Source organism: Telmatherina bonti (genome assembly GCF_933228915.1).
Source record: "Telmatherina bonti genome assembly, chromosome: 24".
NCBI classification, from domain to species: Eukaryota; Metazoa; Chordata; class Actinopteri; order Atheriniformes; family Telmatherinidae; genus Telmatherina; species Telmatherina bonti.
Genome location: NC_136633.1, coordinates 6,265,751 through 6,337,839, shown reverse-complemented (window position 1 = coordinate 6,337,839; position 72,089 = coordinate 6,265,751). Strand labels below are relative to the sequence as shown.

The window sequence follows — 72,089 nt, the reverse complement described above, 5'->3', positions numbered from 1 at the left end:
AAGTAAACAGAAAGTGAAACGACTGACACTCTTTAGTTTCTGATGATATTTGGTTATGTAAGGAGTAAAAGCTGCTCTCACATGTTTTATATATTTTAATACAAACAGTAAACAATAACAACTGATGTTGGAAACACAAAAACAAAAAATAATTCAAGTAAAACACTTCTTACAGACAAACCAGTTCAAACTGGTCTCCCAGCAGGTTAGGCTAAAAGTTTCAATAGAAAACAAGACATTCCCATGAAGTTTCTGGCTTTTCTGGCTTTCGTCAGTCTTTAAGAGCTAGAGCAGAAGTTCTGACAGATAGTGGAACCGGATCCTTCACCAATGTGTCTTCTTTCCAGAACGTTCCTCAGGTAACTGTCCAGGTTCCTGTCCGGGTTTCTGTCTTGGTACCTGTCCAGGTGTGCGTCAGCGCCGAGGCAAAGGGTACTGGGCTTTGGAGTAAATACAGTCCACTGTGAAAGGTGCAGGAAGGTGGATCTCCTCATACTGAAAGACAGCAGGAAAATTCAGTTTAGGTGTAGTACTACTGGTTGTACAGCTAGTAAGAAGACAGTAGAAGTACGACCTGCTGTGATGTCAGCAGTTTTCCTCTTTGCTTTTTCTTGCTTCCCTCTTGCTTTATCTCTGACTTTCTGCAACCTTCTGTTTCAAAAAGTTTCCTTGTAATTTTTCTTCGACCTTCTTTGTTCAGTTTTTGTTTTGTGCGCAAGATCCTACTGATAAGTTCGAAAAGGAAGTTAACATTTTGGTTGAAGGTTTAACAACAATTGTTTATTTTTACCCTGTAAGTTTTCTTGAGATCAGTGATTAACCAGAACTGTAGTTCCAAACCTTTTTTCTGCATCTTTACCCGTAAAACCTGAAACTACTCCTATTCGGACCAATTTGGCTCATTACCACCGGACACCGCTGCTGGAACCCGCTGATCGGGCCTCAGGTACCAGAGTAGCCACGGACCTACCCTTCACGACGCCCAACGGCCCAAGCCCCGGAAACTTGCATAGTGCTACATAGTGCTCTGAAAATCATTTGTGGTGTCTGAACAGTCCATCAAAATTTAAACTAAATTTTTAAATTTATATTTACATCCAAATTTCATATCCTTCGACATAATTCTTTTTCTCAAAATTCAAGTAAGATAATTCTGCAGATCTATTGAGGTAATTTCCTCATAGAAACCTGTTTCTTCCTGATTTTCATCTCACTTCATCCAGTTTACTATTCATCAACGGTAGTACAATTAAAATCCATACAGACGTTTCTATTTCTTCATTTACCATACCCTCTCCATGATTGATTCATTAATCTGACTGTTCATGCTGTTGACCATCATTGTTAATAAATGTGTGGATCAATGCATCTGTTCTTGTCATAATTTCTGAAAGCAAATTTCTGGGTAACTCCTTCTTACAACATCAGATAAAGACTGAAATCAATCTCAGGTTTTCCCGTCCTGGCCTGAATCTTAAATTACCTTAAAAGATGGGTGGTGCTCCAGAGGTACTAAATTATTAATAAATTAATAATTAATAGAGGCATAACACAACAACGGACACCTGGTTTTTTCAGAGGGCTTCGTCACCCAGATCTCCATGGCAGGTCTCAGATCTACCTGGCAGGTCTCAGATCTACTTCCTATGACCGGGGTCTGCCGATAGGCCCTCTTACTAAGCTTCTAATCAGTTCCAGACTCTGGTACTGGTACTCCTTTGGGACTCTCTTTTAAAAGCCAGTTGAATCCCTGCTTTTTATTCAGTTGTCGTTTTAACATACTAACGTGCTAACATGTTAACATGCTAACATGTTAACGTGCTAACATGCTAGCGTGCTAGCATGCGTTGTTGTCTGAAGGACTTTGTGGGTTTATGTCTGGAAATGTGCAGCTGCATAGACCTAAAGTTTTACTCGCTCAGCGCTGACAGACGGTCAGGAGTCTGGCTAGAAGTGACTCAGGGAGTTTTTCTGCTGTCGGTTTTTGCAAACTGGTTGTTGGAGTTGCATTAGCATGGTAGCAGCAGCAGCAACACGTGGCGGAGGAAAAACCAGCAGTAAAACCACCAGCAGGTACTAGCAGAAGTACTTACAGGTCTATGATCCTCTTTTATCTCAGACTTACATCTGCTTTAGCTGCTGCTCTGCTCTCACTAACCCAACGTCACGGCCTGTCGGCTGGAAGCTGAATAATTTACATGTCTATACATCAACCTGTTACTTTATCTGGTTTAACTGGTTTATCTGCTCATACAGAGGTTAGTAGAATAACGCTGACAGGACCATTAGTGCTCATCAGGAGCTCGGATTAGATCCATTTCAGTTCACTTCTGTTCAAGCAACGCTGACATCCTTCAGACGTGTCTGTAATCAGGTTTGATGCTTCTGATTGAATTCTGACAACTTTTACAGACAAACACCGTCTGAAACAAGGCTGTTCAGCTCGGGTCTATGAAGGCCAAAGTCCTGCAGATTTTCAGTGTTCCCCTGCTCCAACATACTTGACTAACATGAATGAGTCATGTGCAGAACTTCTTTAGCTGATGGATTCATTTAATTATAGTCAGGTAGCAGGGACACATTGGCCTCGTTTCCACTGACTGGTGCACGTCAGGTAAATGGTTCCTACAGCCAACCGTAACAGCCACAAGGCCGAGTAGCAGCTGGATCGTAATAAACGGCCCAGCAACATAAAAACATGACGCCTTCACAGCGCAACGCCTTCCTTCATCAAGTTTTCTCTGGACCTCTTCCTCCTCGGTGATCCAGAGGAAAGTATGGACCTCTTCGGACGCCCAGAAAACAGTGCTTTGTAACGCCATCTGTTGTTCCAAACAAGGTGCCGTTCCTGCTTTGCTTTTATGTCGGGTCACACAGGAAGTGACTTCTCTTAAACCAATCAGAGGATTGCAGTGTGTCAAGCTCCATTCTTTTGGGTGAAACTGGTTAGACTGGGATGCCAAAAGCGTAGGACGGGTTGGGTCGGATATTGTGGTACCTGTCTTCGCCAGAGGAAGCACAGCATCATGGACTACTAAAGGAGGACAAGAGGACCAGCGAAGAAGAAAGCAGGTTCATTTATACCTGTATATAAGAGTTAACCTGGAGCTAACAGGAGCTAACAGAAGCTAACCAGCTAACAGAGGTAAGTGGGCTAAAACTAAGTCACGTTCTTAAAAATTTGCGGTTGTTCTGTTCTTCTTACTTGAAGCGGGAGATCGGGTATCTGTCAATTAAAAGGACACGCCCCTAAATGTGCCGAATTTCGAGATTAAATTACTTTTAAGTAATTTAGAAAAAAAGTTAGAAAAAAATTCACTCCCCCCATAGTTGTCATGAAGGTAAACCTGATCTATCAAACCAAAAATGTTTTTTGTACCAGGCTGTAAACATGTTTATTTCTGCTGTATACGTGTTTATTTCTGTTTTGTTTTTGTTTTTTTTAACCGCCAGAGGTTGCTGCTTGGTTTTCAGACTGCTGTCAGTACCGCTCCAACCCAGACGACCGAAGGCGAAGGACGACATTAAGGACAGTTATTTTCCGCCATCTAACCGGATCAGGTTGGAGGCGTGTTTGGTGTGTTGTGGAAGGGACGTGGTGAGATGGAAGGTTATTCTGATTGGACAGGATTACAGGCGCTACCGCCGCCTGAAGGGTTGATATGCTGATAAATGTGTTTAACAACGCTGTTATGTAGATAGGTGTGGATGGATTTGGAAAACTAGGTTGTGTGGACTCATTTTTACGGCCGGAGGGGGAAGATGTTCAGTTTTATATAACGGCTACGTGTGGATGTGGCCTGAGACTGGAATCAAACATGCGGGTGTGAAAACATCCTGTTTTAATGAAGAAACTTCATTGTCTCATCAGTCAGAGAGCAGATCAGGTAAAGAACTGGTTGTTTCTTTCACTGTGTTTGTCTCAGGAAGGGCGACATGATGCTGCTGAAATGCAGCTCTCTGATTGGCTGTTCAGTGAAACGGTGCAACAGGAAGTGTTTTTAACTCAACAAGGTGTGATTCCGTTGTGAAAATAACACGAGGAACTTCCAGCTTTGCTTTCAGTGCATTCAGTGACATAACAGGGCAGGATGAAGGACGCGTTGCTTTACCTGTGGATTCTCCAGCATCTGTGGAGCTTCAGGGGTGAAACCTGGAGGACTGTCCTTCCTGCAGCTGGCGCCTTTCCTCCGCCAACACACACCTGCCGACAGACATCCATGTTACTGAAAACTAACACAACTGGACATTTACAGCTAATTTATACCTTTAGACTCTGAAACTCTGCAAACAACACACACCCAAACACACAGCAAAGTGTTCACAGCGCTGCTCCTGAACGCCGTCGGGCCAAACATCTGACCCGACTTCGCTTTACGTGTTCCTACATGTCGCACGGTGAGTTATGCACAACAGTTGGTGCATTTGCCTCATGTTTCCATCCAACACCAGACATGTCGTGCATAACTCACCGTACCATATGTGGAGGTGTGACAGGTGGTGGAGGGTGTGTGGTCTGTTGGGCTGGAGGTGTGTGTGTGTGTGTGTTTCTGAAACTAACGCGGCCATCGGTCCTCATCTCGACGCTGGTTTGTCGTTGCTGACCACATTCATGCATCACATTTCTTCAGCTTTTCCAGCATGAAGTCAGTTTTAACATGAAACAGTACAAGCAGGTTTTATTCTCTCAGATCAGAGCATAAACTCTTCATCAGCCTCTTCATCATGCTGATCCTGTGTGGTGACTAATGCAACTGCAGACTGGGAATATGAGGCTTTGTGTAAAAGTTTGGATGTTTTTAGATGAAACCGATAAAAGCATCATGATGAAGAAGCTGTGAGCTGGACTGATGCCGATACACTCCATCCAGTCGATGATTTTATCTCCTGTTTTTCATGTTTTTAGCAACATGTTGTGTAGTTTAACACGTCAGACTCACTCGGTTGCTGCTTTTTATAAAGCTGCTGACCACAAAGGCTTCAGCGCTGAAGATGAGCTGAAAACTCACCGAGGATGATGATGATGATGACACAAACCAGGACGGCGTTCACACAGAGCGAGCTCAATGCAACCGTTTCAGTCAGCCATGTTTCTGTTTGGTTGCACGGACCGGGATGGATTGACTCTGTAGTCGGAGTCACTGGAACATCTGGAGACAGAAACGTGACAAAAGACGAACAACGATTATAATTATTTAAACTTTTCTGATGTTTGTGTCAGAAAATCTTCCTTCATCAGAAAAACTAGCTGAAAATGTTTCCTTCGAGGCTTCATGATGCTTGTTTCTTAGAAAACTTAGAAATCATTTATAAACAAAAGGATGCTAATAAAACAAGAGGAATTTATGAATGTATTTAATTTGATTTATGATAAAAAAAAAAAAACAACAACTTTCCTGTAAAGGTGTTAAAATATACATAAACAAAAAAATATTCATGAAGGGGATACAAAAAGCTGTCACAACATAAATAGATTATAGAGAATGTTCTTAAAGCAAAGGACGGCAGAGGAAAAGTAAAAGAAATATAAAAATAGATTAACTAATATTATGAAAACATTAAGAAAGAATCATTTATTCATTCATTCATTTTCCTAACAGCTTAATCCAATATAGGGTCTCGGGGAAGCTGGAGCCTATTAAGAAAGAATATTATAATAAATATTTGGAAAAAATAAAGATAACATTAAAGGTTTATAGAAGGTTCTGAATGGTATTATGAGAAAAGAATCCAAAAATATAAACGACCCATAATACGTCTCTGGACTTTACAAAACCATTAATAAAATGGGAGATTAATGGTTCTAACAGATTCTTTATGAATGTTGGACCAGAATTATCATCAAAACTAAAGGAACCCGATGCAACAGAACATGGAGGTGCAGAAGATCTGCTGGAAGCAGTGGATGAAAGTAGGAAACCGTAAAAACCTCTACAAACTGGATGATATTACCATGACAACAGTGAAAAACTTTACTGGAGAAATGGCAAACCATTGACCCCCATCTGCAACTGGTCTACTCTGTCACGTTCATTCCCAGACAAAATGATCTGAAGTTGTACTGGTGTTTAAATCGGAAACCAGTTTACTAACTACTGGTTTGTTTCTTTCCTCCCACAATCCTCCAAAATACTGGAAAACTGTTTCCAGATAGATTAAACCAGGGAAAAACGTTGCGCCACTGGGGAGCGGATCTGGATTCTTTATGTCTGAATCTAAAGTGAAATAAAACGTTTAGAGAAAAACACAACTTACTTACAGAAAGTCAGTATGGATCAGATGGATCAATATCTCTGGCACTAATAAAACTAGTAGAAGAATTCACAGACTGCATAGACAGCAGAAAAATGGCTATGATGAACTAAACTGGAAGGTATGGGATGGGGGGAGTGAGGTTAAACTGACTGACAAGCTGTTCGAACAGATAAATGAGTGGAAATCTCCTGTGGAGTGCCACAGGGGTCAGAATTAGGCCCACAGTGAGTTATAATACGTATCAATGACAAATGCAGAGTATCAATATTACTGGAATTAGTTTTATTGCAGAGGACACAAGCATTTTCTGTACTGGGGAGAATTTAAGGGTTTTGGAGACAATTTAAAGCAGAAATAAAACTAAAACTGTGGTTTTAATTATTATTAAATTTGAGTAAAACATGTTGTTTGGAAGGAAAAACACAGAAACACATGTAGAACTGATAAAACATTAATAGAAATAGTAAATGAAATAAGCCACGTCAGAGCAAAACCTGCTAAAAGTATTTCAGTTATCGGAGAAATAAGTCATATTATCGACACTAAATCACTGTGCATGTTGTATTTTTCACTGTTTTACCATGTTTATCATAGTGTGTGGAGGTCTGGGGTCATATCTACAGAAGCCTCTACAGCCTCTGTACTGCAGGAAAAACAGTACAAATATTTAACAATGAAGGACACACAGAACAAACCCAGTTTTTATAAAAACACACAGAAATTTACAGACTGGATTCAATTTAAAACAACACAAATTATGTACAAAGCAAGAAATAATCTAGTGCCTGAAAATATCCTGAGAAAGTTTCCAGAAAGAGAAGGAGGCTGTGGGTTAAGGCTGAAGTTAAAGAAAGCAAGAAGCGAGAACAACAATGAACTGCAGGGTGACGTCTGGACGAAGAGTTCAAGCAAAGCACACATACATAAATATATTCAAAATGACCAAAAAGTATAAAAAAAGTATAAAGAAGGAAGAAATGTTTTGATGATGATGGACACACATATGCAGGACGAAGACGATGGACACACATATGCAGGACGAAGACGATGGAGACACATATGCAGGACGAAGACGATGGACACACATATGCAGGACGAAGACGATGGAGACACATATGCAGGACGAAGACGATGGACACACATATGCAGGACGAAGACGATGGAGACACATATGTAGGACGAAGACAATGGAGACACATATGCAGGACGAAGACGATGGACACATATGCAGGATGAAGACGCTGGAGACACATATGCAGGACGAAGATGATGGACACATATGCAGGACGAAGATGATGGACACATATGCAGGACGAAGACGATGGAGACAGGTGCAGGTCGAAAACGATGGAGACACATATGCAGGACGAAGACGATGGAAACACATATGCAGGACGAAGACGATGGAGACACATATGCAGGACGAAGACGATGGAGACACATATGCAGGACGAAGACTATGGAGACACATATGCAGGACGAAGACGATGGAGACACATGTGCAGGACGATGACGATGGACACACATATGCAGGACGAAGACGATGGAGACACATATGCAGGACGAAGACAATGGACACATATGCAGGATGAAGACGCTGGAGACACATATGCAGGACGAAGATGATGGACACATATGCAGGACGAAGATGATGGACACATATGCAGGACGAAGACGATGGAGACACGTGCAGGACGAAGACGATGGAGACACATATGCAGGACGAAGACGATGGACACACATATGCAGGACGACGACGATGGAGACACATATGCAGGACGAAGACGATGGAGACACATATGCAGGACGAAGACGATGGACACACATATGCAGGACGAAGATGATGGACACATATGCAGGATGAAGACGATGGAGACACATATGCAGGACGAAGACGATGGAGACACATATGTAGGACGAAGACAATGGAGACACATATGCAGGACGAAGACGATGGACACATATGCAGGATGAAGACGCTGGAGACACATATGCAGGACGAAGATGATGGACACATATGCAGGACGAAGATGATGGACACATATGCAGGACGAAGACGATGGAGACAGGTGCAGGTCGAAAACGATGGAGACACATATGCAGGACGAAGACGATGGAAACACATATGCAGGACGAAGACGATGGAGACACATATGCAGGACGAAGACGATGGAGACACATATGCAGGACGAAGACTATGGAGACACATATGCAGGACGAAGACGATGGAGACACATGTGCAGGACGATGAAGATGGACACACATATGCAGGACGAAGACGATGGAGACACATATGCAGGACGAAGACAATGGACAGATATGCAGGACGAAGATGATGGACACATATGCGGGACGAAGGCGATGGACACACATGTGCAGGACGAAGACGATGGAGACACGTGCAGGACGAAAACGATGGAGACACATATGCAGGACGAAGACGATGGACACACATATGCAGGACGAAGACGTTGGACACACATATGCAGGACGAAGACGATGGAGACACATATGCAGGACGAAGACGATGGACACACATATGCAGGATGAAGACGCTGGAGACACATATGCAGGAAGAAGACGATGGAAACACATATGCAGGACGAAGACGATGGAGACACATATGCAGGACGAAGACGATGGAGACACATATGCAGGACGAAAACGATGGAGACACATATGCAGGACGAAGACGATGGAGACACATATGCAGGACGAAGACGATGGAGACACATATGCAGGACGAAGACGATGGAGACACATATGTAGGACGAAGACAATGGAGACACATATGCAGGACGAAGACGATGGACACATATGCAGGATGAAGACGCTGGAGACACATATGCAGGACGAAGATGATGGACACATATGCAGGACGAAGATGATGGACACATATGCAGGACGAAGACGATGGAGACAGGTGCAGGTCGAAAACGATGGAGACACATATGCAGGACGAAGACGATGGAAACACATATGCAGGACGAAGACGATGGAGACACATATGCAGGACGAAGACGATGGAGACACATATGCAGGACGAAGACTATGGAGACACATATGCAGGACGAAGACGATGGAGACACATGTGCAGGACGATGAAGATGGACACACATATGCAGGACGAAGACGATGGAGACACATATGCAGGACGAAGACAATGGACAGATATGCAGGACGAAGATGATGGACACATATGCGGGACGAAGGCGATGGACACACATGTGCAGGACGTAGACGATGGAGACACGTGCAGGACGAAAACGATGGAGACACATATGCAGGACGAAGACGATGGACACACATATGCAGGACGAAGACGTTGGACACACATATGCAGGACGAAGACGATGGAGACACATATGCAGGACGAAGACGATGGACACACATATGCAGGATGAAGACGCTGGAGACACATATGCAGGAAGAAGACGATGGAAACACATATGCAGGACGAAGACGATGGAGACACATATGCAGGACGAAGACGATGGAGACACATATGCAGGACGAAAACGATGGAGACACATATGCAGGACGAAGACGATGGAGACACATATGCAGGACGAAGACGATGGAGACACATATGCAGGACGAAGACGATGGAGACACATATGTAGGACGAAGACAATGGAGACACATATGCAGGACGAAGACGATGGACACATATGCAGGATGAAGACGCTGGAGACACATATGCAGGACGAAGATGATGGACACATATGCAGGACGAAGATGATGGACACATATGCAGGACGATGACGATGGAGACAGGTGCAGGTCGAAAACGATGGAGACACATATGCAGGACGAAGACGATGGAGACACATATGCAGGACGAAGACGATGGAGACACATATGCAGGACGAAGACTATGGAGACACATATGCAGGACGAAGACGATGGAGACACGTGCAGGACGAAAACGATGGAGACACATATGCAGGACGAAGACGATGGACACACATATGCAGGACGACGACGATGGAGACACATATGCAGGACGAAGACGATGGAGACACATATGCAGGACGAAGACGATGGAGACACATATGCAGGATGAAGACGATGGACACACATATGCAGGACGAAGACGTTGGACACACATATGCAGGACGAAGACGATGGAGACACATATGCAGGACGAAGACGATGGACACACATATGCAGGACGAAGACGATGGAGACACATATGCCGGATGAAGACGATGGAGACATATGCAGGACGAAGACGATGGAGACACATATGCAGGACGAAGACGATGGACACACATATGCAGGACGAAGACGATGGACACACATATGCAGGACGAAGACGATGGACACATATGCAGGATGAAGACGATGGAGACAGGTGCAGGACGAAGACGATGGAGACACATATGCAGGACGAAGACGATGGACACACATATGCAGGACGAAGACGATGGAGACACATGTGCAGGACGAAGACGAATGGACACACATATGCAGGACGAAGACTATGGAGACACATATGCAGGACGAAGACGATGGACACACATATGCAGGACGAAGACGATGGACACACATATGCAGGACGAAGACGATGGAGACACATATGCAGGGCGAAGACAATGGACACATATGCAGGACGAAGATGATGGACACATATGCAGGACGAAGACGATGGACACACATGTGCAGGACGAAGACGATGGAGACACGTGCAGGACGAAGACGATGGAGACACATATGCAGGACGAAGACGATGGACACACATATGCAGGACGAAGATCATGGACACATATGCAGGATGAAAACGATGGACACACATGTGCAGGACGAAAACGATGGAGACACGTGCAGGACGAAGACGATGGAGACACATATGCAGGACGAAGACGATGGAGACACATATGCAGGACGAAGACGATGGAGACACATGTGCAGGATGAAGACGATGGAGACACATATGCAGGACGAAGACGATGGACACATATGCAGGATGAAGACGATGGAGACACATGTGCAGGACGAAGACGATGGACACACATATGCAGGACGAAGACGATGGAGACACATATGCAGGACGAAGACAATGGACACATATGCAGGACGAAGATGATGGACACATATGCAGGACGAAGACGATGGACACACATATGCAGGACGAAGACGATGGAGACACATATGCAGGACGAAGACAATGGACACATATGCAGGACGAAGATGATGGACACATATGCAGGACGAAGGCGATGGACACACATGTGCAGGACGAAAACGATGGAGACACATATGCAGGACGAAGACGATGGACACACATATGCAGGACGACGACGATGGAGACACATATGCAGGACGAAGACGATGGAGACACATATGCAGGACGAAGACGATGGAGACACATGTGCAGGATGAAGACGATGGACACACATATGCAGGACGAAGACGTTGGACACACATATGCAGGACGAAGACGATGGAGACACATATGCAGGACGAAGACGATGGACACACATATGCAGGACGAAGACGATGGAGACACATATGCCGGACGAAGACGATGGAGACATATGCAGGACGAAGACGATGGAGACACATATGCAGGATGAAGACGATGGACACACATATGCAGGACGAAGACGATGGACACACATATGCAGGACGAAGACAATGGACACATATGCAGGATGAAGACGATGGAGACAGGTGAAGGACGAAAACGATGGAGACACATATGCATGACGAAGACGATGGACACACATATGCAGGACGAAGACGATGGAGACACATATGCAGGACGAAGACGAGTGGACACACATATGCAGGACGAAGACTATGGAGACACATATGCAGGACGAAGACGATGGAGACACATATGCAGGACGAAGACGATGGACACACATATGCAGGACGAAGACGATGGAGACACATATGCAGGACGAAGACGATGGACACATGTGCAGGACGAAGACGATGGAGACACGTGCAGGACGAAGACGATGGAGACACATATGCAGGACGAAGACGATGGACACACATATGCAGGACGAAGATCATGGACACATATGCAGGACGAAAACGATGGACACACATGTGCAGGACGAAGACGATGGAGACACATATGCAGGACGAAGACGATGGAGACACATATGCAGGACGAAGACGATGGAGACACATATGCAGGACGAAGACGATGGAGACACATGTGCAGGATGAAGACGATGGAGACACATATGCAGGACGCAGACGATGGACACATATGCAGGATGAAGACGATGGAGACACATATGCAGGACGAAGACGATGGAGACACATATGCAGGATGAAGGCGATGGAGACACATATGCAGGACGAAGACGATGGACACATATGCAGGATGAAGACGCTGGAGACACATATGCAGGACGAAGATGATGGACACATATGCAGGATGAAGACGATGGAGACACATGCAGGACGAAGACGATGGAGACACATATGCAGGACGAAGACGATGGAGACACATATGCAGGACGAAGACGATGGAAACACATATGCAGGACGAAGACGATGGAGACACATATGCAGGACGAAGACGATGGAAACACATATGCAGGACGAAGACGATGGACACACATATGCAGGACGAAGACGATGGAGACACATATGCAGGACGAAGACGAAGGACACACATATGCAGGACGAAGACGATGGAGACACATATGCAGGATGAAGATGATGGACACATATGCAGGACGAAGATGATGGACACATATGCAGGATGAAGACGATGGAGACACATATGCAGGACGAAGACGATGGAGACACATATGTAGGACGAAGACAATGGAGACACATATGCAGGACGAAGACGATGGACACATATGCAGGATGAAGACGCTGGAGACACATATGCAGGACGAAGATGATGGACACATATGCAGGACGAAGATGATGGACACATATGCAGGACGAAGACGATGGAGACAGGTGCAGGTCGAAAACGATGGAGACACATATGCAGGACGAAGACGATGGAAACACATATGCAGGACGAAGACGATGGAGACACATATGAAGGACGAAGACGATGGAGACACATATGCAGGACGAAGACTATGGAGACACATATGCAGGACGAAGACGATGGAGACACATGTGCAGGACGATGACGATGGACACACATATGCAGGACGAAGACGATGGAGACACATATGCAGGACGAAGATGATGGACACATATGCTGGACGAAGATGAGGGACACATATGCAGGACGAAGGCGATGGACACACATGTGCAGGACGAAGACGATGGAGACACGTGCAGGACGAAGACGATGGAGACACATATGTAGGACGAAGACGATGGACACACATATGCAGGACGAAGATCATGGACACATATGCAGGACGAAAACGATGGACACACATGTGCAGGACGAAAACAATGGAGACACGTGCAGGACGAAGACGATGGAGACACATATGCAGGACGAAGACGATGGACACACATATGCAGGACGAAGACAATGGACACATATGCAGGATGAAGACGATGGAGACAGGTGAAGGACGAAAACGATGGAGACACATATGCATGACGAAGACGATGGACACACATATGCAGGACGAAGACGATGGAGACACATATGCAGGACGAAGACGAGTGGACACACATATGCAGGACGAAGACTATGGAGACACATATGCAGGACGAAGACGATGGAGACACATATGCAGGACGAAGACGATGGACACACATATGCAGGACGAAGACGATGGAGACACATATGCAGGACGAAGACGATGGACACATGTGCAGGACGAAGACGATGGAGACACGTGCAGGACGAAGACGATGGAGACACATATGCAGGACGAAGACGATGGACACACATATGCAGGACGAAGATCATGGACACATATGCAGGACGAAAACGATGGACACACATGTGCAGGACGAAGACGATGGAGACACATATGCAGGACGAAGACGATGGAGACACATATGCAGGACGAAGACGATGGAGACACATATGCAGGACGAAGACGATGGAGACACATGTGCAGGATGAAGACGATGGAGACACATATGCAGGACGCAGACGATGGACACATATGCAGGATGAAGACGATGGAGACACATATGCAGGACGAAGACGATGGAGACACATATGCAGGATGAAGGCGATGGAGACACATATGCAGGACGAAGACGATGGACACATATGCAGGATGAAGACGATGGAGACACATATGCAGGACGAAGACGATGGACACATGTGCAGGACGAAGACGATGGAGACACGTGCAGGACGAAGACGATGGAGACACATATGCAGGACGAAGACGATGGACACACATATGCAGGACGAAGATCATGGACACATATGCAGGACGAAAACGATGGACACACATGTGCAGGACGAAGACGATGGAGACACATATGCAGGACGAAGACGATGGAGACACATATGCAGGACGAAGACGATGGAGACACATATGCAGGACGAAGACTATGGAGACACATATGCAGGACGAAGACGATGGAGACACATATGCAGGACGAAGACGATGGACACACATATGCAGGACGAAGACGATGGAGACACATATGCAGGACGAAGACGATGGACACATGTGCAGGACGAAGACGATGGAGACACGTGCAGGACGAAGACGATGGAGACACATATGCAGGACGAAGACGATGGACACACATATGCAGGACGAAGATCATGGACACATATGCAGGACGAAAACGATGGACACACATGTGCAGGACGAAGACGATGGAGACACATATGCAGGACGAAGACGATGGAGACACATATGCAGGACGAAGACGATGGAGACACATATGCAGGACGAAGACGATGGAGACACATGTGCAGGATGAAGACGATGGAGACACATATGCAGGACGCAGACGATGGACACATATGCAGGATGAAGACGATGGAGACACATATGCAGGACGAAGACGATGGAGACACATATGCAGGATGAAGGCGATGGAGACACATATGCAGGACGAAGACGATGGACACATATGCAGGATGAAGACGCTGGAGACACATATGCAGGACGAAGATGATGGACACATATGCAGGATGAAGACGATGGAGACACATGCAGGACGAAGACGATGGAGACACATATGCAGGACGAAGACGATGGAGACACATATGCAGGACGAAGACGATGGAAACACATATGCAGGACGAAGACGATGGAGACACATATGCAGGACGAAGACGATGGAAACACATATGCAGGACGAAGACGATGGACACACATATGCAGGACGAAGACGATGGAGACACATATGCAGGACGAAGACGAAGGACACACATATGCAGGACGAAGACGATGGAGACACATATGCAGGATGAAGATGATGGACACATATGCAGGACGAAGATGATGGACACATATGCAGGATGAAGACGATGGAGACACATATGCAGGACGAAGACGATGGAGACACATATGTAGGACGAAGACAATGGAGACACATATGCAGGACGAAGACGATGGACACATATGCAGGATGAAGACGCTGGAGACACATATGCAGGACGAAGATGATGGACACATATGCAGGACGAAGATGATGGACACATATGCAGGACGAAGACGATGGAGACAGGTGCAGGTCGAAAACGATGGAGACACATATGCAGGACGAAGACGATGGAAACACATATGCAGGACGAAGACGATGGAGACACATATGAAGGACGAAGACGATGGAGACACATATGCAGGACGAAGACTATGGAGACACATATGCAGGACGAAGACGATGGAGACACATGTGCAGGACGATGACGATGGACACACATATGCAGGACGAAGACGATGGAGACACATATGCAGGACGAAGATGATGGACACATATGCTGGACGAAGATGAGGGACACATATGCAGGACGAAGGCGATGGACACACATGTGCAGGACGAAGACGATGGAGACACGTGCAGGACGAAGACGATGGAGACACATATGTAGGACGAAGACGATGGACACACATATGCAGGACGAAGATCATGGACACATATGCAGGACGAAAACGATGGACACACATGTGCAGGACGAAAACAATGGAGACACGTGCAGGACGAAGACGATGGAGACACATATGCAGGACGAAGACGATGGACACACATATGCAGGACGAAGACGATGGAGACACATGTGCAGGATGAAGACGATGGAGACACATATGCAGGACGAAGACGATGGACAGATATGCAGGATGAAGACGATGGAGACACATATGCAGGACGAAGACGATGCAGACACATATGCAGGATGAAGACGATGGAGACACATATGCAGGACGAAGACGATGGACACATATGCAGGATGAAGACGCTGGAGACACATATGCAGGACGAAGATGATGGACACATATGCAGGACGAAGATGATGGACACATATGCAGGATGAAGACGATGGAGACACATATGCAGGACGAAGACGATGGAGACACATATGCAGGACGAAGACGATGGAAACACATATGCAGGACGAATACGATGGAGACACATATGCAGGACGAAGACGATGGAAACACATATGCAGGACGAAGACGATGGAAACACATATGCAGGACGAAGACGATGGACACACATATGCAGGACGAAGACGATGGAGACACATATGCAGGATGAAGACGAAGGACACACATATGCAGGACGAAGACGATGGAGACACATATGCAGGACGAAGACGATGGACACACATATGCAGGACGAAGACAATGGAGACACATATGCAGGACGAAGACGATGGACACATATGCAGGATGAAGACGCTGGAGACACATATGCAGGACGAAGATGATGGACACATATGCAGGACGAAGATGATGGACACATATGCAGGACGAAGCTGATGGACACATATGCAGGACGAAGACGATGGAGACACGTGCAGGACGAAGACGATGGAGACACATATGCAGGACGAAGACGATGGAGACACATATGCAGGACGAAGACGATGGAGACACATATGCAGGATGAAGACGATGGAGACACATATGCAGGACGAAGACGATGGACACACATATGCAGGATGAAGACGATGGAGACACATATGCAGGATGAAGACGATGGAGACACATATGCAGGACGAAGACGTTGGACACATATGCAGGACGACGACGATGGACACACATATGCAGGACGAAGACGATAGACACACATATGCAGGATGAAGACGATGGAGACACATATGCAGGACGAAGACGTTGAACACACATATGCAGGACGAAGACGATGGAGACACATATGCAGGACGAAGACAATGGACACACATATGCAGGACGAAGACGATGGAGACACATATGCAGGACGAAGACGATGGAGACACATATGCAGGACGAAGACGATGGAGACATATGCAGGACGAAGACGATGGAGACACATATGCAGGACGAAGACGATGGAGACACATATGCAGGACGAAGACGATGGACACACATATGCAGGACGAAGACGATGGAGACACATATGCAGGACGAAGACGATGGACACATATGCAGGATGAAGACGCTGGAGACTCTTATGGAGGACGAAGATGATGGACACATATGCAGGACGAAGATGATGGACACATATGCAGGATGAAGACGATGGAGACACGTGCAGGACGAAGACGATGGAGACACATATGCAGGACGAAGACGATGGACACACATATGCAGGACGAAGACAATGGACACACATATGCAGGACGAAGACGATGGAGACACATATGCAGGACGAAGACAATGGACACATATGCAGGACGAAGACGATGGACACACATGTGCAGGACGAAGACGATGGAGACACATGCAGGACGAAGACGATGGAGACACATATGCAGGACGAAGACCATGGAAACACATATGCAGGACGAAGATGATGGACACATATGCAGGACGAAGACGATGGACACACATGTGCAGGACGAAGACAATGGAGACACATGCAGGACGAAGACGATGGAGACACATATGCAGGACGAAGACGAAGGAGACACATATGCAGGACGAAGACGATGGACACACATATGCAGGACGAAGACGATGGAGACACATATGCAGGACGAAGACGATGGACACACATATGCAGGACGAAGACGATGGAGACACATATGCAGGACGAAGACGATGGACACACATATGCAGGATGAAGACGCTGGAGACACATATGCAGGACGAAGACGATGGAGACACATATGCAGGACGAAGACGATGGAGACACATATGCAGGACGAAGACGATGGAGACACATATGCAGGACGAAGACGATGGAGACACATATGCAGGACGAAGACGATGGAGACACATATGCAGGACGAAGACGATGGACACACATATGCAGGACGAAGACGATGGACACACATATGCAGGACGAAGACGATGGAGACACATATGCAGGACGAAGACGATGGAGACACATATGCAGGACGAAGACGATGGAGACACATATGCAGGATGAAGACGATGGACACACATATGCAGGACGAAGACGATGGACACACATATGCAGGACGAAGACGATGGAGACACATGTGCAGGATGAAGACGATGGAGACACATATGCAGGACGAAGACGATGGACAGATATGCAGGATGAAGACGATGGAGACACATATGCAGGACGAAGACGATGGAGACACATATGCAGGATGAAGACGATGGAGACACATATGCAGGACGAAGACGATGGACACATATGCAGGATGAAGACGCTGGAGACACATATGCAGGACGAAGATGATGGACACATATGCAGGACGAAGATGATGGACACATATGCAGGATGAAGACGATGGAGACACATATGCAGGACGAAGACGATGGAGACACATATGCAGGACGAAGACGATGGAGACACATATGCAGGACGAAGACGATGGAAACACATATGCAGGACGAATACGATGGAGACACATATGCAGGACGAAGACGATGGAAACACATATGCAGGACGAAGACGATGGAAACACATATGCAGGACGAAGACGATGGACACACATATGCAGGACGAAGACGATGGAGACACATATGCAGGATGAAGACGAAGGACACACATATGCAGGACGAAGACGATGGAGACACATATGCAGGACGAAGACGATGGACACACATATGCAGGACGAAGACGATGGAGACACATATGCAGGATGAAGACGATGGACACACATATGCAGGACGAAGACGATGGACACACATATGCAGGACAAAGACGATGGAGACACATATGCAGGACGAAGACGATGGACACATATGCAGGATGAAGACGCTGGAGACACATATGCAGGACGAAGATGATGGACACATATGCAGGACGAAGATGATGGACACATATGCAGGACGAAGCTGATGGACACATATGCAGGACGAAGACGATGGAGACACGTGCAGGACGAAGACGATGGAGACACATATGCAGGATGAAGACGACGGAGACACGTGCAGGACGAAGACGATGGAGACACATATGCAGGACGAAGACGATGGACACACATATGCAGGACGAAGACAATGGACACACATATGCAGGACGAAGACGATGGAGACACATATGCAGGACGAAGACAATGGACACATATGCAGGACGAAGACGATGGACACACATGTGCAGGACGAAGACGATGGAGACACATGCAGGACGAAGACGATGGAGACACATATGCAGGACGAAGACCATGGAAACACATATGCAGGACGAAGATGATGGACACATATGCAGGACGAAGACGATGGACACACATGTGCAGGACGAAGACAATGGAGACACATGCAGGACGAAGACGATGGAGACACATATGCAGGACGAAGACGATGGAGACACATATGCAGGACGAAGACGATGGACACACATATGCAGGACGAAGACGATGGACACACATATGCAGGACGAAGACGATGGACACACATATGCAGGACGAAGACGATGGAGACACATATGCAGGACGAAGACGATGGACACACATATGCAGGATGAAGACGCTGGAGACACATATGCAGGACGAAGACGATGGAGACACATATGCAGGACGAAGACGATGGAGACACATATGCAGGACGAAGACGATGGAGACACATATGCAGGACGAAGACGATGGAGACACATATGCAGGACGAAGACGATGGAGACACATATGCAGGACGAAGACGATGGACACACATATGCAGGACGAAGACGATGGACACACATATGCAGGACGAAGACGATGGAGACACATATGCAGGACGAAGACGATGGAGACACATATGCAGGACGAAGACGATGGAGACACATATGCAGGATGAAGACGATGGACACACATATGCAGGACGAAGACGATGGAGACACATATGCAGGACGAAGACGATGGAGACACATATGCAGGACGAAGACGATGGAGACACATATGCAGGACGAAGACGATGGAGACACATATGCAGGACGAAGACGATGGAGACACATATGCAGGACGAAGACGATGGACACACATATGCAGGACGAAGACGATGGACACACATATGCAGGACGAAGACGATGGAGACACATATGCAGGACGAAGACGATGGAGACACATATGCAGGACGAAGACGATGGAGACACATATGCAGGATGAAGACGATGGACACACATATGCAGGACGAAGACGATGGAGACACATATGCAGGACGAAGACGATGGAGACACATATGCAGGATGAAGACGATGGACACACATGTGCAGGACGAAGACGATGGACACACATATGCAGGACGAAGACGATGGACACACATATGCAGGACGAAGACGATGGACAAATATGCAGGACGAAGACGATGGAGACACATATGCAGGAGGAAGACGATGGAGACACATATGCAGGACGAAGACGATGGAGACACATATGCAGGACGAAGACGATGGAGACACATATGCAGGATGAAGACGTTGGACACACATATGCAGGACGAAGACGATGGAGAAGAATATGCAGGATGAAGACGATGGAGACACATATGCAGGATGAAGACGTTGGACACACATATGCAGGACGAAGACGATGGAGACAAATATGCAGGAGGAAGACGATGGAGACACATATGCAGGATGAAGACGTTGGACACACATATGCAGGACGAAGACGATGGAGACAAATATGCAGGATGAAGACGATGGAGACACATATGCAGGACGAAGACGATGGAGACACATATGCAGGACGAAGACGATGGAGACACATATGCAGGACGAAGACGATGGAGACACATATGCAGGAGGAAGACGATGGAGACACATATGCAGGACGAAGACGATGGAGACACATATGCAGGATGAAGACGATGGAGACACATATGCAGGACGAAGACGATGGAGACACATATGCAGGACGAAGACGATGGAGACACATATGCAGGATGAAGACGATGGAGACACATATGCAGGATGAAGACGTTGGACACACATATGCAGGACGAAGACGATGGAGACAAATATGCAGGATGAAGACGATGGACACACATATGCAGGACGAAGACGATGGAGACACATATGCAGGACGAAGACGATGGACACACATATGCAGGAGGAAGACGATGGAGACACATATGCAGGACGAAGACGATGGAGACACGTATGCAGGACGAAGACGATGGAGACACGTATGCAGGACGAAGACGATGGAGACACATATGCAGGACGAAGACGATGGAGACACATATGCAGGACGAAGACGATGGAGACACATATGCAGGACGAAGACGATGGAGACACATATGCAGGATGAAGACGATGGAGACACATATGCAGGACGAAGACGATGGAGACACATATGCAGGACGAAGACGATGGAGACACATATGCAGGACGAAGACGATGGAGACACATATGCAGGACGAAGACGATGGAGACACATATGCAGGACGAAGACGATGGAGACAAGCGATTGTATTTAACTAGAAAACACTGAAGAAGCAGAAAGATCCAGAAACAAAACTTCCGTCTAAAGTTTGTCAGATTCTCTACATGAACATAAAACTTTGTTCTTGTTGTCGAGGAGTTCAGCATCAGAGGAACGAAGACAAACTTGTCTTCATGTGTCACACAGTTAACTTGGTTTTTCTACATTACAACAAACATGTAGCAGGAAGGCTTTTACATGATTTAACACACATGTTGGATGTTTTCATCCTTTCTCAACACTTCAGTCAGCTGTTCATAAAACCGTCATCCAGCCTGAATCTTTGGAAATAAGTTTCCACTTCACGCTTTTCCACATTAAACTCACCAACTGGTGATTCTGACCAGTTACAAACTGGTTCAGAGACGCTACACGAGGAAAACGTTCTGCTGGGATGAAGTGAAGAACAAGCTGCTAGAACTCCCAAAGCAGAACTCAGAACAACGTTCTCTGTTGTTGCCATGTGTGTTTTATCTGCATCTTCTCTTTACTCATGTTTTTACTGAAAGATCCTGTCAGATATGTTCAGATGTTTTTATCATCGCAGAGTTTAATTCAGAGGAAGCTACTTTCTATCTGTATCTGCAGGTTCAGATTTCAGCATTTCTCTGCACAAGGAACATTTTTAGTTAAAACATGATCAGAACGTCGAGGTTGAAGGTAAATCAGTGTAAAATCCAAACTTGTTTCATGCTTTCAAATGACTTTTTATTGATCTTCTATATTTCTGGAAGAACCCAGTTCTGTTTAAAATGATTTAAACATTTAAACTATTGTTGAGTTTATTTTCTCTCCATTAACATTAAATCAGTCTGAAGATTAAAAGCATCAAACGTCCTGAACTTATAAAACCTGACTGACTGTCTGCAGCAGAAACAAACATCTTTCCTTTTCCTGTGAAGATGAAAAGCATCTTCATCATGTTGTAACAGCAGCTTGTGTTTCTGAGGCTCCACGGTTTCCATCTTTTAATGATAAACTAGTGACGGCAGCTTTATGTGTGTCGCCACACAGACGGTTTAAAAACATAAAACTGTATTTTATGACAAATTGTGTCACATTTAGACTTTGACCCGTTTTGCTCCTCAGAGCAGAGAAAAGGATTTCAGATCCATCCTGCATCATGTCTGGATCAGGACCCGGACTCCTTCATGTTGCTCCGTCAGACCTTTAAAGAGTCTGATCGTCACAAACTACATGTAGAACCGGAGTAAATGTTGTGAGAACAAGACTAAATGATTCAGAGCTTCTGTGAAGAGACGTCAGCTGTCAACAGCTTTTACACTTTCTGCATGTTGTGCTTCTTACCTGAGACGAGACGGAAAGTGTCCACAGAGACAATAATGTCTTTTATCCTCCTGCTGCAGAAGTAAAGCCTGCAGTCCTCTGCTGTGATGGTTCTAATCATGAGTCCATTATCCTGGATTAAATATTTGGTTTTAAAGTCAGGAGAGCTGTAACTGGATGATGTTGGAGATAAACTGCGTCCAATCTGGACTTTAAGCTGACTGTGGATCAACATGAACCAGTAGACGTCTGTCTTACTGATGTTGCAGGTTAAAGTCACATCTGTTCCCAGCTCTCCTCTGACCTCCGTCACGTTTTCAGTCTCTGCACAGACCAGAACCACCATCATCATCATCATCATCATCATCATGAGATCCATGATCAGGTTCAGCATGAAAGACTGAAGGAGTCGTCTGGAAGCAGTTCAGCTCTGCTGAGAGACCATGGAGGAAGTGTCTTCACTTCCTGGTTGACAGGATGATGATGCTGAGTGGTGACATCTGATAACAAACCACAAACGTTTCTTCAGTCTCAGAGGACGGAAGTGAAACTTGTTCACCTCCAGACTGAACCTGCAGCAGGAATCTGGGACATATTGTCTCCATAGAGCTGCTTTTCATCTGTTTTGTCCTCCTCATGTCAGAGAATCAGGAATGAAGGTGGAAACTAAAACACAGTGACTGGTGATGTCACAGCGGTAAGAAGATGAAGATTAAACTCGTCATCGCAACATGATAAAGGAAAGATGATATCAGAACGAGTGCAGAGGTGTTGATCAGAAAAGCTGACTTACAGGAGTAAAGTTTAGAAAAGTAAACATGAGGATCATCATCATCATCATCTTCACTGTCTAACCTGACCAAATGGTTCCATCTTGTGTCTGAAAGCTGTTACTGACAGAATTATCAACCACAACTCAGTCTTTGCTGCTCGATAACATAAATAATAAATCCTTTGTATGTAAATCAGAGTCTCACTTCTTGTTCATCAATCTATCCAGGTAGGAAGAGACGACTGGAAATCAACTTTATCTGCTGTTTTACAAATGGAACAAACAACAGGAGGAGATGAGAGGAAATCAGCAGGACAACCACAAATAAAGATCTATGTATATATAGGATGGGAGGGTGAGTAAGCTCAAGCTCCCAGGACTCTGGTCGAGAATCTTGAGAGATGAACAGCCACCTACCCTACCCTGGGGAAGTGGGAGGGGTGGGTGAGGGAGGAGTTCATATATGTATATATATATATACATATATATATATATATATATATATATATATATATATATATATATATATATATATATATATATATATATATATATATATATATATATATATAAAATATACATATATAATATGTATATATGCACACTGCTTAAAAAATAATATAAAGGGAACAATAAAATAAATTGTAGATCTGAATGAATGAAATATTTTGATTCAATACTTTTTTCTTCTCTTCTTTGTTCTTTCCATAGTTGAATGTACTGAAAACAAAATAACAAAAATGATCATTCGTTCATTTTCCCAACTGCTTAGTCCAATGAAGGGTCGCGGGGAAGCTGGAGCCTATCCCAGCAGGCTTTGGGCGACAGGCGGGGTACACCCTGGACAGCTCGCCAGGCCATCGCAGGGACACACAGAGACAAACAGCCACTCACACTCACAGGAAACCACACACACCAAACAGCAGAAACCTAGTTATCATAAATCCAGTTGTACAGAAATCCTCCACAGAAAGAAGCAACAGGCACATGACCTCCATCATGTATCCAGCAGCATGCAATCCGTCGGGACCTGCAGGCTCCCCTTCGACCATTAATTGGGGAAAAGAGATTTAATGAGTTGCATTGAGAGACCAGCTGACCAGATCCATGATTTAAATTTTGAAGGAAATGGAGCAAGAGGCTCAGATAGATAGATTGAACCTAACATGCATGTCTTTGGATGGTGGGAGGAAGCCGGAGTACCTGGAGAGAAACCATGCATACACGGGGAGAACATACAAACTCCACACAGAAAGGCCACTGACTGAACCTCACCCCTGCCAAGGATTGAACCAGCGACCTTTTTGCTGTTAGGCCACAGTGCTAACCACTGCGCCACAAAAATGATCAATGAAATCCAAACATATCAACCCATGGAGGTCTGGATTTGGAGTTCTACTCCAAATGAAAGTGGAAAAACACGCTACAGGCTGATCCAACTCTGATGTAATGTCCTTTAAACAAGTCAGAATGAGGCTCAGTAGTGTGTGTGGCCTCCGCGTGCCTGTATGACCTCCCTACTACGCCTGGGCATGCTCCTGATGAGGCGGTGGATTTTCTCCTGAGGGATCTCCTCCCAGACCTGGACTAAAGCATCCGCCAACTCCTGGACAGTCTGTGGTGCAACTTGGCGTTGGTGGATGGAGCGAGACATGATGTCCCAGATGTGCTCAGCTGGATTCAGGTCTGGGGAACGGGCGGGCCGGTCCATAACATCAATGCCTTCGTGTTGCAGGAACTGCTGACACACTCCAGCCACATGAGGTCTAGCATTGTCTTGCATTAGGAGGAACCCAGGGCCAACCGCACCAGCATATGGTCCCACAAGGGGTCTGAGGATCTCATCTCGGTACCTAATGGCAGTCAGGCTACCTCTGGCGAGCACATGGAGGGCTGTGCGGCCCTCCAAAGAAATGCCCCCCCCCCCCACACCATTACTGACCCACTGCCAAACTGGTCATGCTGGAGGATGTTGCAGGCAGCAGAACGTTCTCCACGGCGTCTCCAGACTCTGTCACGTCTGTCCCATGTGCTCAGTGTGAACCTGCTTCCATCTGTGAAGAGCTCAGGGCGCCAGTGGAGAATTTGCCAATCTTGGTGTTCTCTGGCAAATGCCAAACGTCCTGCACGGTGTTGGGCTGGAAGCACAACCCCCACCTGTGGACGTCGGGCCCTCATACCACCCTCATGGAGTCTGTTTCTGACTGTTGGAGCAGACATATGCACATTTGTGTCCTGCTGGAGCTCATTCTGCAGGGCTCTGGCAGTGCTCCTCCTGTTCCTCCTTGCACAAAGAAGGAGGTAGCGGTCCTGCTGCTGGGTTGTTGTCCTCCCACGGCCTCCTCCACGTCTCCTGATGTACTGGCCTGTCTCCTGGTAGCGCCTCCATGCTCTGGACACTACGCTGACAGACACAGCAAACCTTCTTGCCACAGCTGACATTGATGTGCCATCCTGGATGAGCTGCACTACCTGAGCCACTTGTGTGGGTTGTAGACTCCGTCTCATGCTACCACTAGAGTGAAAGCACCGCCAGCGTTCAGACCAAAACATCAGCCAGAAAGCACCGGAACTGAGAAGTGGTCTGTGGTCACCACCTGCAGAACCACTCCTTTATTGGGTGTGTCTTGCCAGTTTCCAAGATCTTTAATGTTCATGTTGTTTTTACGAACAGGAAACAAACCATAAATAGCAGACTGATGAGTTTTTAACTGAATAAACTGTTGAAGCTCATTTAATGTACAACAGAGCAATAAAATGTTGAGATCATTCATAACAAGTATAACACATACATGTAAAATAAGGATGAAAATCTTCATCAGATATAAGTGATCAGAAAGGTCTGAGAACACAGCCTCAGCTCTGAACCAACGAATATCACAACACTTCCAGAGCTGCAGTTGTAGACGTTTCATCTCGTTTCTGTCCTCAGCTGTACAAAGACAACTTCTTGTTTTACTTTTACACTTACAGGTACACACATACAAGTATTCATGTAACAATACATCATTTATTATCTGGTCGAAATACACAAACGCTGAATTACCGCAGCCATGGAGGTGGTGTATCTTTTAATGGAGCAGGGAAGAACTGGGATCAACAGAAACATCCAACAGAGATTAATCTTTGGGGTGAGGAGAACCCAGCGGAACCAGTGAAACCAGTACTCCATACCGACAGTCACATAAGCTGAAGCTCATCAATGTTTTCACCAGCGCTGCAAAGTTTTAGTCTCCATCATGCAGAAGGGACGAGACTTCACCTGTAACATCTGCTGACGCGTTTATCTGGAGATTTGGCTCCAGATCAGGTTAAAGTCAATAAATTAAAATGAATTTATTCCAGAGAGAGATTTTAATCCAAATTTAAGCTGAATTCAGCAGAATGCTGAGTCATGGTCAGGAGACAGCTGATAGCAGCCTTCTAGTCTCTGGTTCTGTGATACGATGATGTTAATCACTAGCCAGACGATGTTTCTCCTGACGGTCCTCCGGTTCTGGTCTCCGCTGGTTCTCAGACTCACACAACTCTGAACTTTCATCTGTGTGGATTTACATGTCCAGTTTCTCCACGACTGTTTCATGTGAAGCCTGTTGTAGGTTGGCTGCATCATGTCATGTTGCTGCGGAGGTGTAACAAGGCAGCAGCTCGTTGTTTTCATGCTTAGTCATGTTAGAAATACACCATGAAGTCATTTATGTAGGTGTTGACTTCAGGAGCTCATTGAGGTCAAGACCTGCATGGACCCAGCTGCTGCCTCTGGCTTTGTTTGGTATTTATAGGTTGTTTAGTAAATAAAAATAAATAAATCCACTTTGTGTTGTGAGCATGAGCAGGTGTCTAACGGTCCTTCAGTGTGAACTTCAAGCTTCTGCTGTGTAACTGGATGATAACGTGGAGTCAGCAGAACTGTAACAAAACAAGGAGATGACTTGGTGTCTCCTCCCTACATGTTGGTGGATAAATATACTGAGCTGCTTCAAGCTGAAACTAAGACTTAATCAGTGTAAAAGTGACAGAGCAGTACTTCATGAGCTATAAAGGTCTTAAAGTCCCATTTAAACAGCAGAATCTTCTAGAAGCAGAGCAGCAGAGCGGAGAGGACGACGACATGGAGGACGTTTATTCCTGCTGCTCCTCCTGATGGACCAACAGTCGCTTGTCCTCCTTTACGTTTTTCTGCAACACAAAGACACTTTAATGGGAGAAAAGTGACTGAAAACACTCAGAATAAAAGTGTAACTTTCTCTTCCTGCATCAGTTAACAGGACAGTAGAAATCATGTTAAACTGGAGTCAAACTGGTCTGAAAGAGTTCAGTCTGGTCAGACAGAAGCAGTGATGCAGGAGCTGCTGGCAGTACTGCTGCCGTCCAGCAGGTGGCGGTGTTACATGCTGGTTCATCAGAGCTGATCTACTGGTTCCAGTTCTGTAAGATCCAGTAAACCCAGACTGGCCGTCACATGACGGTGACACCAAGCAACGCCAGACTGGTAAACTTCAGAACGTTCTGTTTCTGCTGCGTTACAGCACAACTAAACCCAGTACCAGACTGGTACCAGCTGGTGCAGACCATGGTGGTCCTACCCTACAGATGGTCCAGAATCTGGATCACATGATCCTCTATGACCTTCGCTGGCTGCCTGAACCAGACTCCTGGCTCTGCAGGTTGCGGTTTAGGGGGAGTCCTACCGGTTCCGGCTGCTTCTGGACCACCGTGTTCCTCGTCAAGAGGAACTCGGTGTCGTGGTGTGAGAGTGGCGAGGAATGACGTGTGTTTGACTCTGTACTGTTTATTAGTGATTATTGGTAATTAGTGAAGAGGCAGCTGGTCGGGACATCTGTTATGTTTATGTGTGGACTTTAGATGAGTGTTTATGATGCGTGATGTAACAAAGCTTGCATTCTACAAATGTTTGTGTGGGAAAACAAGGTCTGTCACGTTACCTGATCAATGGGTTTAATTTGGTTTCTTTAACTTGTCAGGTGGATTAAATTAATGTTTGTAGTTTTGGTAAAGGTATGCTTTGAATGTGGTGAAATTAACTTTCGTGTAGGTTGATGATTAATTTAGTCTTTGGACTAAAGTGTTTTGTGGATTATGTATTTAGTTTTATTGTGTATGTGTTTAAAGGTCTTTTACTTGGCGGATTGCCCAATAGAGTGACAACAGATAAAAGTCCATCAAAGACTTAAATAGAGAGATGAAAAGACATTGGAACGCCTTGCTTGAGTAAAGACAAGTTGCTCTCATCATAGTGGGTTCATCAAGTCCTCATCAAGTGGGCGCAGCACAGTGGAAAATACACTTCAGATTAGGGCTGGGCGATATGACCTTTTAGTAATATCCCGATATTTTTATGGCATTTATGGCATATTTTTATATATCTCAATATTTACCTCAGCCTTGAATGAATGCTTTGGTGCAGACAATCACATCAGTAAGATGATTTTGTGTCTCCATTAAAACATAATTGTTCATACTGCATTAAGATATGCTGATTTTAAACATTCATGCCAAAAGGATGAAATTGTAACGAAGCAAACTGATCAAAACCGTATTTATTGAACAGTTAAAGCAGCGGCAGAAACATGTCATTTTAAAACAAAATAAAGTGACTTTGCATGATGTAATAAATGCAACGTATGAAAATAGGTGCTCTGGGGGGAGTTTTCACATGAGATGAGATAAATCTGTGGTACTACTACCTTTTGTGGCGACATACTTTGCATACGACAGTTGTTTGGCCAACATCCTCTCTCCGGTATCCAAACCACCACCAGATGATGGATCCTGTACTATTTTTCTTCTGTTCTTTTCTTTTTTGCCACTGAAACAGGCTATCCTTTTGAAAAATTATTTTGAATAAAAACCACATTGTATAAATCCACTTTGTCCTGCTCTATTAAATGTTAGATTATCAAATATCAAATTTAACAAAGGATTGGTATTTTAGTGTGGAATAACTAGCTGCATGTTCAAAGCCATAAGGCTTTGCTTTATAGATGCGTTTTTGAGTTGTGTATTTTTTTAATTGCAGAGTTTAGCGTAGAAATCAGTCTTATAATCCAGGCAGAATGTCCTCGTATCGTCTCCAATAAACGGCTTCAGCCAGCTTTTAATTCAGGGTTTGATTCCCACTCCTTTCTGTACTTTCTAGAGACATGACGAGCTAGATAAATATTTAGCTTGTGTCACACACACAGTGGATGAGGTGAGTCAGTGACAGAGGCTGTGAATGTAATCAAATAGAATGAATTATTTTTGCGTGACGTGAAAAACTTTGTAATTTAGGTCCCACTCTGTAATCCAGAGCGGGATCAGTGGCGGATTTGGCTGTTCATTGTGACTGTAGGTGGAGTCGTGCAGGTGTCCTCTCTGCTCCTCTGACTGGCTGCAGCTGCAGCCGGAGCGACTGAGTGCTTTAGGACGGGGAGAGACTCTCCTTCTGACAATAACTTTACAAGTCAGTCGCCAAAACACCAGGAAAGTCTCTAATGACTCCAGTAAAAGTAGCTAGATTTGTCGCTTTTCACAAAAAAAGTCGCCAGATTTAGTGAGAAAGTCGCCACAGATTTAGTGAGAAAGTTGGCAACAGTGGCTCCACGCTGCCTCTCATGACGAAGCACGTAGCTCACGTTATGTACGTAACGAGGTGCGCTCGTTTTAACTCTCTGTGCAAAGCGGTGCAGAGTCGAGGAGGAGGGAGGAAACCCCGCCCACAGCTAAAAACACCTGCGTGACAACAGGATACTCCAATATGACGAATATAGACATTTTCTATATCGTACAGAGGACTAGCCACGATATCTCCAGTATACTCGATATATCGCCCAGCCCTACTTCAGATGTTTGACATGAAGCAGCTGATGTTCCTGATGAAGTGCTGAGTGAACTGACCTGAAATGTTCAGAGTGACACGTTTAGAAATGTCTTCTGGAAGGATGAGGCACTCGTACGTTCCTGCGTCCTCCAGCGTCAGATTTTTAATGATTATGGAAAAGTTTCCTTCGCTGTACTGACCAGGGAAACTAGAGACTCGACCTTTGTACTTTAAGGAGAGAGTTTGTGGATTATTATTCTCGATGTTCAACACACGGTTGTCGTCTTCATCCCTCCAGAAGACATCGACAGGTAGATTGTTGTTATGGAAACAGGGCAGCGTGACGTTTCCTCCAACAAAACCTTGAACTCCATCCTGGCAGGTCGCTGTGAGACGAGAAGAAAAGTCAGAGTTAAACTCTCATTTTCAGACCCGGCAGAGGTTCTGCTGACCAATCAGAGGCTTCCGTTTCCTCTGAAAAGCTGCTCTGATTGATCACATGATCAGCTCCAGAGGACGGGCTGCGTTTCCTCATCTGATGGTTCTGACAACGATCTATGAGGTAAACTAGCAGCTGTGAAGATCTGTTCCAGTCTGACCAGTAAAGAAACTGAAACAAACTAAATGTGTCCTGATGATGAGATAAATGACTGCAGAACCAGCTGATCCCTGACATCCAGTTCAACCAGTTCAACCAGTCGGAGCAGGAACTGGTGTGTGTCAGGTCCTCAGGGACCTCTGCCCTCCAGTTCAGTCCACCATGTCAGGACCTGAACCAGAATGGTGATGTCTTACTGAGATCCACCAGCTGCTCTGGCTACTGGTACCAAACTGGACCTGTTCTGACTGTTTTCTTCCTCCTCTTACTGGTTTCCAGCTGCTGGTCCAGATGATGGAAACCAACTGAATGAACTGGTTGAAATTACTAATAAAAGGTAGAAACTAGAAGAAGTCCTGGTCAGTGTTTCTTAATCGGGCTGAAACAAAGAGCCCACATCTGTACTGGGTTCTAACTGGGAGATGAACTGGTTTACAGACCCTGGAGTCCAGCTGAAGTTTAGTGATGCAGCGTAAACCTCCTCAGAGTCTGAAAGATGATCCTCTACGTCTAACGGCCGCGACATTTAAAACCACAGAAGAAGAGATAGAAGCACCAGCAGAGCAGAAGACAAAGTCATGAAGACAGTTTTAACCTTCGTGTAACTGGACGAGTCACCGAACATGAACCAAGTCTCCGCCCACTGATCACACCTCATCCAATCACGTTCCAGCTTCTGTGTTTATGTCTGAGGCTTTAAGTGTCTCCTGACTTATAAACCGTAGACGTTATGATCACCAACGCTGGCAGCAGAACCTCCTGAGTGAACATTTTCACCTCTTAACCATTGTCTTAAAGTCAGACTTGACTGACGATGACTACAGTGACTTCCTCCTCTCTGAGGTCACATGATGATGATGATGATGATGAAGCAGCAGCTGAGTGTTCAGACTCACCTGAACTCCAAGCAGAAACCAGAAACATCCAAACAGAGACTCTGTAGACAAAGAAAAACCAGTCAGACTCGACCTTCCAGCTTCTGTTTCATCAGACTGAAGATCTGAGACGTGAGGATCCGTCTCAAGTCGTCCTGTGGACTTTATCAGCTTTATCTGCTCTTATGGAGCCAAAACAAACATTTATTTACAGTTTCTGCAGATGGAGCAACATTCCTGCAAAAACAGGAAGAGAAAATAAAGAAAAACTGCAATAAAACTTATTTTATTTCCTGTTTTCCACAAGATGCGGTCAGTAGGTTTTATCCCCAGATGTGTTCAGATGAATCATAGTTCACCTCCATCTCTGATTAGCATTTATTTAATCTCTCAAACATTTTAATGTTTGAAATGCAAATAAAAACAAACATTTCCCCTTTAGCTAGGCTCTATATATTTATATTTGCATGTATTTATTAACTTTTCAATGGCTATATATGGTGTTGATATTGGCTAATAAGGCATATAAATAAATGCTAATGCTCTCCTGATGCCGATAGATATCAGACAGTCCACCGTGCGTGACACGTTGCACTGTTGTCAACTCCTCAGTAAAGAAAGCAGCTATTGGCTGTTCTAAAAGTCGCTAAATGACGTCATCGCCTAATTTGCATAAATGGCCATGTAATATAATGGATCTTGTAGGAGAGAGGAATAACATTGTGGGAGAAACAAAAGGTCAGCCAAAACCACCCTAAATAAGTTTAAAACTATAAATCTACTTTTTCTAATGGTTATTGGGGTTTTTTTTGCCACTTCAACAGGATATTGTTGGGAAAAATAATTTTGAATACCATTAGACCCACATTGTATAAATCCACTTTGTCCTGCTTTATTAAAGGGGTGCTATTCTGGTATTTGGAGTTTTCTGAGCTTTCTACCGTGTTACAGTGTTGAATCCTCATCAGACATGTGAACGGCACCGTTTTTTATCACCTAAACGCATGTTTGAGTTTGAGTTCCAGCACGCTCTCTGTTCAGTTTCCATGGCGACGAAAGACGCGTGGTTTTAGAGAGTTTTTTCTACCTGGAAATCCTTGTGACGTCCCGGGGGATAAGGTTCGGTGATTGGTTACCTTCTACTGGTTAACAAGGGCATGTACAAATACATCAGGCGGGTGGAAAACGTGGGATAAAGTTATTTCCAACGATGGCTGGTGAGTTTACCAAAGAGAGACATCCTGCTGCATTCCTTGCTGTGGGTTGCTGTTTTCCACTTCGTTTTCAAGGTCTGATTCAGGTTCCAACATGTAGGGCTGGATGCTATGTGTTGACATTGTAGTTTGTTTTTTTTATTGAGTTCATATGAGCCTAATCCTTCTGTTTATGAGATGTTACAATGACGGGGAAAGCAGGTGCGGTGCGCGCTCCCGATTTAGTGCAGTGGCGGGAGGCGGGGCTTAATGCGGAAGAGTCTCAATCCACTCGTTTTGCCCGCAGGCTGATCTGACAGCCTACGGAGAGGGTCGGTCTGAAGTAAATAAAGCCATTTGTGACAATAACTCCATCAATCCCAGCCCTTCTGGTCTCAGAAATAAAAATAAATTAGCCTGAAATACACAGAATAGTTCCACTTTAATGTTAGATTGTCAAATATCAAATTTAACCAAAGGATTGTTATGTTGTGTGGAATAGCTAGCTGCATGTACAACCCTCCTTTATCTGAGCTTGGGACTGCCACAGTGACCCAAAAGACACTTGGAGAGAGATACATTTATTTATCATTATTTTTGTTTGTAGTTTGTTTATTTTAGTTTTTTTTTTGTTTTGTTTTATTTTTTAGCTTTAGCTTGCTTTGGGTTGAACTATCATTAGGCTTTTCTTAATGGATATTTGGAATTGTCATGTGTATTCTTTTTATTTAGATCGCAGAGTTTAGCGTAGAAATCAGTCTTATAATCCAGGCAGAATGTCTTCGTATCGTCTCCAATAAACGGCTTCAGCCAGCTTTTAATTTGGGGTTTGATTCCCACTCCTTTCTGTACTTTCTAGAGACATGAGGAGCCAGATAAATATGCTTGTGTCACACACAGTGGATGAGGTGAGTAAGTGACAGAGGCTGTGAATGTAATCAAATAGAATTAATTATTTTTGCGTGACGTGAAAAACTTTGCAATTCACTTCCCACTCTGTAATCAAGGGTGGGATCAGTGGTGGATTTGCACATGTGCTGTTCATTTTGGCTGTTTAAAGTCGTGCAGGTGTCCTCTCTGCTCCTCTGACTGCTGCACCTCCAGCCGGAGCGACTGAGACTGGCGGCCTGTGAGTACTTTAGACTGGGAGGAGCTCCAGCTGCTCGCTCGTGACAATAACTTTACAATATGCGCTTTAAAGTCTGTCACCAAAACACCAAAAAAGTCTCCAATAACTCCAGTAAAAGTTGCTAGATTTGTCGCTAGTTGCTTTTCACAAGAAAAAAAAAAAGTCACCAGATTTAAGGCTGTTACATACTCCACGAGAAGCGAGAACTTTTTTCTTGTTCTCGAGGCTCCGAGAAGAAAATGTTCTCGCGGACGTGTTTGAGGACAGTTCTTGACACACCGGGCTGGCAGAACTTTTTTCTTGCGGGGCTGCGAGAAGTATCATGTGATTGGTCGGACATGTGAGGTGGGCGTGGTTAACACAGAGAACGCAGGAAGTGGAGTTGCTGCTTCCGCATTTTTACTGTTGCAGGTAAAACGGATTGTTTTGATAAAACAGCTTATCGAGGCGGTGAGAAAGTACAAACATTTTTACATGTAGCATTAAAACACTCGGACCCAGCCGCGTGCACAACCCGCCCTGCCACGTGAACGACCCGCCCTGCCACGTGCACGACCCGCCCTGCCACGTGCACGACCCGCCCTGCCGCGTGCACGACCCGCCCTGCCGCGTGAACGACCCGCCCTGCCGCGTGCACGACCCGCCCTGCCGCGTGCACGACCCGCCCTGCCGCAGACGAAGCTGCTCGTTAAATATGAAACTAGAAACTCGGAGAGCAGAAACCTCCGCCAAGCACAATGTTTAAGAATCCTTTTAAAACATTCCTGGATCCAAACGGTGATCCTGATCACCACCAGAATTTAATCAGTTCTTCACTTTTACATTTGAAATATTTATAAAATCCATCCGTAACCTTTTAAGTTATCTTAAGCAAAAAGACGCCGGGGAAAACAGCCTCCTCGGCGGAGGTAACAACCGGGTTCATGGCACAGAAAAGCAGACATCGCCCCCCGCAGTGATCCCTCCCCGCTGCAGACCTGCTTCTCGTGTAGTATGTATGGACCTGCCGAACAAGACCTTTTTTCTTGTTCTTGCAGCCTCGAGAACAAGAACTCAGTTCTTGCGTCTCGTGGAGGATGAACAGGCTTTAGCGAGAACGTCGCCAAGTTGGCAACAGTGACACGTTGTACAATGTGACTTATAAACATCTTCACCAATGCTGCAGCCGCATCTCTTCACGTCTGTTTTACATGTGCTTTTAGTTTAGAGAACCAGGTAGGCTACAGTAGACATGTTTAAAAGGCGCGCGTCTTCTGAGGAGCGTGCATGAGTCATGTCTGTCTCAAGGCAACCGTGACTGTCCAGCATACAGGTTCAGAGGAGAGGAGGCTGGACCTGCAAGGATTCTGCATGAAAAGAACATTTTTTGCTGTCTGTTGTATTTTCTGTGTTTTATTTAGTTAATTAGTTTTAGATTGAGTGTTGATGTGACCGACATGTGTAGGCTGTTTGAAAGTTACAAAAATATGGAACAAATGTTGCGTCGCATATTGGTTCAAACCGGGACGCAACATTTATCCGTCAATTAAAGGACGATTCTGTATTTTACGGGACTGGTGGCAACTCTATGCTCCACTATGGGTTACCGTGAGGAGTTTAAATCCATATACATCATCTAAACTTTACATGTTTACATTGTTTAGAAGTAACTAACATGTCTGTCCATCATCATCATTTTATGTTTCAAATTAAAATACGCAGAATAAACTTCCTGTTCCTGATAAGTTAACATGTTATTAAGTTAAGAAAAATAATTATTTTTACTGTTTATAGCTTTAAATAAATGTGTAATTACTTAATTAGCTCAGAAAGTTGGTTTCTATCATGCGATGTAAAGATAAAATGCTTTAAGCGGAACAAAATAAGTGGTGGTACTCCCTTAATGACTTGTGTCAGTTTGTCTGCAAATATGGGACAAAAACATGGCTGATACTTACATGTAGATCTATAAATTGATCTGTAGATTAATAGTTTTATAGCACAGAAATGACAAAAAATAAACACAGCAAGTTCTAAATCGAATCCACATTTGCCAAATTAAAAGTACCACGGAGACTCTTTTATGAACTTCAAGCCTCATTGCTGGACATTAAACATAACACTGAAAAGTAAATACATAAACTTAAAGTTCACTAACCCTTTCATGTATGAATTAATAATAAAAACAATGCAACATTTTTCACATTTTTGTAAAAAAAAAAAAAAAAAAAACCCACTGAAGTGGTTTATTTACAAAAATACCCTCCTCATTCATGAATATGCAAGAAAGGAGCTTGTAAATAGGTTTCCACTGCAGGGCCATTATGCATGAAAGGGTTAAAAACATAAAAAGTTCTACATTTAGACTTATTTAGCTCATTACCAGACTAATTTAACAGTGTAGTACTATTACACTTTTCCTCTGTGACATATGTTTTTCCCAGCATCCGGCCTGGCCCATAACACTTAGTAATATTATCTTTAATCTAGAAATAATCTTCAAATACTCAAACTAAATAAACAAACAAACAAATAAATAAATAAATGTGTAACAACTTAATTAGCTCAGAAAGCTGGTTTCTATCATACGATGCGACGATAGAAACCAGTTTATACGATGGTTTCCAGTTCTTCCAGTTGTTCAGGTGACTTACGGGAAATGCAGCTAGGCTAATCTAAGCTAACCTAAACTAGCTCGTGGCTAAACTTTAACAAACTTGTGTTCCGACTTTATTCTAATTTTGGGGTTCGTTGGGACCACTCCATCCACTGACCTCCTGAAGTTCCCCATCTGGTTAATGTGGACGATGAAGAGATGTTATAAACTCGTATATTTAAACTGCGATAAAAACCTCCAGAACAGCAGGTCACAGACGGCTAACAACCAAAGAACAGGAACTACTTTCTGACTACGCCTCAGTGACGTAAACGGTTTGAGTTAGACTGCAGGGTGTCTGATCAATGGTCGGAAGTGATGATGAGAGGATGAAGATGCTTCAGCTACTGGGATGACCGGTCATCATACTGGGTTCATGTTACTGGGTTCAGTGTGTGGAAACAAAGTCTACGATACCCACCAGCCTGACAGTCTGCTGCGGTTGTAGCTTAGCCGCTAACAGTCCATTCCAATGCTGGGTCGGCCGTCGGGGGGGCGGGGTGTCCATTGTTTTCACATATTTCTGTAAAAAGACTAACAAAAAACTAAATATTTTATATAATCAAACCTTTGAATGAACAACTGAAAACAGCAAGACGTCAAAAGAATACTAAAAATATAAGGCCAAAGTCTGAACATGACACGTCATATCACGCTAATTTCTCCATTGTTATCCTGATGTTAAACGTGACAGGGTCCGCACCATTTATCACCTGTGTGACCCGGCGGCGAGGTGGGTGGGCGGAGCTATCAGCCGGGAAACCCCACTCAGATCCAATGCCCGTTTTATCCATGGGTGGAAAAAACCAATCAAGTAAACCAAATCAGAATGACTTTTCAGGCTGCACGGTGGTATAGTGGGTGGCCAAATAGTAAGAATGTTGCTGGTTCGATCCTCTGTAGGGGTGAGGCAGAGGATTGGACCCCTACATCTGTGTAGATGATGTGATGGACTGGTGACCTATTGGTGACCATTTGCCCAAAGACTGCTGGGATAAGCTCCAGCTTCCCCGCAAATAAATAAATGACACCATGGAAAACATGCATTTATCTTGGAGGAGGAAAGCTTTGCTGTTTTGTAACTTATTGTTTTGGCACCACACATCCCTGCTATAAAGAAATAAAGAGCAGCACATGAGACATGGTGGAACTCTTCCTGCTTTTTTATTTGCTGGTTTATTGTTCACTCTAAAGCCTTTGTATAAATTATGTTAAGTAGGCCTGCGATGGACTGGCAAGCTGTCCAGAGTGTACTCCGCCTTTTGTCCATAAACTGCTGCGATAGCTCCAGCTTCCCTGCAACCCTTCATCAGACTAAGCGGTTAGGATAATGAATGAATGAATGAATGCTTAGTAGGCCAACACCAACTATTGCATAATGACACAATCCTCATGTGAACCACGACACAGACGTTCCGCTCTGAAACTTTGCTGGTAAAATAGGGTGCTGTGTGGAAAGCTCGGCACAGCCGCTACGCAGCGCTTCTACATTCAGTAGATCCCGAGGTCACGCATCTACACGTAAGCGGATCACTTGCAACTTTGACTTGACTTTCAATAAACTCAATATCTTTAAATGCAGTACATCTGTGAAACTTCTGTAGATCACAGACACTCCACTTTATCAGGCTGAATGATCACTTGCATGCTAGCTGGAACATCCAATGACCCATCACATCCATTACATTACAGCTGGAGAAATACCCAACAATGCCTGCACACTTGTCTGATCTCCATGCAACCTCCTGATCTTCTGCACCTTCACAGGATCGCTAGCACATGAGGGCTTTTTGTTGGTGAATTCTCTTTGCAGTCTGCACTGCTCTCTCCACACGACCATTTCCTTGAGGGTGGTGAGGGCTGGATTTGATGTGATTGAAATCCAATTGCCTTGCCAACTCCTGGAATTCTGAGCTGGAGAAATGAGGTCCATTATCACTCACCGCCTCATCTGGGATACCAAACCTTGCAAAGGTTGCTTTAAGTCTCTGGATGACCTGTGAGCTTGTTGTGGATGGCAGGTGCAGCAACTCAAGGAACCTTGAGTAATAGTCAGATATGACCAGGTAGTTATTTTGTTGGTGTTCACAGAGGTCCAGGGCTATTCTTTTCCATAGGCGGTTAGGTAGAAGTGTGGAGATAAGTGGTTCCTTTTGTTGTGTCCGTTTTGTTCAAGTCAAGGGCGGCATGACACCACTGTGTTCTTTATTTCTGCTGAGTCCTGGCCACCAGACTGATGATTTTGCCCTTTCTCTGTACTTGGTCAACCCTTGGGCACACGGCGAGAAGTATGTACAGCGTATGGAAGCGTATGGAACAGCATCACCCTTTTGATTGATTCGGACCGGCTCTGTTTTTAAGGTACCATGCTCACCATAGGCTTGTGGATGGCTGGTGTTGGGTTTAACCTCATCTAATTCTTAACTGAGAGAGCTCGGCTGAGTAGGTTGCTGACTCTGTGTCCATGGATCACAAAGGCTGTGAATTGGTAATCTTTTCCCTTGTGGCTGATTGTTGCATTAAAACAACCAAGACATGGCAACTGACCTCCTGGGCTGATAAGAGGAGTGTCGACTGGTTCTAATGGCCTCTCAGGGATAAGTGCGCAAAAAGTGTCCTCACACATGACCGAAACATTGGTTCCTGACGATTTTAAATTCCACCTTAAATTTCTTTTAATGTTCACATCACACACCAAACCCAGGAAATAGGAACTTTGTTCAGCTTTTTCAGTCTGAGGCACTTCATTTACTGACCTGCTGCTGGGGCACACTCTGCCCCAATGTCCCATTTTATGGCAGGTGTGGCATGTTGCTTTTCCTGCAGGGCATTTTTCTTGGACAAGTTGTGCTTTCCCACATTTGCCACATTTCATTTAATTTTTTCCACACTTTCTGTCTGTCCATTTCTTGACTTATCTTGTTGCTGGTGAGGCATCTGATGTGGGTTTTTCCTTTTGAACAGAACTTCTTCAACAGATCCCGCAGCGTCTCCCTGCAGATTCACTTGGGCTGCCACCTCCTCCGACTGTCCAACGGTCTGTATTGTCTGCGCCATAACAAGTCAGCCATCATGTGCAGTTTGGGGGAGAGCTCTATGTCTATCTCAAGACAAACACGTGTGTTTATGGAGGATATTCCTACGCAGGAAACAGTTCTCAACGAACTTCTGCACCACGATCATTGCGATTATTGTGATCGTTGTCTCGGGCAAATGTGAAGGACTTGTAGATATTCTCAGCCTCGTTGCCCATCGCATTAATCAGGCTGCTCACCTGCACTTGTCCATCATCCTTGTCAAGTTTTGTGGTAATTCTGTACCTCTGGAACCGTTGCGTCCATTCAGGCCACTCCGTAGGTTTATCAAATGCCGTAAAATGTGACTCTTGTAAAACTGCTGTAACCACAAATTGTTCCAGTATACACGACCTGTATATGACGAAGTCAAGCTTTACCTTAAAGAACTGCAGTGAATGAATCAAACCTGAAGGTTGATGTGCTCCAGTTACAACAATCCACGCGGTGCATCTCTCTACACCAGTGTTCCTCATTATGCGGCTCACTGACTCATGACTTGTGGCTCATGAAGCAGCCACTGCCTTTCTGAAAATGCTATCTAAACAAGTTATAATGATGCTCAATGGAGCAGTTCTCTCCACAAACAAGAGCTGCAGGCTGCTTGCAAAAACTTTGCTGTCATAACAGCCCTAAGGGATCCTATCAGAGTTGCCAGTTTTGGCTAATTTCAACTGCACCAAACTCCACCAAAGAGCTGCTCTGTTGGTAGCTCTCTACATATATCGATAAAGAAACACCCACATTCTGGAGGCATTATCGTATTTTCACCATATACTGTTGCATAAGAATGCTATTACTCTGTGTAATATTTAAGATAAGAATTCCTTTGCTAAAAAGCTGAATGTTACTGATTTGGCAACGTAGCAGAATACGTAGCGTGGGAACATAACCTCATCCTTAGAATATCTGGAAGGTTAGCAACAACACATATAAATACAACATGGAGAAAGTTAAACAGCATGGCAGTCCGATGGTAATCCTTCTTTCCTCTTTCCAACAACTGCATCACATACTGTTATTAAAAGAATGAATAACATATTGTGAAATTACTTTGCTGATTTTTAAATTGTTTTCCTTTTTTGGAAAAAGTGTCTCTCCTCTTGTCTTAGTGTAATGAGTGCAGCTCTTGTTGAATTAACAGTGAGGATTGGTGCTCTACACCAACTTGTCCAGAAGGAAATCCTAAGAATCCAACCTCACAAACTCTCCCTCAGGTTCTTCTTGATACTTTTACATGTTTTTGTTGACAAACTGTCCAACGCTACTGTCCAAGCACCGTTAGCAGGGGCAGGCTGAACACAGGAGACAACTGATGTGACTAAGGCTCAGTTATGGCAGATACACAAACGGACGGACAGTTTTGTTCTCCTGCATCAATTACACATGTAATTTGGTCTTTTTCAAGGAGCTGAGCTATTCACTACTTGACATAAAACTACCACTGGAAATAATGGGAGCAGTATTGCGTTGTATAGCTGACACACAACCAGCAACAAACCAGAGAAGATAAAAAGGAACATGAAGAAGACGACGCAAAAACCATCACATAAAATTAATAAAGAAGACGCAGGACGAGTTGAAAACAACAACAAAAAAAGAACATTGTGAGTTCTTTCTTCTACTAGTGGTGTTTTTTTAATGGTTGTAAATGATTTCATCGTGGTAAATTGCTGCTACCAACCACTGTCAACACATAGACGTGAACTCCAAACTCAGCACTAGTGCATGAACTGACTAAACAACCACAATGTAAAAGTCATATTAGGCTAAGGGGACAGCGACGTATGAAACGTTTGAAATAGACGTCCTCATTTACATACATAAGGGAGCAGAAACTGACCTTCAGATGTAACGTCTTCATTTCACATTTATTTTCCGTTAAAACACAGCAGACGATGATGAACTGGTGAAATGTGCATCGTACCAGTTTCCTACATGCTCCATGTCAGGTGATGCATCCAGGTGAGTGTAACAAGATAAACACCCAAGTGCCAGTCGAGTGTGAAGATCAGGATGCTCATAAACATGAGATTATTTAGATTTATGGCTCCTGTACTGGTGATATGTGAGATATTATATGACATCAGAGCTGACTCAGATCAGGAACAGCTGGTATCTTTAATCATTGACAGCTCAGATTCATGAAGTTGTTTCTGTTTATCTTCATCGTGTCTTTAAAACAAGTCAAATCCACCTGAGTGACTGAAACTGGACTACTGAGTCTCTTTACGTTGGTGTGAATGACTTCTGATGGTCTGTGATGATGCAACAACACCAGGAAGATGATGATGCAAATGTTTTTGTGGTTTTGGACACAAGTTTTAGTTTCCTGTTCCAGAAGTGAAAGAAGACAGGATCCTCCAGCTGTCAGGTTTATAAACTGTCATCAAACAATAAAAGTGATATGAACACTCCCTGTTTCTGCCCTCACATTTATCTATGAGCCTCAGCAGGAGTGACAGATTTATCTCATTTCTTCTCATTTATGATGCTCTGCTTCTTCCTCACCTGCAGGAGATCCGAAAGCTCGGACTTCCTCACAGTTCAACCAGATCTTATAGTGGAGGCAACTGGAGACTTCCAGCTGATTTCAGCCAGTATAAATAAAAGCTTTGTGTCAATGCAGAGAGGAGGAAAGATGAGTCTAACAGTCTGGTGGATCCAGTAAAAACCAACCACCAGACAGGCTGAGTGAACGGACACTAGACGGTGTTTCTGTGAAGGTTCAGTCAGTTCTATCAGCACAAACATCATCAGGTTTTATTTCTAATCAACTCTGTTCATGATGAGAGGAGGAAGAACACCAACGTGCACCAGTCAGATGATGCAGAACCATCAACGACACCACTAAAGAGTCAACCAGACATGGCCCCCATCTTCCTCTATGTGACATCAGTCATCCAGACAGAAACAGAAACAATCTGTGTTTAATGGATAAACTGTAATGGAGCTACAAACCTTGGTGTGTGTGTGTTCCTTGTCTTCCCTTGGTGTTTACAGAGGTGTGTTCTGTGGTTTACAGGTCAGTGGAATCACGCTTATTCCACCTGTCCTGCTTTTAAACTGCAGGCAGATCTTCATTCAACGCTGGATTGTTGCAACCTTTTGTGATTTCCTGCTTTAGATGGAACCGGTCTGCCTGCTCACCACACCTACTGGATTCCTGAGCCTTTGAGATCAGCTACTCTGCTCAAGAAATCTGTTAAACCTTCCCTGCTGGATAGCTCTTTTCCTTGGGTCCAACTCTCCTTGTGACATAAACAGCAACAGAAAGATGTTTTACAGGCTGATAATTATAAATCATCCTGTACTGCAGGGTGTGAACCATCCTGCTGGGCAGAGACTGACATGCCCACTGCAGCTACATAATCAGCAATGTTGACAACTTTATTATGATATTTAACAACTATCCAGACTTCATTACATGCTATGTTCTCATGGTGTCTCTGATGGTAAAGCATGTACTGTTCCTAAGGCTGGGAAATACAAAGTTCACATCAACATTGTGTGTATATAATTTCTACAACAAGATGCAAACAAAGCACTTGATACTGGAGGTCAGTGGTGGGGCAGCACAAAGCACTTAGACTCTGACATTGTGAAAAAGCCAGTCTGACGGTCACATTGTATGTCTGCTGCGTTCCTGTAAACAGCAGTTTACAGACTGTTGCCAACTGTTAACACAAGTTGTGGTATACTGACCATGATTAAGCTTGATGTTGTCTGTTACTGGTGTGATGCATGCAGAGGTGTCAAACTCCAGTCCTGGAAGGCCGGTATCCAGCAGGGTTCTGTTGTTTCCCTCTCCTAACACACCTGATTCAAATCAAATGGATCCAGCAGCTTCTTGTCAACTTACTTATGAATTTCAGTCAGGCGTGTTGGAGCATGGAGCCAACAAAACCCTGCAGGATACCGACCATCCAGGACTGGAGTTTGACACCTGTGTACTACTGGAAACAAGAGGATGCATGAGTTGTAAAAAATGTGTGGCCACCCGCTGAATAAACACCAGCTAAAAAACATGAGCTAATCTCTCAGTCTCAATGTGTAACAACTGGCAACATGGACAAACGTGATTTTTCCAAAGGGAGAGGGGAAATCTGTTGTCAGTACTTGAAAGGAAAATGGCCCTTTTGAAAGAATTGACGAGTTTAAACCAGAAAATGAGCCATGGTCGGCATAGAGAGTGGCTAGAGCAGTTTTTCGAAGCTGACGACATAGTTGTGGAAAAGCAAGTAGCCACTCTGCTAGGTGTTATGGACGCGGCTTCATGTGGATCAATAAGAAACCTGTTGCAGCCCGACAAGCTAAAGGACAAGACTTATGATGAAATTGTTCTTTAAGGACATTATGAACCAAAACCTTTGTAAGTGGTGGAGAGATTCTGGTTCAACCAGTGAAACCAGAAGGTTAACCAGCCAGTGGCGCTGTATGCGGCTGAGTTAAAACTGTGTGCGTTCAACTGTGAGTTTGGAGCCAACCTGGACGCTTGTCTTTGGGATTGTTACGTCAGAGGGATTAAACACAAAGCCTGCCAGTGGAGACTACTTTCAGAATATGATCTGACCTCCAAAGCTTTTGAGATTGTGCTCAACATGGAGACGGCCAACAGATGCACGTCAACTGAGAGGGACTGAGAGCGAACATGTTGGGGATGCCAGCGTTCATAAGGTGAGACTACAAGGGACAAAAGACTGCTACAGATGCAAAGGAAAGAATCACCGTCCTCATGAATGTCATTTTAAAGAGACTACATGTCATATTTGTGGCAAGACAGGACACATAAAAAGACATGCCGTTTAAAAACACAGGCAACAAGTGTAAAGAGCACAGAAAGCAGGAAATGGCATCCACAAAGAGACACCAAGTATGTGGAAGCTGAAGAGGACCAGGATTTGGGTGTTTTTAAGATCCAGACCATCACTAGAGAGGAAGCTGGGCGGTACAAAGAGACATTGTCAGTTTCTGGTGTTGATTTGGAGATGGAAATAGATACTGGTGCAGCTAGGAGCCTCATATCACAGCAAATCTACAGGAAGAAGTTCTCACATCTGTCAATAAGGAAGAAAACAGCCAAGTTTATAGCCTATAATGGGGTCATATTCCAGTACTGGACCAGATAACAGCTACAGTAGGATACGAGGGACAGTCTGAGGATCTGTTATTGCTGGTTGTCAAAGGAGAAGTGCTCCTCTCTGTGGTCAGAACTGGCTCAAAAGTCTCAGTTTAAACTGGAAACAATTGACTGTATTTTCTGCACCATGAGGCGCATTTAAAAGCTTTCATTTTCATTTCTCCTTTAAATGAATTTGCAAGCGAAGCAAATGAATTTGGAGCTTGTCATCGTTCCAGGATTAACAAAAGAACTCCAACCGCTGGACGTTGGTGTAAACAGCTGGTTTAAAGTGAAGCTGCGATGGATGAGAGGCGGTGAACACACCTTTATGAAGACTGGGAGGCAGCGTCGGGCGAGTTATGCCACCATATGTGAATGGATTGTGGATGCCTGGACTAAGGTATCTCCTTTGACTGTCTGAGCTTTCGCAAAAGCCGGTATCATTGCTGAACAGCAACGAGATCGACTCCGACGATGACGAGAGAGAAGCCGGTATGCTTGATGGCGAAAATGCCCAGCTGTTCAATTCAGACACAAAAGATGAGGACTTCGATGGATTTGTATCAACAGACTGATAAAATAATAATGTGTGTAGTCTTAAATATGTATCATAGCTGAATAAAGTTCAACCAAACTCACTGATTTGCTTCTGTTTACCAGAAACCTCCTGCTGATTGATGCAGCACATCCAGCTGATTCACCAGAAACCTGTTTGGTGATAAACACAAAGTGGAGCAACTATTCACGCCTCATTACAGACCATGTTCTCATGGTGTCTCCGATGTTAAACCATGAGGAACGACGTTGTTGTCTCGTGTGCAGAAGCAAATCAAAAGATTCCACTTTGTTTTCATGGACAGGATTTACCTTACATTTTTAGAATATTTCCCTTCGCAGCCCGTCGTCAAGCCTTTGCAGTTTTGTCCACCATAAACTCTGTTACCACGGAAACGAGAGGCTAAAATGAGAGAGGTTTCGTATTTTACTGTCTCAGCATCGTCCTGTAAACGAAGCCTGAATTGTAGAAATATAAACAAACCCATCTCTGGCTTCTGATTGGTCCAGTTAGATTGTTAATGTCATTTTTATTGGAAAATATGTTAAATATTCGGTTTTTACTGTGACTTGTTGTCACTCCAAAGTTAAATTACAAACAAATCATTTATTCAACTCCAGAGCGTCTCTTTTGGTTGAGTTTGTCTGGAACAAAAGGATGAGAATTACGTGCACATCTACATGTCATCTAGAGGTTTCCAGTAACTTTCAGGGCCAGTAACTACTTCCACTGAGGAGATGGTGACACTAACAGAACCAGTGTCTGAGTGGGAGGATGTTGCTACGAAACATAAACAGTTTGGAGATTTTCACTCAGCAACATTTGTAAAAATGTCAGCACGAGTTTACATAAACTGCATCAGGAATTTGCATTGGTTGCCAGGCAACGAGACCTCAACATCTCCCAGCAAAGACACCGGCGTGGACGTTTGTTAAGAAGAAAACCAACAAGCCTCTTCCTCAACAAGCAGACATGCAACTAAACAGCAGATTTTCTCCACTGCTGCAGGATTCTTTTAGGACTTTATCGTTGCTGGATGTCGTGTTTATTCTTGTGTGAATGCCAGATGGACCCCTCTGTCAGCATCTGGATGAGCATTAATGACCCTCTTTGATTAAAGGAGTGCTATTCTGGTATTTGGGGTTTTCTGTGCTTTCTACAGTGTTACAGTGTTGAATCCTCATCAGACATGTGAACGACACCGTTTTTTATCACCTATCGCATGTTTGAGTTTGAGTTTGAGTTCCAGCACGCTCTCCGTTCGGTTTCCATGGCAACAAAAAACGCATGGTTTTAGAGAGTTTTTTCTACTTGGAAATCCTTGTGACGTCCCGGGGGATAAGGTTGGGTGATTGGTTACCTTCTACTGGTTAACAAGGGCATGTACAAATACATCAGGCGGGTGGAAAACGTCGGATAAAGTTATTTCCAACGATGGCTGGTGAGTTTACCAAAGAGAGACATCCTGCACGGGGGGGGGTCCTGGGAGGCTGCAGTCCTGCAGGTTTTAGATGTTTCCCTGCTGATTTAAATAACAGCTTGATGTCCAAACATGTGGAGCCCTTAATCTGATGCAGGTGCTGCAGGAAACATCTAAAACCTGCAGGACTGGGAGGTCTTCCAGGACCAACTGGACACCACTGCTCCACTGGTTCCACAGATGCGACACATCTGGACATTAACTGTAGTCTTCCTCCAGGACCCATGTAGCATTCAGGTCTGTGACCCACTAGATTCAGATCCTGGGCCGGTCTTACTGGGCCTACATTACAGAGAGATCCCAGAATCTCTGGAAAGAATCAGAATGAGCTGTAAAACACTGAGAACCCCCCCCCCCCCCCCCCCCCCCTCCTGGTCCTCCTGGTCCAGCTGTTTGATAGGATCTTGTTGGATCCTGGTTCTGCATGTGACACAGTCACCGAGTCATCCTGCAGGTTTATTCACTAACAGCTGCTAGTTTTCTTTCTCTGTTTCTGATTTAGCTTGTTAATTTCTGGTTCTCCTGACAGTTGATGGCTTCGTCCTCCTGCAGGGGGAACATGAATCTGATGTGAAATGTGTGTAGGTGTGTGTACATGTGTATGTTGTGGGATTGTCCAGCGCAGCAGCTGCAAAAGTGGCGAGTACCGTGGTGCTGACTTGCCTGAAAAAAACCTTCAGCCCCCTTCAGCCAGGGCGCGGCAGTCACTAATACCCAAAGCAGCTCATACCTGGGGAGGCAACTGTCTCAGGAAGAGTTGGACGAAGAGGAAGTCGGGTGTGTGTTCCCCCAAGAGAGCCAGCATTCTGTCCATCAGCTTGGAGGGCTTTCTGTCACCCAAACCTGGCTATGAAAATAGGCGACTGGCCCGCTTAGTATCGGAAAGTTTGAAAGTTTTCAGCAAGTAGGCTTTGAGTGCTGCATACTTATTGTCCATCGGGGGGTTCTGCAACAGACTGACCACTCTTGTAGCTGTAGAACCGCCGAACGCTGAGACAACATAGTAGTACTTGGTGGAGGTCGCCGTTAGATCACGTAAGGCGGACTGTGCTTCAGTCTGGGCAAACCACGCTGAAGCGGCCGACTCCCAGAAGTCCGGCAGCTTCAAAGGAACAGCGTTCGTCGTCATCGTTGGGAAAGATCGTGGAAAACGTCCACGTCGGGGTCACCAGTGTGGAAATTCCGATAGATGTAAAGAGGCATTCTCCCTTTGACGACGCAACGGCATGTCGTTTATTACAGTTCTCATCAAAGAAAGACCTAGAAAGGGACAGCAGCCTTCATAGGCAAAGACCATGTTTAGGGTTCCTGAGTTACTGTAAACATATTTTTAATATGGCGGGTGTGTATGTCTACTTATGTATATCCATATGTATGCAGGTTGTTCTCTCTCTTTTTCTCACAACAAGGTGTTTGTCTGTTATCTCTTCCTTTTGATCCTCTTTCTGTCCCTCCTCTGTCCTCTCCGGTCTGATCCAGCAGTACAAACTTTGTAATACAAACAATTATGCAAAATAAATAGAAAAATAAAATAAGAATCCAGAACCTCAAGGGAAGCATTATAGGTATAAAGCTCCGCTTGGCAAAGTAAATTTGTCCAACAGAACAGCATCCAGATCCTCATCCTGCTGCTTAAATGCTGGACAGGACAAAAAAATAAAAAATATAGTTGTTTTTCTGTCCCAGTTTGCCTGAACTGGGTCTGCTGCAACACTGCACATCCTGCTTAGACTGTATTGGTTAAGCTGTGTGTGCAGATTTCATGTCTCCTTATTGTCAGCTTGCATGTTGTTTCTTCAGCTCTTCTTCTGTGGATCCAGTTTGACTTGTTTATCTCCCTTTCATCTCTGTACCTGGTAGTTTTTCAGATTACTCTCTCTTTCTGGAATGTATTTATACGTTCCTGTAGCTGACAGGCATCAGCAGCCGGTAAACACACCTGTTTCAACATGCAACCTGTTTAACATTTCCCTCTGAGGACTCATAATGACACGTTGTTACAGGTGTGCTCTGCAGCCATCAAACGCCGCCTGTTTACACTCTCCAGCACAGAAGGGACATGAATCTGACACAAAGACGTTTTCAGGCTCGCAGCACTCTCACTCATTCACATCTGAAGTGGAAACAGTTATTCAGTCTAGAAATGGGACGAAAACGTCCAACTGGAGGTTTTCCTGCAAAGACAGTGGCTGTGTCTCATTCAGCGCACTAACACTACTTCGCGCACTATGTTTCAGTGCGTAGTGCGTTCACACAGTGCACTGAAAGTACCCGGATGCTGCCCTAAACCCGCCCATAAATGCAGTGTGGAACGATGGACACTAAATCGACGCCATTTTGCTGACGTAGCGGAAGAGGATGGACTTTCCATCAGTTTACCAGGTAAATAATGGCGGAGTTTAACGCCGGTCCAGGCGGGGATTCATTTGTGTAAATGTAAGTATTAAATTATTCCGTTATGATTGTGATGTACTCTGGGATCCTGAAAGACGGACCTCCACCTGGTCTCTAGGGTCCTGAAAGACGGACCTCCACCTGGTCTCTAGGATCCTGAAAGACGGACCTCCACCTGGTCTCTAGGGTCCTGAAAGACGGACCTCCACCTGGTCTCTAGGATCCTGAAAGACGGACCTCCACCTGGTCTCTAGGGTCCTGAAAGACGGACCTCCACCTGGTCTCTAGGATCCTGAAAGACAGACCTCCACCTGGTCTCTAGGATCCTAAAAGACGGACCTCCACCTGGTCTCTAGGATCCTGAAAGACGGACCTCCACCTGGTCTCTAGGATCCTAAAAGACGGACCTCCACCTGGTCTCTAGGATCCTAAAAGACGGACCTCCACCTGGTCTCTAGGATCCTGAAAGACAGACCTCCACCTGGTCTCTAGGATCCTGAAAGACGGACCTCCACCTGGTCTCTAGGATCCTGAAAGACGGACCTCCACCTGGTCTCTAGGATCCTGAAAGACGGACCTCCACCTGGCCTCTAGGGTCCTGAAAGACGGACCTCCACCTGGTCTCTAGGGTCCTGAAAGACGGACTTCCGCCTGGTCTCTAGGGTCCTGAAAGACGGACCTCCACCTGGTCTCTAGGGTCCTGAAAGACGGACTTCCGCCTGGTCTCTAGGGTCCTGAAAGACGGACCTCCACCTGGTCTCTAGGGTCCTGAAAGACGGACCTCCACCTGGTCTCTAGGGTCCTGAAAGACGGACTTCCGCCTGGTCTCTAGGATCCTGAAAGACGGACCTCCACCTGGTCTCTAGGGTCCTGAAAGACGGACTTCCACCTGGTCTCTAGGGTCCTGAAAGACGGACCTCCACCTGGTCTCTAGGATCCTGAAAGACGGACTTCCACCTGGTCTCTAGGGTCCTGAAAGACGGACCTCCACCTGGTCTCTAGGGTCCTGAAAGACGGACCTCCACCTGGTCTCTAGGATCCTGAAAGATGGACCTCCACCTGGTCTCTGGGATCCTGAAAGACGGACCTCCACCTGGTCTCTAGGATCCTGAAAGACGGACCTCCGCCTGGTCTCTAGGATCCTGAAAGACGGACCTCCACCTGGTCTCTAGGATCCTGAAAGACGGACCTCCACCTGGTCTCTAGGATCCTGAAAGACGGACCTCCACCTGGTCTCTAGGATCCTGAAAGACGGACCTCCACCTGGTCTCTAGGATCATGAAAGACGGACCTCCACCTGGTCTCTAGGATCCTGAAAGACGGACCTCCACCTGGTCTCTAGGATCCTGAAAGACGGACCTCCACCTGGTCTCTAGGATCCTGAAAGACGGACCTCCACCTGGTCTCTAGGGTCCTGAAAGACGGACTTCCACCTGGTCTCTAGGGTCCTGAAAGACGGACCTCCACCTGGTCTCTAGGATCCTGAAAGACGGACCTCCACCTGGTCTCTAGGATCCTGAAAGACGGACCTCCACCTGGTCTCTAGGGTCCTGAAAGACGGACCTCCACCTGGTCTCTAGGATCCTGAAAGACGGACCTCCACCTGGTCTCTAGGGTCCTGAAAGACGGACTTCCACCTGGTCTCTAGGGTCCTGAAAGACGGACCTCCACCTGGTCTCTAGGATCCTGAAAGACGGACCTCCACCTGGTCTCTAGGATCCTGAAAGACGGACCTCCACCTGGTCTCTAGGATCCTGAAAGACGGACCTCCACCTGGTCTCTAGGGTCCTGAAAGACGGACCTCCACCTGGTCTCTAGGATCCTGAAAGACGGACCTCCACCTGGTCTCTAGGATCCTGAAAGACGGACCTCCACCTGGTCTCTAGGATCCTGAAAGACGGACCTCCACCTGGTCTCTAGGGTCCTGAAAGACGGACCTCCACCTGGTCTCTAGGATCCTGAAAGACCTCTCCACACACACCTGGCTTCTGACAGGCAGCAGGTGAAGCGAGCTTGCAGGTGGATTCAGACAGGCTGCCTGAGGAGCGTCATGAGGAAGATGGACCGCTACAAGCAGGAGGAGATCCAATAAAGGATTCAATAAAATGTTTCTGTAACAACTTTGCTGCATCTCTGTGTCTGAGCATCTTCTTTACAGCATTACATTCCCTACATTATCATTTATAATCCCTTTCCTGCTGCCAGATGTGCACAGCATCAGAGTAAACACCAGTTAAAACAGATGTGTTTCATGTAAAGGACATTTTTATACTGAAAATATCTTTGCATATTTAAAAGCTGTTTTATTAGTGTTTTGATTTGCACTTTATTATACTAATAAGCCTGTGGGAGACATGCAGAGACATGACAGTCTGATGTTACTTTATACAGTTAACAACTGAGATAGATCACTCTAGTGTAGGCCATAATATATGATGATATGATACATAAAGTTATGTTTGCTGGATTTGTTCATATATTTATTACAACTTCCTAAAAAGAATTTAGTGGGACGAACCGTCTCTGAAACGATGAGCCAATAATGAAGCGAGACTGGGTACTTATGCAGGCGGGTCATACACGTTACAAGTAAATAAATATACGTACCAACTCATGTTCAGCCAATCGGAGGAGGATCCTTTGTCATCTTTAATGCGATGTAGTTTCATGAGAAAAGCTAATTCATTCTCGTAATTTAGCGCTTTGTTTTACTTTTGGCGGCAGAATAATTGTGGTCAAATGTGAGTTCATCACCACCGGTTAGTGCACTACGTCCATGTTCCATTTGGGACAGTACTTACCCATCGTAGTGTGCACTACGTAGTGCGTAATGTCCGAGTGTGCGTGAAGCAGAAAGAGCAGCGATGAAAGAGACGCAGCGGTTCAACACCTCTATTTCCCTCCAGTTGTAAACATTTGTTCATAAATAGAAAATGATAGAAAGAAAATAAGCTGCTGCTGATTTATCTGCGTGTGTGTGGACCGCTTCCATACTCTGTGTGCGCATGCGTGCAGCGATGCGTGTCTGTTAGAACATACACTTATTACAGTCGCAGGACTAATGTGGGATAAAAACTTCTTGTTTGTCTTTATTAGTCTGTCATGTGATTGTGATGGAAACCCAGCAGCCCTCTAGATGAAGAAGGACCAGCTCCTTCCAGAGGAAGCCTACATTCCTGCCCTTCAGACCACCAGGACCCCTGCTCATCATAACAGCTACATATTCTGCTCTCCTGCTTTTTACTTTACTTTTACAAACAGTCTTTATCAGACAATAGTTCAGATCTAATGTAAATATGTAAATTGTATTGTGTTATGGTGTTTTTATTATTACATTTTGTTTACATTACATAACATGGCATTATATTGTTTACATATATAAACATGATGACCGTAAAACTTATTCTGACTCTTATTATAATGCACATCAGAAAAAATAAGCTTTTTAGTGTGTTTATGCATCACCTGGTGAATTTCAATAATACTGATAGTAAATATGAATATACAACAAGATTCCTCTTGATGCCACCTTTCATTAGAGTCTCATTGATGACTGTATGTTGAAGTGTTCTGGAGTTATAGCTTATTGAATTTGGAGTATCGCATGAACATACTTACAGTAAAACCCTCATAGAATAATAATTATGGCTGCTATTGTCACCAGATTTTAACTGGTCATAGGAAAGGCTTCATGCTACAGCTCCATCTGATTTTCCAGTCCATATCTCCATCTCTCCATGAGCAGCATGTTGACAAAGTAGAAGAGAACTTCAGACGAGGGAAAAAAACTCAAATTTCCTTGTGTTCCAACTTGAATAACTTCATGCTGCTTACAGTTACAACACATCTGGAAGCTCAGGGTAAAACTTTGGAGTGTTTTCTTTATAAAGAGACCATGCTTTTGAATCTACTCCAAAGGTTTCAAGAACAGCATCTAATTTGATTTGGGTATGTCTTTTTCAGGCGTATTTGGCATTTTGGGGGGTGGCTGTTAAGGGGTTAAACAAAATCATATTTACTGAGGTTTTCTTTATAAATCAGCTCTTTCTTGTCAATGACAGATTTCCTGATAAACACCTGGGATGTGGGAAAGTTGGGATCCACACGATGAATCACTGCTCACGTGCAGTGAAACCAGTGTGTCTGGGTGTGCTTGCTGCTTCTGGTTAATGAGCTGTGTTGTGAAATCCAAATGAAAGGTTCGATTCCCCGCAGGGTGAAACCGGTGTCCTGTTAAAGGACGTGAAGGTCCTCGAGGCTCCGCTGCTTTCCAGTCTGAATGAAGTACAACTTCATCCTGTTTAGTAAATCTGACTTTTCTCTGATCTGCTGCTGCACTTTCATCACTCAAACATTAATACTGTTTATATTTCACCACTAAAGCATCTAGACGTGATCTGGTCCCAGTTTTGTATCTGGGTGACACCACTACGCCTCCGGACTTGTCAGACATTTCATAGCAGCAGATTCTGGTTCTGATCCACATCCAAGTCTTACCTTGCAGGTGAGCTTCCGTCTGATCCAGACAGGAAGGTAGAAACCAGGAGAAACTGTGCGTCCGCGCACTTTTACGCATCAGAACAGCTGATCCGGTTCTGACAGGATCTGGAGAGATGCCGAGAAAAACAGCAAAAGGCATTAGCTGTTCTTGCAAAGGCGAGTGCCGGTCCTGTTCTGACAAGCTGCTGCTGTGAAACAGCCAACGCCTCTGCCCAACAGCAAACTCCACCTCTAACTGGTTTGTCTTGTCTATATACTGGTTGTCTAGGCTTGTCAGAACAGGACCGGCACTCGCCTTTGCAAGAACAGCTAATGCCTTTTGCCGTTTTTCTCGGCATCTCTCCAGATCCTGTCAGAACCGGATCAGCTGTTCTGATGCGTAAAAGCGCGCGGACGCACAGTTTCTCCTGGTTTATATATAAAACTGGGAGATGAACTGGTTTACAGACCCTGGAGTCCAGCTGAAGTTTAGTGATGCAGCGTAAACCTCCTCAGAGTCTGAAAGATGATCCTCTACGTCTAACGGCCGCGACATTTAAAACCACAGAAGAAGAGATAGAAGCACCAGCAGAGCAGGTCACATGACGATGATGATGATGAAGCAGCAGCTGAGTGTTCAGACTCACCTGGACTCCAAGCAGAAACCAGAAACATCCAAACAGAGACTCTGTAGACAAAGAAAAACCAGTCAGACTCGACCTTCCAGCTTCTGTTTCATCAGACTGAAGATCTGAGACGTGAGGATCCGTCTCAAGTCGTCCTGTGGACTTTATCAGCTTTATCTGCTGCTATGGAGCCAAAACAAACATTTATTTACAGTTTCTGCAGGTGGAGCAACATTCCTGCAAAAACAGGAAGAGAAAATAAAGAAAAACTGCAATAAAACTATTTTATTTCCTGTTTTCCACAAGATGCGGTCAGTAGGTTTTATCCCCAGATGTGTTCAGATGAATCATAGTTCACCTTCATCTCTGATTAGCATTTATTTAATCTCTGATAATCATTTATTCCATATCAGCCCGCTGAGGAGTTCAAATCCATAAATATAATAGAAAACATACATGTCAAACTCATGCCCTACAATTATATTTGGCCCGCGAGACGATTTCAAATATGCATTACGTCTGGCCCGATCCATTATACAGCGCACGTAACACTAACACTACAAATCCCACAATGCTGTTTTGGCGCTGGACTCTGGACCAGAAACCCCCCAAGCTGCTAAAATGCTCTCTATGTTCGGCAGCAGAACATATCTGTGTGAGCAACTGTTTTCTTCATAAAGCTGAACAAAACACAGGAGTCTCACTGATGAACACCTTCATTCAGTCCTGAGGACCTCCTCAGCTCAGAGCCGGACTCCACAAATTGATGGACTTGCATGTAAAAAGCGACGCCAAGTATCTGGAATGGATCCATGTGCATCATCAGAGTAAACAGAGTAAATATGCTCCTAAAGCACGACAGCTATTCATGGCATTCAACTCTTGTCTCTCCCCACCTCCTGCTCAGCCACCAGCCACGCTGACCGCAGAAATGTTTGCATCCTTTTTTTCTGAAAACGTTGCTACCATCAGTAATCAGTTCTCTGAGCCTGACCAGCTCAGTCCACCTCATCCAGCTAGTACTGCTTCATTTTGCTCCTTCCGCACTCTGAATGAGAGTGAAGTCCTAAAGCTTGTACAAAACTCTAAACCTGTACACTTGATCCGGTCCCTACCAACATCCTGCAGAGAATTTCTCCTACGATCAAAACTGCATTAACTCACATTATCAACTCCTCTCTTGAATCTGGGGTCTTTCCCTCTGTCTTAAAGCAAGCTCGGGTCACCCCGCTGCTGAAGAAACCCACACTCGACCCAGCCCAGGTTGGAAACTACCAGCCGGTCTCGCTGGTGCCGTTCTTATCTAAACTACTAGAGGGTGCAGTCTTCAGCCAAATCTTGCAATTCCTCCACGATGAAAACCTTTTTGATCCATATCAGTCTGGGTTTAGGCAAGGCCATTCCACTGAAACTGCTCTCCTGTCTGTTACCGATTCCCTCCGGCTTGCCAGATCCACTGGTCAGTCCTCAGTCCTGGGCCTGCTGGACCAGATCCACTGGTCAGTCCTCAGTCCTGGTCCTGCTGGACCAGATCCACTGGTCAGTCCTCAGTCCTGGTCCTGCTGGACCAGATCCACTGGTCAGTCCTCAGTCCTGGTCCTGCTGGACCAGATCCACTGGTCAGTCCTCAGTCCTGGTCCTGCTGGACCAGATCCACTGGTCAGTCCTCAGTCCTGGTCCTGCTGGACCAGATCCATTGGTCAGTCCTCAGTCCTGGTCCTGCTGGACCAGATCCACTGGTCAGTCCTCAGTCCTGGTCCTGCTGGACCAGATCCACTGGTCAATCCTCAGTCCTGGTCCTGCTGGACCAGATCCACTGGTCAGTCCTCAGTCCTGGTCCTGCTGGACCAGATCCACTGGTCAGTCCTCAGTCCTGGTCCTGCTGGACCAGATCCACTGGTCAATCCTCAGTCCTGGTCCTGCTGGACCAGATCCACTGGTCAATCCTCAGTCCAGGTCCTGCTGGACCAGATCCACTGGTCAGTCCTCAGTCCTGGTCCTGCTGGACCAGATCCACTGGTCAGTCCTCAGTCCTGGTCCTGCTGGACCAGATCCACTGGTCAGTCCTCAGTCCTGGTCCTGCTGGACCAGATCCACTGGTCAGTCCTCAGTCCTGGTCCTGCTGGACCAGATCCACTGGTCAGTCCTCAGTCCTGGTCCTGCTGGACCAGATCCACTGGTCAATCCTCAGTCCTGGTCCTGCTGGACCAGATCCACTGGTCAGTCCTCAGTCCTGGTCCTGCTGGACCAGATCCACTGGTCAGTCCTCAGTCCTGGTCCTGCTGGACCAGATCCACTGGTCAATCCTCAGTCCTGGTCCTGCTGGACCAGATCCACTGGTCAATCCTCAGTCCTGGTCCTGCTGGACCAGATCCACTGGTCAGTCCTCAGTCCTGGTCCTGCTGGACCAGATCCATTGGTCAATCCTCAGTCCTGGTCCTGCTGGACCAGATCCACTGGTCAGTCCTCAGTCCTGGTCCTGCTAGACCAGATCCACTGGTCAATCCTCAGTCCTGGTCCTGCTGGACCAGATCCACTGGTCAGTCCTCAGTCCTGGTCCTGCTGGACCAGATCCACTGGTCAGTCCTCAGTCCTGGTCCTGCTGGACCAGATCCACTGGTCAATCCTCAGTCCAGGTCCTGCTGGACCTGTCTGCTGCTTTTGACACAGTGAACCATCAGATTCTCCTCTCCACACACTCTGAGCTCGGCATCTCTGGGTCTGTCCCCTCCTGGTTCTCGTCCTACCTCTCAGGAAGATTCTTCAGGGTATCCTGGCGAGGAGACGTGTCCAGCTCACATGAGATAAAAACAGGGGTGCCTCAAGGGTCGGTGCTCGGCCCTCTTCTCTTCTCACTATACACCTCCTCACTTGGTGCAGTCATATGTTCTCATGGCTTCTCCTATCACTGTTATGCTGATGACACTCAGCTTTTCCTCTCCTTTCCTCCGGATGACACAACCGTCTCAATGAGAATATCAGCTTGCCTTGCTGATATCTCGGCATGGATGAAAACTCGCCACCTTCAGCTCAATCTGTCCAAGACAGAGCTCATTGTCTGTCCAGCCAATCCTTCCCTACATCCGCAATTAAGTGTGAAGCTTGACTCTGTCACACTTGTTCCTACGCCTGCTGCCCGGAATCTGGGTGTCATGGTGGATGACCAGCTGACCTTTTAGGTCCATGTTGACTCAGTTGCCCGTACCTGTCGATATGCTCTCTACAACATCAAGAGAATCAGATGTACCTGACAGAACATACGACTCAGCTTCTGGTTCAGGCTCTGGTCATCTCACACATCGATTACTGCAATTCCCTACTGGCAGGTCTGCCTGCATGCTCTATTAAACCTCTGCAGATGATCCATAATGCTGCAGCGCGTCTGGTTTTCAACCAACCCAAACGAGCTCATGTCACTCCGCTGCTAATCGCTCTTCACTGGCTTCCGGTTGCAGCACGCATCAAATTTAAAGTCTTGCTTCTGTCTTACAAAATAATAACTCAAACGGCTCCCGTCTACCTTCACACCCTAATCCAGACCTACACTCCCTCTCCACAGCTACGTTCCACCGGTGAAAGACGCCTCATGCTACCACCACAACGAGGGACTAAATCACCAGCCAGACTCTTTTCCTCTCTTGTGCCACGATGGTGGAATGATCTCCCAAACTCTGTCCGCTCTGCAGAGTCCCTGTCTACCTTTAAGAGCAAGCTGAAGACTCAGCTCTTCAAGGACTTCACACTTAGTATAGCTGTATTTATTGGAAAGTTGGAGAACTTAGCCCAGTTCTTTGCAACAAACGTTATGATATTAATTCTTTGTATTGTAACATAGGTGACATTATATGGTGGGAAGGGAGTAAACAAAAAATTTTTTTATAAAAACAAACAAACAAAGAAAAAAAATCTTATAGCACTTCATGCAAGGATCTGCATCCAAGTGGATAGTCCACTAGCGTCTTCCTACGATGGCCTATACTGTTTAATTTTGTGCTTGTGTTGTCCTCACTCATATGTAAGTCGCTTTGGATAAAAGCGTCTGCTAAATGACTGTAGAATAGAATATAATAGAATAAATAGAAGCAAACTAAACTAGATGCATATGAGTTTATTTACTGAAGGCGTGGTGTGTTCAAGTTGAAAGTGATAATAGTTTTTTTTTTTGTAGGTGTCGGCCTTGATGGCCTGTGATGAAAAGATTTAGGTTACAATTTAAAAGAAAATGAAGTTCAAGACATAGAGGCCTGATATTTATTTCAGATCTTTAAAGCATGGAGAAGGAGATGCATTAATTTATCTTGATAGACTAAAATAACTATTCATTAACTTATACTTCTCTCTCCCAAAATGAAATGAGAAGAAAAACAGAAAACTGTGACACTTAAGAACTTATTTCCACTGTATTCTTTGTTCATTTCTCGCAGGTATTTGAAGGAAGACTGTTCCCGAAAGATTTTCAATATTTCCAAAATAAATTAACTAAATAAATAACTACAATCATAATTAGATAGTTTTTTTTAAACATGTAGGTTCCAGTCTGTCCATATTTGATGTGTTATTAAATTGCAAGTTTAATTAACGACAAAGACCCTTCTTAAATGTTTGCCTACCAGTAAAAAAAAGTGCTTTTTGTCATTTGTCATTAATTAAACTTGCAATTTAATAACGCATCAAATACGGACAGACTGCAACCTACATGTTCAAAAAACTATCTAATTATGATTGTAGTTATTTTATTAGTTAATTTATTTAGAAAATATATAAAATCTTACATACTCCACCTTTAATGTTACATGTCTGTATGTCAAACCTTGGACAAGGTGGCTTGAACTTTGAATTTCCCCTCAGGGATGAATAAAGTATCTTTGATTTGATTTGATTATGTTTATATTCTGTAAGGGTCCACTACAATGTATAGACTGGTGTGTATGTGGGATTATGTAGGTTTTTCTCTCTCTCTTTTTCTCACAACAAGGTGTTTGTCTGTTATCTCTTCCTTTCGATCCTCTTTCTGTCCCTCCTCTGTCCTCTCCGGTCTGATCCAGCAGTACAAACTTTGTAATACAAACAATTATGCAAAATAAATAGAAAAATAAAATAAGAATCCAGAACCTCAAGGGAAGCATTATAGGTATAAAGCTACGCTTGGCAAAGTAAATTTGTCCAACAGAACAGCATCCTTATCCTCATCCTGCTGCTTAAATGCTGGACAGGACAAAAAAATAAAAAATATAGTTGTATTTCTGTCCCAGTTTGCCTGAACTGGGTCTGCTGCAACACTGCACGTCCTGCTTAGACCGTATTGGTTAAGCTGTGTGTGCAGATTTCATGTCTCCTTATTGTCAGCTTGCATGTTGTTTCTTCAGCTCTTCTTCTGTGGATCCAGTTTGACTTGTTTATCTCCCTTTCATCTCTGTACCTGGTGGTTTGTGATGCATCAGATTACTCTCTCTTTCTGGAATGTATTTATACGTTCCTGTAGCTGACAGGCATCAGCAGCCGGTAAACACACCTGTTTCAACATGCAACCTGTTTAACATTTCCCTCTGAGGACTCATAATGACATGTTGTTACAGGTGTGCTCTGCAGCCATCAAACGCCGCCTGTTTACACTCTCCAGCACAGAAGGGACATGAATCTGACACAAAGACGTTTTCAGGCTCGCAGCACTCTCACTCATTCACATCTGAAGTGGAAACAGTTATTCAGTCTAGAAATGGGACGAAAACCTCCAACTGGAGGTTTTTTTTTTTAGTTCTAGTAGTTCTAGTCTGGACCATGCTCTCAGGTTACCATCACGACTGAGAATCTACGACGACACTAAAAGGCATCAGTATGTGAAAGAAGCAGGCTAAATTTTCCCATATTTAAAGCTTACTGGGCAGCCTGGTTTGCATCGTGGATCATGTTGTAAATCAAATCAAATCAAATCAAACTTTATTTGTATAGCACTTTTCGTGCTTAAAAACAATACAAAGTGCTTTACATTATAAAACAATTTACATCAAAATAGATAAAAATAGATAAAACACTAACACACATACACAACCCCTTTCACCCACCCACAACCACCCTCACCCATGCCCTATTTGCCCTGTAACAGTTAAAAGAAGTTGAATGGTCAGGTGCATTTGCACCAGATGTGCACCAGATAAGGAAACGATATTCTCAGGGAGCCTCTACACAAACGGCTGCCCCCAACCAAGACCACTCAGGCCATCACCATGGGGGCCACCCGGGTCCGGGCAGACAGGACCCACGCCACAACCGTAAGGCTGCAGCGCTGGATCGCAACCCACCAGACAGGGACAGCCCCCACAGCAACACCCATGCAGTCAGAGCAGGGGCAGCCCTTGGTGAAGAGGACCCCAATGAGGAGAGAGCTGGAGTGATAACTAAACAAAAATAAAATCCATTAAAAAAATATATAATAAAATAATAAAATCTATACTAATATGTAAATAAATATATAAATAAATCAAATTAACTAAAAAGATGTAAATCAATATATAAAATATCTAAATAAATAAACTTAACTAAAAAGAAGAATAAATATGGGTTAATATAAGAATGTTAAAACTTAGTTATAAGCTAAACTAAAAAGGTAGGTCTTGAGCGTTTTTTTAAAAACATCAACAGTCTCTGCAGCCCTGAGGCTTGTAAAGCAGCTGGGGGGGCTGATGTGGAACTACACTAAAGGAATATTCATTTTTTATTTATTTACTACTATCTACCCACATAGTGATCAGGTTTATAATCAATAGTTTAAATGTAAAAAATATATTTTCCAAAAAATTCTTTTTGAAATCTTTGGACGCCATGAAAATGCAAATTAAACATATTGTGAGACAAAACAAGAGGCTTGGTATTGTATTTGCTATTTACTATTTGTTTTACTGTAGTTGACCTGCCCGCCGTGTGAGTATCATAGCTACGCTCTGAGTAGCCTCAGGCCTCGACATTTCATAACCCTGCACCTGTAAATACTCCTTCCTATTCAGGTACCTGGTGACTGAGGGAGCTCTACGGACCCGAGAAGACTAGCCTGCATCTTTACCACGCTTCAGCCCGGCTACAGTCAAAGAAACAAGAGATTGATGCAATCTGTTTAATGTAAAGTCTTTGTGTTGAAAATATTAAATTAAATTAAAAGTGTTGATTCGTCAGCTGCATGCGTCATCGTGGCGCGCCAAGTGCTGCCTCAATTCAAAGGCTCCTTCCAGTCCACCCTTCAAATGCGCACTTCGTTTGGCTCCAGATTAGCTTAAAACGAAGGATACAAGAGATGTATCCTTTGCACCCTCTCCTATCCCAGAATCCATTGTGTTCCTGATATCAAATAATGAGCAGCAGACCGAGACCGTTTATTTATTTATTTTCATGTATATACACACACACATATTTGTGTCCAATAACCACAAATATATTTCACTCCAGTCGTCCTCAGATGTCTTCGACAGCTTTCATAGCAGCAGATTCTGGTTCTGATTTTTGTTTGTTTTTTTTTTTGTTTTGTTTTTTTTTTACCGTTTGTTTGATTCTATAACAAAAGCAGCAGTCTGAGCTTCACATGTTCTGTCTGCATGAACATCCAGACAGAGATCTCGTGGCAGCAACTGCAGATCGACAAACCTGCAGCATCATTTATATATAGTCACTAGTCACTACTAATGCATCAAGAATAATCATGAATTACGTCAGATACAAAGATATTTGATCTAAGTTTCTGTCACTCATTGTCACACACACAAATAATAATCCTGATAATACATGTTTATATTATCATAGAGGGCCATGAAAGATGACAGGATTGAACGTGATGGAGGTCAGCACCTGCCTGACCACTCTTTAAAGACTGAATGTCCAACCAGACGGGGATCTAGGCCGATCTTGGTTTCCAGAGTCCTCGAGCAGCAGAAGGTAATCACACAGGTCCTCTCCTAAGACAAAGGAAGCAGTAGTCTTATCCCCTCATGGCAGGACATGGATGTGCGTGAAGTCATCAACAACAGTGTAGTAAAACTGTCAGAATGTAATTTTAGGTTTTAATGTCAAAACCCCCAAACAGATATGGATAAAATCAGTTTCTCTGTCTGTGTTGCCTTCATATTAACCTTGTCCCTGTGAGGGACCGAGTTGGCAAAGGAAGAGGAACACAGGAGGCTAAACAAAGAAAACAGGATTTATTTATAAAAAAAATTATAAATTAAACAGGTTAGGTAAAACCTGAAAAGAGAAAATCCAACTGACCTTCCAAACAAAATACTGGCTGATCAGACCAGATACAACGGGGTAAAACATCCTAACGTAACAAACAAAAACAGTTTCATTCTTCAAAACTACTCAAAAGTGGAACAGTTATGTAGTAGATGCTTTCCTCCAAAGCAACTTACATACCCTAAAAGGCACATCAGGGGCCCGCTTGGGTTCAGTGTCTTGCCCAAGGACACTTCAGCACATAGTCATGGGAAGCCTGGAATCAATCTCCCAACTTTCCAATTGAAAGACGACGACTCTTCCTTCTGAGCTGCAGCCAAACACAAATTTTAAAAGAAACTAAATTAAACTAATGACCTCCCCTTCTGAAGGCGATGTCTTTGAAAAGGCCCCTGGCACTTCACGTCCAGGTTGCCTCCCTGTTAACAATATTAGCCCCAGCCGTGCACAAGATCACCCGGGAATAGTAGTGGAGATTGGATGTCAGGTGGTAACTGTAGCCTCGGAGATGAGCCTCTCCAGTAGACGTAGCAGGTCGACTCCAGTGCTGTGACTGTCACTTGAATAGCTTATAATTACTGTGCTGGGAGGTCTTTTTATAACAGGTAAGTATTCATAAATAGCCATGTCCGTATATCTAGTAGACATCAAAAGAGTCAACACAAGGGCGTAACTTTGGGTTTGTATTACGGGGGTTGTACTTTTTGTCTGTTTTTACACTTGTTTAATTATTCACATTTGCTAAACGAGTCCAGGTAATTTGGTGGGTTTGTATAAGAAATGTATTGTGGTTATTGTGATTTACTTGACATTATTGCAGCTGTGTACTTGACCATTTATGCCACAATGACAAAGTAATGACTGGTAAGTCCTGCTGTATTGGCAGCTTCCACTCAGTTTATTTTGGTGCTTGTGTCAGCACCAAGAGAAAAAGAGAAAAAAAAACTTACAAGTTAAACCAGTTGCATACTGATACCAATAAACTATATACAGCACATGTCTCAACAACACTCAATATACAATACAATCCAATAATGTATTTTCAATACAGGTAATTTACAATCTAGTCTTTTTAATGCCAAAGCTGATGGATTTTATTGAATGAATCTTTCTTTCTTTGTCCAATGCATGGTGCAACAGGGCCATCTACTGGCATACTCTTATTACTACCTTACATCTACATAGGGTGTATAACATGGGAAATTTACAGGAAACCGTCAATGTGCGAAATCAGCGGGAAAAGAGTGAAAATACGGTAGTTTCCTGATCAAAACGGGAGACTTGACAGCTAGCTGGTTGAAGATGGATCAAGATGGATTAAAATAGCTTAAACGTGGCTGCTTTTTAAAACCAGTTCCAATCAGTATTTTATGTGACTGGAACTGGTTTTGAAAAGCAGCCATGGGTCAGTCGAGTCATGACGTATTAAAAGGAAGAGGAAGAAATCCAGGAGAGAAGTCCAATCTGTAGAATATTGCAGGAATTGGGTCAAGGGTGAAACGGCTCCTCACAGGTGTGCGAGCGTCTTTGGTTGTCATGACAACAGACCGAATGGCACGCGAGTGAGATGGGAGCAGAAGTTTAAGATTTTAACAATTTTAAAACCACAATATTTCAAATCTGGTCAAATGTCTTAATAGTTTCTTGATCCAGTCACCAATAAAAGGGGCAGGGTTGCGTAATCAGCAGTACATCTGTCCTCAGATCGGACACCTGAAGTTCAAAATTCACCTAACATTATCAACACAAACTAGACTATCTCATCAATACCTCACTGATAACTACTATCTTCCTAATGCCAGCCACAAATCCTCAGCTAACATAACAAAATGTATTTACCCCTCTTTGGTCAATCTTTTTTTTTTAATGTCGACCAACAAGAAAAAATTTTTTCCTGTCCGCCTTCTGGTCTTGTTTCATTGTTAGTCCTTCATTTCCCTCCATTCATCAAGCACAAATAAGAATGGCTGGGTAGGGGTAATACAAGTATTTGAGGGGAGAAGGGTGAGTACCGGATAAAGAAATGCCACTAATTTGCTGGCAAACTAGCCATTGAGTCAACAAAGGTTTGGTTAATGCTGTTAACTTGAGGAATCTTACTGCTAAGCTAACTTCTGTCAGTGTTATTGGGACTAAAATTTGCTTGTATTTGTAATTTACTTGCATTTACTTCTAACTTAACACAATCTGTAACAAACAGGAGGAATAAAATAAACAGTAAAAACCAAAGTAAAAGCACTTTGCCAAGGTTCACACTTCAGCTCCACATGCGTTTCTGACTTTTTCCACAGAAGCAGAAGAGTTTAGTTTCTACGTCACTGTGACGTGAAGCTGCTGCGTGTCTCCACCAGGTGGACACGCCACGCTTTCGGCAGTTTGACAGGGACTCGTGGAGGATGTTCACGCGCTGCGGGGGCTCCGTCACCCGGAGAGAAGATGAATGAAGGTGGAATAAGTTTTCCTCCATGACACAGGCTGGTAAAAACTTCACCAGAAGCTGAAGAATGGATTCCAACTTTCCATCTGGAGTTTGGAGGATGAAACTGGATTTAGGAAACGAAACCGTCTTCTTCCAGCCTCACAGATCCTGTCAGAACCGGATCAGCTGTTCTGATGCGTAAAAGTGCGCGGACGCACAGTTTCTCCTGGTTTCTACCTTCCTGTCTGGATCAGACGGAAGCTCACCTGCAAGGTAAGACTTGGATGTGGATCAGAACCAGAATCTGCTGCTATGAAATGTCTGACAAGTCCGGAGGCGTAGTGGTGTCACCCAGATACAAAACTGGGACCAGATCACGTCTTGATGCTTTAGTGGTGAAATATAAACAGTATTAATGTTTGAGTGATGAAAGTGCAGCAGCAGATCAGAGAAAAGTCAGATTTACTAAACAGGATGAAGTTGTACTTCATTCAGACTGGAAAGCAGCGGAGCCTCGAGGACCTTCACGTCCTTTAACAGGACACCGGTTTCACCCTGCGGGGAATCGAACCTTTCATTTGGATTTCACAACACAGCTCATTAACCAGAAGCAGCAAGCACACCCAGACACACTGGTTTCACTGCACGTGAGCAGTGATTCATCGTGTGGATCCCAACTTTCCCACATCCCTGGTGTTTATCAGGAAATCTGTCATTGACAAGAAAGAGCTGAAATGTTTCCATAAAATGAAATTTGCTCCAATATTTCTGGGTCGCAGCAACGTCTGCAAACAGAACTTTGTTTTATTAATCTTATCACGTGACAAGTTCCTTTTTTGTTTGGGATGATCTGAAGCTTTCATAAAAACCAGACTAGAAGGAAGTCTGCGTTGGATCTCAGTGGAGTTTTTCATCATGTGAAAGTGTTTCTGAGACAAAACGTTTGCAGAACAGAAAAACCAAAAAGATCCGTGTGAACCAGACTGGATCCTGTATCTAGTGGAGTTTCTCAGCTGCTTTTCAACACATGATATTAACCTGATAGAAAATTATTCAGGTGGACATTTTCCAAAGAAAACCTCAGTAAATAATACTTTTTTTTTTTTTTTTTAAACAATCTAGCTTTAAATGATATAACATGACAGAATCTGTAGGAGCTGGATAAAATCAGAGTCAGAATAATCGTAGTGGAAAGTCCATGTCTGCAGAGAGGCCTGCAGTTTCAGTCCCACATTTCTTGTTTGCGACAGCGGCGTCTATTTCCATACAAACCAGTATGGACGACAATCAGAAAGTGAGTATCAAAAATAAATCACACCATTTATTTATTGCCATTAAACGGTTGTATTAATTTTAGAAAATGAAATAAAGTTTAACTTTAATGAGTTTACAATGAGTTGACACTTTTTACTGCAACAATCTGAAAAGTTTAGACTTACAATCTAAGCTAGCTAGTAGCTAATAGCCTAGCTTAAACTGTCAGAGAAAAGCGGATCCTTTAATTCGTATGTTTAGTTTAATAAAAACAAAATGTTGTGATAAATTAATCTAAATTAAGGGCATTATATTTAGACTTATGTTAAACTGAACAGGCTTTAGTCCAGTTTTTAAGAACGACATGTTATGTTGCCTGTAAGGTTGATATTACAGAAACATATAAGTTACAGTGGACTAATGGTATTTGCATTATTACATGAATATAACCAGATAATGTAAAGTTCACATAGTGTAACTACAGATATGAATCCAGCAAAATGTGCAGTAATACCGTGTTGCTTGTGTAGGAGTAACAATAATAGTTTCAGTTTTACATTGGTACAATGGTATAAATACATTTCATTTGCTTAACATTTGTCTCCAGGTCATCATTTACATGTGAAGGAAATGTTTCGGTTTCAGCTTTGTGATGTTTTCCGTCTCGTCCCTGCAGATCTCCCTGATGTTTCAATCTCAATCCCATCAAAAAACTGGACACAACAGACCAGAGGTTTATGGTTCTACTGGGTTTAATCAGCTGATTTTTAGGAAGTTTGACAACGAGAATAAGAAAAAAAAATTATATATCCAAAAAGTTGGATTAAACTATAAAAAACAAGGATAATGCAGAATACCAGCCAGGCAAGTGGAAGTATCTTCAGTGTAGATCTCTCCAGTGAATCTGTCAGAAACACATGACAGAAACCCTGCTTGAATTTTATAAAGTCATAATATTTATAATATATGTAACAGAAGTAAACTATGTGGGAAATACCAAATAAAGGATTGAAGCATCAATGATGTTTAATCATTTATTTGTACCATTGAAAGCTCCACTTTACTCTCTAAACCATCAGATTTAGTTTGTCCCTCTGAACACCCGTACACCCAGAGGCGGACCCTCCGCTAAGTTACACCACAAAAATTACACACTTCGGATATCCTGTATCACACTGCAACCCACTACACACCAACAGTCTACTGATGTCATGCAGATCATTGCGATCGGACAAACCACTGCTGAGCATCACGAAGAATAAATACTTTTTGTTCAAAAAAGAAAACAAAACCATATAAAAATAGTAGTAGTCAGTCCGCTCTTACATTCACACGGGATTTGGCCTGAAAACAACTTAGAACTGGAGCGGACTAACTTAAAATAAAAACAACTAAATTACATAAAGGACAGCAGACATTGGTTCGTCACACTGTAAGTCAAACACATGAAAAATTACTATAAAACAAAACCTTTTAATTTACTTTCTACAAACCATAAAAACACATCATACCAGCAGCTAAGAACTCCTACATGTTTCCTTCACCCAGAAGTCTACCAGACTCCACCCTGCCATGCAAAACATGGGAAAACCACAGCCACAAAACATTAAATACAACATACTAAAACCTACATTTACCGAGCTGATGCCAGGTTCAAACACCATCCCAGAAACTCAAGGTGGCCACTGGTTACCAAACAGGAAACTGTCCTAACCTGGCAGACTGCCACTGTCCATCTGAGGAGCAGCACCAGGCAGCAACACGTACTCTGAGTCACAAAACTTCTTTTACTTGCAGGCAGAAAGGTCAGACTGCCTTGTTGTGTTCCTTGTGTTTCCTCACTGCTGTAGCTTGCTGCTAGCATAGTTGCTAGCTGCTAGCATGGTTGCTAGCTGCTAGCATGGTTCCTAGCTGCTAGCATGGTTGCTATCCATGGTTGCTAGCTGTTTGCATGGTTGCTAGCCATGGTTGCTAGCTGCTTGCATGGTTGCTAGCGGCTTGCATGGTGGCTAGCTGCCAGCATGGTTGCTAGCTGCTAGCATGGATGTTTCCTGCAGTGTTCAGTTTGACATCAATGTGTTTCTGAGTGAATGCATGGTACAGAGCCCTCCTGGATGGTGCTGCTCTTTACTTTTGAGGTGAATAAACAGATACAGCAACACAAAACACTGTTTGTTTGTTTTGTTAAACACATTTTTAGCAATAACTGGCTCTTTCAGTGGGCAGCGCAGAGCAGTTGGAGTAGCTTTGTGATTGTTGTGAAGTTGCAGAGAAGTCAAGAGTCACTTTTCTTTCTCACTAGCCGTGTTTCCATTGCACCTAAAATTGTATAGAAACTAAATATCGGATTAAAAAACGCTAATGATAACACCTACATTTAAATAAAAGTCCTAAATGAGAGCACGCCTGTAACAACATGTCATTATGAGTCCTCAGAGGGAAATGTTGACAAACAGGTTGCATGTTGAAACAGGTGTGTTTACCGGCTGCTGATGCCTGTCAGCTACAGGAACGTATAAATACATTCCAGAAAGAGAGAGTAATCTGATTCATCACAAACCACCAGGTACAGAGATGAAAGGGAGATAAACAAGTCAAACTGGATCCACAGAAGAAGAAGAGCTGAAGAAACAACATGCAAGCAGACAATAAGGAGACATGAAATCTGCACACACAGCTTAACCAATACGGTCTAAGCAGGACGTGCAGTGTTGCAGCAGACCCAGTTCAGGCAAACTGGGACAGAAATACAACTATATTCTTTTTTTTTTTTTTTGTCTTGTCCAGCATTTAAGCAGCAGAATGAGGATCTGGATGCTGGTCTGTTGAGTGGGGGGACTGGTATCTAGTGGGTCACAGACCTGAATGCTACATGGGTCCTGGAGGAAGACTACAGTTAATGTCCAGATGTGTCGCATCTGTGGAACCAGTGGAGCAGTGGTGTCCAGTTGGTCCTGGAAGACCTCCCAGTCCTGCAGGTTTTAGATGTTTCCTGCAGCACCTGCATCAGATTAAGGGCTCCACATGTTTGGACATCAAGCTGTTATTTAAATCAGCAGGGAAACATCTAAAACCTGCAGGACTGCAGCCTCCCAGGACTCCATGCTCCAACACGCCTGACTGAAATTCATAAGTAAGTTGACAAGATCCATTTGATTTGAATCAGGTGTGTTAGGAGAGGGAAACAACAGAACCCTGCTGGATACCGGCCTTCCAGGACTGGAGTTTGACACCTCTGCATGCATCACACCAGTAACAGACAACATCAAGCTTAATCATGGTCAGTATACCACAACTTGTGTTAACAGTTGGCAACAGTCTGTAAACTGCTGTTTACAGGAACGCAGCAGACATACAATGTGACCGTCAGACTGGCTTTTTCACAATGTCAGAGTCTAAGTGCTTTGTGCTGCCCCACCACTGACCTCCAGTATCAAGTGCTTTGTTTGCATCTTGTTGTAGAAATTATATACACACAATGTTGATGTGAACTTTGTATTTCCCAGCCTTAGGAACAGTACATGCTTTACCATCAGAGACACCATGAGAACATAGCATGTAATGAAGTCTGGATAGTTGTTAAATATCATAATAAAGTTGTCAACATTGCTGATTATGTAGCTGCAGTGGGCATGTCAGTCTCTGCCCAGCAGGATGGTTCACACCCTGCAGTACAGGATGATTTATAATTATCAGCCTGTGAAACATCTTTCTGTTGCTGTTTATGTCACAAGGAGAGTTGGACCCAAGGAAAAGAGCTATCCAGCAGGGAAGGTTTAACAGATTTCTTGAGCAGAGTAGCTGATCTCAAAGGCTCAGGAATCCAGTAGGTGTGGTGAGCAGGCAGACCGGTTCCATCTAAAGCAGGAAATCACAAAAGGTTGCAACAATCCAGCGTTGAATGAAGATCTGCCTGCAGTTTAAAAGCAGGACAGGTGGAATAAGCGTGATTCCACTGACCTGTAAACCACAGAACACACCTCTGTAAACACCAAGGGAAGACAAGGAACACACACACACCAAGGTTTGTAGCTCCATTACAGTTTATCCATTAAACTCAGATTGTTTCTGTTTCTGTCTGGATGCCTGATGTCACATAGAGGAAGATGGGGGCCATGTCTGGTTGACTCTTTAGTGGTGTCGTTGATGGTTCTGCATCATCTGACTGGTGCACGTTGGTGTTCTTCCTCCTCTCATCATGAACAGAGTTGATTAGAAATAAAACCTGATGATGTTTGTGCTGATAGAACTGACTGAACCTTCACAGAAACACCATCTAGTGTCTGTTCACTCAGCCTGTCTGGTGGTTGGTTTTTACTGGATCCACCAGACTGTTAGACTCATCTTTCCTCCTCTCTGCATTGACACAAAGCTTTTATTTATACTGGCTGAAATCAGCTGGAAGTCTCCAGTTGCCTCCACTATAAGATCTGGTTGAACTGTGAGGAAGTCCGAGCTTTCGGATCTCCTGCCGTTGAGGAAGAAGCAGAGCATCATAAATGAGAAGAAATGAGATAAATCTGTCATTCCTGCTGAGGCTCATAGATAAATGTGAGGGCAGAAACAGGGAGTGTTCATATCACTTTTATTGTTTGATGACAGTTTATAAACCTGACAGCTGGAGGATCCTGTCTTCTTTCACTTCTGGAACAGGAAACTAAAACTTGTGTCCAAAACCACAAAAACATTTGCATCATCATCTTCCTGGTGTTGTTGCATCATCACAGACCATCAGAAGTCATTCACACCAACGTAAAGAGACTCAGTAGTCCAGTTTCAGTCACTCAGGTGGATTTGACTTGTTTTAAAGACACGATGAAGATAAACAGAAACAACTTCATGAATCTGAGCTGTCAATGATTAAAGATACCAGCTGTTCCTGATCTGAGTCAGCTCTGATGTCATATAATATCTCACATATCACCAGTACAGGAGCCATAAATCTAAGTAATCTCATGTTTATGAGCATCCTGATCTTCACACTCGACTGGCACTTGGGTGTTTAT

The 72,089-nt window shown here is 44.3% G+C and overlaps 1 protein-coding gene across 2 annotated transcripts; it reads right to left on the bottom strand.

Moving 5' to 3' along the window:
• Positions 1–26,918: 26,918 nt before the first annotated feature.
• LOC306773765 (T-cell surface glycoprotein CD4-like) lies at positions 26,919–55,251 on the bottom strand. Of its 2 annotated transcripts, XM_079263668.1 has the most exons (4): positions 37,581–37,709; positions 32,527–32,567; positions 31,110–31,418; positions 26,919–28,388 (listed from the first exon to the last, which is right to left on the bottom strand). In XM_079263668.1, exons 1-4 carry the CDS (start codon positions 37,595–37,597, stop codon positions 28,285–28,287), a joined length of 471 nt encoding a protein of 156 aa, XP_079119794.1. In that variant the 5' UTR covers positions 37,598–37,709; the 3' UTR covers positions 26,919–28,284. The 2 variants fall into 2 exon arrangements, with proteins under 2 accessions (XP_079119794.1, XP_079119795.1); XM_079263669.1 differs by lacking the exons at positions 32,527–32,567; positions 37,581–37,709 and adding an exon at positions 55,215–55,251.
• Positions 55,252–72,089: the final 16,838 nt, after the last annotated feature.

Excerpts from the sequence above, each read along its gene's own strand:
- LOC306773765 (XM_079263668.1), bottom strand. Across the intron at positions 31,419-32,526 it reads GGTTTCTGCTTGGAGTTCAG|CGACCTGCCAGGATGGAGTT; the intron begins GTGAGTCTGAAC and ends CTCGTCTCACAG. Across the intron at positions 28,389-31,109 it reads TGTCACTCTGAACATTTCAG|AAAAACGTAAAGGAGGACAA; the intron begins GTCAGTTCACTC and ends TTTGTGTTGCAG.